The 72,089-nt window shown below is 42.7% G+C and overlaps 1 long non-coding RNA gene across 1 annotated transcript; it reads right to left on the bottom strand.

Moving 5' to 3' along the window:
• Positions 1–60,847: 60,847 nt before the first annotated feature.
• Positions 60,848–64,940, bottom strand: LOC117508035. Its single transcript, XR_004559958.1, has 3 exons — positions 64,814–64,940; positions 61,623–61,624; positions 60,848–60,883 (listed from the first exon to the last, which is right to left on the bottom strand). It is a non-coding gene; the product is annotated as an uncharacterized LOC117508035 (long non-coding RNA).
• Between the last annotated feature and the right edge of the window lie 7,149 nt (positions 64,941–72,089).

The raw sequence follows: 72,089 nt of genomic DNA, 5'->3' as shown, positions 1-72,089 counted from the left end.
CTGTGCACCCCCCCAAAAAGTAGAAAATATTGTCATTTAAAGTCACAAGCAAACATAAAACGGTCTGTCTCTTTTTCAGCATTGAGAGCGAGACAGAGGGAGAGAGAAAGCAGACAGAGAAGAAGAGAGATAGTGCTGTCTCTCTGTCTTTTTTTTTCAAAATCCTGGTGTTTCTGATCACCGGCTTGCGGCTGTGTGATCAAGCAGTCAGTCACATGCACGCACACAGGTTCAATTACCAGTTCTTATCATGCACGCACAGGCGCTGCGTAGTGGATCAGACACACATGCACGCGCGTCACCTTCTCTCCAGCTGATTCACTCTGGATGAATGCATTCAGTGTTTGGATGTGTGTTGGATGTATCTCGTACATGATTCGAGCGAATCAAACATTGTTCAGAAAAGAATGCAGCCATTTGCGATCACACTGGGTTTTCTGTTTTCATATGTCACACCTCTGTGGACCGAAGCTGTTCACACATGATGTCCACTGCTGCTGGAACATTTTCCACACTTGATGTTCAGAGTCACACTTCTGTAACTGCTGCCTGATTTGCACAAACCGAGGGCAATTTGCTCTGAGAGATCACCGCAGCTGACACGAAATATTATTACATCGTGACAGCCCTCAGTAGCTCTACAGCAACGAGGCTGATTGTGCTTCTGCAAAGCCACATGCTATGAACAAATATGCAGCAATCAAGGATCACCTCCTCAAAACCTTTGAACTGTCAGACAGAAAGGGCCAGCAGGCTCTTCTCTCTGCATGGGCTGGAGGACAGCAAGCCCTTCAGAGTTCATGGACAGAATGCTGCAGCTCCTAACAGGACACCGGCTGGACTTTTTTGTGGCAGCAACTCTCTCTCTCAGCTGCGCCCAGTGGTGGCCAACACCACGATCACAGACTGCCGTGTGCAGGTGGAGTAGGCCGACAAATTCTTCCTGGCCGGCCAGCACCACGGCATGACAGCAGCCGCACTCGCCCCATCACACACAGCGGCAGATGCTCCTCACCACACACCAGCATCTCTCCTCCACAGCAGCACTCACAAACCGGCTTCTGCACTGTATGAAAACATTCAGCTGGTCGAACAAAGTCGAACTGAATGCTAATGTTACAAAAAATAAGCCAAATGATAAGAAACCATCAAGAATGACAGCAAAATGAAATGCGGATGAACTGAGCTTTTCAGTGGCATTCATTTAAATTGTTCAACAGTTTAAAAATCTTGACAAAGCGTCACCTGCAGGAACGGAGATGCACAAAGGTTAAATGATGCCAACGAAAGTCAACGAAAGTCCAAATTTCTTATTCGTTTAGGCTTCATTGTCCTTCACTTGTGCTGTGTGACCGGGCCTTTACATGTGTTAAGATGTGGGATGATGCAGCCTTGTGACGTCTCTCTCTTGGAGCCTTGAGTCAGTGCTGTTTGTCTTCTTCAAAAGCTTTTGAAGGCAATGTAGTTCACAGATCTCCAGGCTCCTCTGTCTGCAGCTGCTGCTTGGTTCTCTTTGTGTCAGCATATCTCTGTATGTCATCTGCCTTTTCTTCCTGCCAGGCGTCTTGCATAGTACGAAGTAGTTGCTGTGCTGTGCCTGGTATTCCTTGAATCTATTGCATTGTGAGACGCAGTTCGGATGATTCTGCCAATTGATGTAGGCTGCTCTTTTCTCTTTCAAGAACTTATGAATGGTTTTGTTGTTTTCATCGAACCAGTCTTGATAGTGTCTTTTCTTAGGGCCAAGAACTGCCCTGGCTTATTCGGTGACTGCCTCTTTGAACATGGTCCATTTTTCGTCAGTTCCTCCATTGAGAGGCCCAGTTATTTCAAGTCTTCCATCAAGATGGTACTGGAATTCCTGGTGGTGTGTCGTGAGCTTTGTGATGTCCAAGGCCTGTCTGATTATCTTAGGACACTTATGGTGGTGAGGCACAATGTGAATGTTGAATATGGCTTGTACAAGAAGGTGATCTGTCCAGCAGTCCACGTTGCGCATTGCTTTGGTGATAAGGACATCCTTGCTGTCTCTCTGACAGGTGATGACAAAGTCGATGAGATGCCATTGTTTGGATCAAGGGTGCATCTATTTATTCTTGTATTTATTTGCTTGTCTGAAGGCGGTGCTGGTAATGAACAGTTCATTTTCTGTACATTTACTCAAAAAGAGTCAGTTGCTTGTTCATCTTGCCTACACTATGCTTCCCGATCACTCCTCTCCACTGGTCACTGCCCATTCGGGCATTGAAATCACCCAACAGAATGAGCTTGTCCACGGCAGGATTAGTGCATAGTGTCCAGGTCAGCATAGAACTGCTCCTTCACTTCTTCTGTGAATGTCAAGGTGGAGGCATAGGCGCCAATGATGGCTGTGAGGCGATCTTTGCTGATGGGAAGGCGGATCTTCTTCAGCTGTTCATTGACACCAGTCGGGAGGTCTGGAATCTGCTTGAGGAGTTGGGCCCTGATGGCAAGTCCAACTCCATGAGGCTGCAGAATGTGGTTTGGCGTTGTCTTGCTAAAATACAACCCCAATTCCAATGAAGCTGGGATGTTGTGTAAAATGTAAATAAAAACGGAATACAATGATTTGCAAATCCTCTTCAACCTATATTCAACTGAATACACCACAAAGACAAGTTATTTAATGTTCAAACTGATAAACTTTTGTTTTTGTGCAAATATTTGCTCATTTGAAATGGATTCCTGCAACATGTTTCAAAAAGCTGGGACAGTGGAATGTTTACTACTGTGTTACATCACCCTTCCTTCTAACACCACTCAATAAGTGTTTGGGAACTGAGGACACTAATTGTTGGAGCTTTGTAGGTGGAATTCTTTCCCATTCTTGCTTTATGTACCACTTCAGTTGTTCAACAGTCCGGGGTCTCAGTTGTCATATTTTGCACTTCATAATGCGCCACACATTTTCAATGGGTGACAAGTCTGGACTGCAGGCAGGCCAGTCTAGTACCCGCACTCTTTGACTATGAAGCCCCGCTGTTCTAACACATGGAGCATGTGGCTTGGCATTGTCTTGCTGAAATAATCAGGGCGTCCCTGAAAAGACGTTGCTTGGATGGCAGCATGTGTTTCTCCAAACCTGGATGTACCTTTCAGAATTGATGGTGCCATCACAGATGTGTAAGTTGCCGATGCCATGGGCACTAACACACCCCCATACCATCACAGATGCTGGCTTTTGAACTTTGCACTGCTAACAATCTGGATGGTCTTTTTCCTCTTTTGTCCGGACAACACAACATCCATGATGTCAATTTGAAAAAACAATTTGAAATGTGGACTCATCAGACCACAGCACACTTTACCACTTTACGTCTGTCCATTTCAGCTCAGGCCCACAGAAGGCGGTGGCGTTTCTGGATGTTGTTGATGTTTGGCTTTCGTTTTGCATGTTAGAGTTTTAACTTGCACTTGTAGATGCAGCGATGAACTGTGTTAACTGACAATGGTTTCTGAAATGTTCCTGAGACCACGGGGTAAGATCCTTTATGTAATGATATCGGTTTTTAATGCAGTGCCGCCTAAGGGATTGAAGGTCACGGGCATTCAATGTTGGTTTTTGGCCTTGCCGCTTATGTGAAGAAAGTTCTTGAGATTCTCTGAATCTTCTGATTATATTATGGACTGTAGATGATGGAATACCTAAATTCTTTTCAATTGAACATTGAGAAATATTGTTTTTAAACTGTTGGACTATTTTTTCATGCAGTTGTTCACAAAGTGGTGATCCTCGCCCCATCTTAGCTTGTGAACGGCTGAGACCTTTGGGGATGCTCCATGCTTTTATACCCAATCATGAGTGTCCTCAGTTCCCAAACACTTATTGAGTGTTGTTAGAAGGAAGGTGATGTAACACAGTGGTAAACATACAACTGTCCCAACTTTTTGAAACGTGCTGCAGGCATCCACTTCAAATGAGCAAATATTTGAATAAAAACAATAAAGTTTATAAGTTTGAACATTAATATCTTGTCTCTGTGGTGTATTCAATTCAATATAGGTTGAAGAGGATTTCTAAATCATTGTATTCTGTTTTTATTTACATTTCACACAATGTCCCAACTTCATTGGAATTGGGGTTGTAGACATGAGTAAGGGGCTGGGGTTTAAGTCCTGACTTCTTCAGCATCCTGATTGAAGTGCAGCCTCTGTTGAGCTCTTATCACTGTTGTCACAGTGTTTTCTGCCCAGCTGAGACTGACAGAGATGTGAAGGCCCAGGAACGTATGGCTGTCCGTCTGTTCCACCACAGTCTCCTTGATGGTGAGTTTCTGCAGATGGGGGCTCTTCTCCTGAAGTCCAAAATAAGCTCCTGTGTTTTATCTCTATTAAGTACCTGTTGGGTTTGCACCCTGTTTTTAAAGAAATGAGAGGCACAAACACTGAAAAGAAACCAGTCAGAGAGAGACAAATATATATATTTTTTGCTCTGCGCAGAGGAGGAGAACAATGAAGCAGCTTGTAAGTGCTCAGCTACAAAGCTCTTCTAAAATTCCTCCTCTGGCCCAGCCTTTATTTAGTTCAACATGAGAAAAAAACAAACAAGGACAGTCGGGAGAGGTTACACATGAGTCATGTCTGCAAGAGGGTGATAGCAAAGCGAGGGTAACAGCTGAAACCTTCCATTCCTGCAACATGAGCCTTGTGGCTCGTCAAAGCAGGATAAGCAAAATGAAAAATAGTTTGCTCAATCATGAAGAATGCAGACAACAAGTCTTTCTTTCTAAACCTCCTCTTCTCACAAAGAGGAAAAATAATAAGCATAAACTATAAGAAAATAAATAATAATAATATAAGCATAAACTAAAGAAAATAAATGATAATAAGAGCATGAGCTATATAAAATCCTTGGCATAATCCTCCCTGTTTATCGTTTATTTACATAAGTTTGTCGTGTCCAAAACACACTTCAATAGAAAATTTGTCCACTTTAACCACTTGTCTTATTACATTTTCAGCTAAAGCTTCATACGCTAAGAGTGTGTTAACTCATCACATCAACAGTTCAAGCTTGAACTGGAGTTGTGAGCTTTTCAATATCATCATAATTCTCAACACAGTCATTATAGTTTTCTCCACTAAGGTCTGGCTGTTTCAATGCTTGATATTTTGGCATAGTTTGTTGGAAAGCCAGATTACACTGTACAAATGTATTTGACACCATTTTGCCAACCATTGTTTTGATACAAGGGATCACACAACTCATGCAAAGTCCAATCAGAATTAGGACTATAATAACTGGTGTCACCATTTTCAATAGTAACTGCCACCATGGTCCTGAAGTCAACCAGGACCAGGGATTCCACCGGTTCATGGATAGGTGTCTTTACGCATTGCATCACAAAGTTTATTCAGCTCTTCCAATGCGTCCTGCACATCCACTGAATGAATGGAGTCTGGGATGAAAGTACAGCATGTTGTGTTCAGCAGAACACAAACTCCTCCCTGTGAACAGTAAGCAAGTCTAAAACCATGCGATTTGCATCACCATGGTACGTAAAGCATCTATTTCAGTGTTTTGAGCTGCTACTATTTTCTCAGTTACATTCATGAACAGACCCAATCGATAATTCAGAGTTTCAATCATTAATGAATTTTTTACCACTCCTATCCAGGGGAACAGTGAATGTGCTATTTATCCCCTACAGACCACAATTTTTGGTCCTTTGGTACATCCAGAGCCCCACATGTGATCATGTGGTAACACATCTGGGTATATCGATCTTCTCCGTCTGGTGCTGCCATTCTTCTCTGTGGAGGTCCTTGGCACTACCACATATGTATGGTCAGTCACATGGGTAGGTTGCACACACACCACCCCAATTTGGTGGGAGACTCATGTACAGTCTGGAACCACAAAGCCAATAGCTGTCATCATACACCGGAGTACCATTTCCAGGCGGGTAGCAAAAACTTACTAACATAAGCACATGATTCATCCGTTCCCCATGGACAGGAGCCTGTATAATTACATCCCCCCGTCCAATGTGATGAAGATAAGTACATCCACATAATATGTTTTGGTTAGGCTTAAATTATTTGATAAAACATAAGTTTGGGTACACAGACGTTTCTTAATTTACCTACAGTTTTATTCCCTGTCCCATAAAAGCAAATCGGGGACATGGCGTTGTGATGACAATTTAACATGTGATGATATTTTTGCATTTCCCTTCAGTCTATTCAATGGAGCAGCACTGGGCACGCTTGTACGTCCTCTGTTGAAATCCCTATCATAAAGTGGTTGCACTGAGGCAAGTGGTATTACGTCTTGTCAGATTTGCTGAGAACTGTTGCCCCCAAAATACAGTTTGATTATGCTCCGTATGATAAGACATTCAGTCCACCTAGCAGGGTACGGTTTAGCCGTCAGAGCTGGGTGTGTTGAGGATATAGGCATTTGCGAACAAATATAAACAATTAGTAACATGTAATTCCATAGCCAATAATGAAAATATCTGTACCACATATTAGTATGGTATATATGAGGGTGTCCATCTGTCCTCATTCACATTATGAATAAACCCTCTTCTGATGTTGCTTGCGTGTTCTCTGGCTCGGTTCCACAGTGAGCTGCAATTCTTGGGTCAACCACCAAGGCCAGGAATCCGAGGAGCACAAAAACACACTAAGATCACAACGCAACCGGCTGCCCCTACCAACAGTCGGCAGCGGCTGGCGCTGAGCACGCCGCTCCGGGGTCTGCTGTAGTCAGTCATGATTGCTAGGATACAGTGTTGTTAACCAACCTCACCTAATAGTGCAAGGATCTCCCTGCTTCACTGGCATTGAGACGATCTATTGCTAATTAAATAGACTCCCTTTGTAGCCAGACTTCCCCTTACACTGTGGAGGCAGCCAACACACGCTGTATCTTACAGTGACTTAGATGTATCCACGTGATCTCTCCGCTATCTTTACTGCAGTTGGTGTTGTTAACAGCACTTGGTATGGACCTTCCCAACGAGGACTGGACCAGTTCTTCCTCTTAATCACCTCTGATGAACACCAGTCTCCTGGCTGGACTACTGGAAGGCGTCCTGTGGAAGATCAAAATTATTCGGCAGTAAATGTGTTTAAGTTATCTCTTTCTGTGTTAATGTCTTTTTCATAAAATCTGCTAATGTTTGTTCCTCATCTGCTGTGTAGTATCCATGTCAAAAATTGGTAGACGATATGGTCGTCCATAAAGTATCTCAAATGGTGTTAAACCTGATGGTGTTGGTGTTATCTCATATACAATTTTACTAGGTCCAAACATTCAATTCAGGTTCGTTTTGTCTCTTCCATACATTTCCTTAATCTTATTTTTATTGTGCCCTTTTGTCCTTTCCACTAATCCTGCACTTTGTGGGTGGTAAGCACAATGATGTTTTAACTTAATTTCATGTGTTCTGCTACTCTTTTTACAACTCATTTACAAAATGTGTTCCATTATCACTGTACAATGTCTCTGGTATTCCATAATATGGAATAATTGTCTTACACAATGCTTTTGCTACTGTTAAAGCATCTGCTTTTGTGATGGAACAATTTCTACCCATTTTGAAAAGGATCAGTTAATACTAGACAGTATTGATAGGTCCACATCGATTTAGTTCAATAAAGTCCATATGAACAATTTGAAAAGGATACTGTGGTTTTGGGAATTGCCCTCTCTGGGGTCTTATACTTCCCTGTGGGTTGTGTTTCAATCAGGTAACACAGGCTTTACAAACAAATTTTTGAGTCCAAATTAAATCCATAGGTAGTAAAGTATTGGTCTACCATATATACCATCCCCCCTGTTGACACATGCGTTAACCCATGCGTCGCAATTGCAACTGTTTGAATAAGCTTTTGGGTAGGATGGGTTGTTATGTACACAATAAAGTCCTTTGGGGTTTGGGGTTGCCCCATTTTTCAACCGCAAATGTCATTCCTGCACTGGTGCCTGTTTTTGCATATCCAATAAAAGGTCAGAATCTATTAATGGTTCATTGTCTGTCTGAGCTGTGTAAAAGAAGAAGTGCCATATTGACCAGCTGCTGCTTCTTTCGCTATTTTGTCTGCGAGACAGTTTCCTCTGGAGACTAAATCTGTACCTCTGGTGTGGGCTGCGCATTTACATAATGCCAGGTGTGATGGTAATGTCACTGCTTCTAGCAATTTGTGAGTAAGCCTGCATGTGTCACTGGTTTCCCTGTTAGAGGTTATAATACCTCTTTGTTGCCATTGTTTTGCAAAGAACCAAATTGTTGAAAATGCATATTGACGTATCTGTTAGACTGTCAGTCTTCTGTCCTTTTAGCCAAGATACAAGCTCTGGTTAATGCAATGAGTTCTGCAGCTTGGGCTGATTTAAAATGATCGATCTGTTTGCTTCAATAACCGTATTTGGTAATTGAACAACAGCATAGCCTGTTAATGTCTGTCCTTTCTGATCTTTGAAACATGAGCCATCCACAAAGTAATGTAGTCCATCTGTAAATGGTTCGTCTGTTAAGTCTGGTCGAGGTAATTGTTGTTTCTGTGTGTCTGCCAAACAATCATGCGGTTCACCATCTGTCTCAGTAGGTAGGAGCGTGGCGGGATTCAAGGTGTTGCATCTTTCAATGGTAATATATGGCTGAGACAATAGCATTGCTGTATAAGCTATCTGTCTAGCAGGCGATAAGAATGTATCCAAACGTTTGGAATAATAGCCAACTGGTTTATTTTTATTACCATGTGTTGTTGTAGCAAGACTGCACACATGAATCCCTGTTTTGTGTCCACCATGAGAGTGAATGGCTTGGCATAATTGGGCAGAGATAATACTGTGGAACTCACAAGTTCTTGTTTAAGAGCTGTAAACTGTTCTTCAGCTTCTTTATTCCACTGTATTTTGTCAGTCATATCCATTGGTATAGAGTGTATTAAATCCTGCAATTTCTGCACCTTCTCTGCATAACATGGAATCCAGGCTCTGCAATAATTACAGATACCTAAGAAAGTCATCATTTCCTTTTTCTGCTTCAGGTTTTAATGGATATTGTTTGATCCGTGGTCTCCAATCAGATCGTGGCTTAATTTTGACTGGCGGAATATTTTTCAACAGTCCTACATCTGTGGGTGCATTCACCCAGAGATGAGGAGGCAGTTTGGCCAATAAAGTCTCATCTTCCTGTGTCAACAACACAGATGTTGTTAAATTTCAATCGTCCAGATCTACTTCATGTATCACCGGTGTCGTCCAAGCACTTACAAACATGTATTTCCGATACAAGCCTGTGGATGGACTGAAATCCACACCGACATGCATCTGCTTCGTGCCAATCAGTTGCTTCCTCAGCTATTTTAGCAATTCCTCCAAGGTCCTTCCAGGACTGAGTGTCTGCCCTTGTCAGTGAAATATGCGGCACAGCCTCAGGTTTTCCTCTGTACCATTTGTCTGCACTTTGGGTCAGCACTACACTACACACAGAGGTGGTTTTTCTGTCTGTGTATAGGTGTGCTACTGTCTGTAATTCTGATGGAATTTTCAGAAATCCTGCTCCATACCTTTCATCCTTTGGAGTGAATAGCATAGTTATGTGTAGATCTTTTGGTGACATCATTACTACGTTCTCTGTTTTCACAGGTCATCAGACCTTCCTCCAATAATTGTTCAGTTTGTCTCAACTCCGACAGATCCAAAGAGTACTGCCAGGCCTGGGCCAAATTTGTATATACAGTAGCGGGCTGCTCACAGCTCTCATACCACCTACTGTTGGCGTGACTCCTATAGATAAGGCAGTCATCAAATCTCGTCCCAGTAAATTTACTGGACAATGGGGCGAATAAACCACAGAGACACAAGCAGTTTGGTTCGTTTCAGGATCTTCAAAATTGACAAACTTCAATATTTTCTGAATTCACCTGTCCATTTGCAGATTTTACCCAAACGACTTCTTTTGCAAATTTAGTTCCGGGAGGTCTGTCTGTTATCACTGTCCTACATGCTCCTGTGTCACAGAGAAAATCCATGTCCTGTCCATTTACCTTTAGAGTCACCCAGGTCTTTCTTTCAGGAGTGGTAATGACCATGCTCCATGAATATCCACTGTGATTGTTATCTGTTTTTCTGGTAACTCATTAGTGTTGTGACTTATTGGTGTGTTTGTTGTTACGTCCAGTATCTTAATCATATCATCTGAGTCAGTGGTCTCATTGTGCTTTCTAATCCATGCACTAATTTTTGGCTTCAAACCATTCAGGAGGGCTTGTTTCAGCTGATTTTGATATGCTCCCGCTTGATCATCATTATGCGGTATACCGCTATTTGCACGGAAAACTGTCCCTAAACGCTGATTATAATCATCCACATCCTCATCTGCCTTTTGTTTACACGCATTTATTTTTACCATAGTCCGCTTTCTGTTTAAACTTGTTTTTAACTCTGGTCATTAGATCGGTTATTTGAGCCTGTAACGCCACTGCCGAATCTTCCTCATTCCCGTATGGCAGGACCGTGCCGTCTGCAGCACGTCCTGTAAATGTCCCTCTCACGGCCGTCTCATTATCTTCAGGTTTTACAAACATTACTTTCCCCCTGACTTTCCTTTCTCGTCTTTCTTCCTCTTTATGGCCTCTACTCTCATCCGTGCTTCACTGAGCCATACTTTTGCACTTTCTCTCTCTCCTTCTTTTCTTACTTTCCTGTTACCCTTTTTATTTGCTGCTGCTGCTGTAAGCTTTAACACCAAACCTTCACAATCTGGCATGACCAATTTACCTGAAAAGCCATATTTCTTTTTTCATTTAATTATGTACTTCAGATTTTCCGGATTGCGTTTGTGCATGTATTTTTCGTCGCCCTGAAATAGGGGCTTATTTTCTGTGCATGTGTTTCCCATGTTGGTCACCTATTCCCCTTCACTCTCTAACTGCTTCTCCTGAAATTTATTCTTACTCCTCCTGTATTTCTCAGCCGGATGGGGACTCTAACCCCTCCGCCACCTGTGCCGGCAGGACCGGAGACTCTAACTCCCTCCCCTCACTTTATTCCAGATGGGGACTCGAACCCCTCCGCCACCTGTGCCGGCAGGACCGAGACTCTAACTCCCTCCCCCGCACTTTATTCTGGATGGGGACTCTAACCCCTCTCAACATATTTTCCTCACAGGCAGGCAGTAATTACTTACGTTAATTTGTTGCGCCCCTCATTTGGTTCGGAGGCGTCGTCAATCTACTACGGCGAGCGGAGGTGGACGTCTATAGTCACCGGCCTGACGAGAATTCACTCCTCAGGACTTTCCTTCGATCCCTCTAGTGGAATCGGCTGTGCACAGTCTGCGGCGTGTCTCCCTCCGTTCGCTCGAGAAGATCTGTCGACGCCCCACGTTGGGCGCCAAGAAAAAACTGTTGGGTTTGCACCCTGTTTTTAAAGAAATGAGAGGCACAAACACTGAAAGGAAACCAGTCAGAGAGAGACAAATATATATATTTTTTGCTCTGCGCAGAGGAGGAGAACAATGAAGCAGCTTGTAAGTGCTCAGCTATAAAGCTCTCCTAAAATCTCCTCCACTGGCCCAGCCTTTTATTTAGTTCAACATGAGAAAAAACAAACAAGGACAGTCGGGAGAGGTTACACATGAGTCATGTCTGCAAGAGGGTGATAGCAAAGCGAGGTAACAGCTGAAACCTTCCATTCCTGCAACATGAGCCTTGTGGCTCGTCAAAGCAGGATAAGGCAAAATGAAAAATAGTTTGCTCAATCATGAAGAATGCAGACAACAAGTCTTTCTTTCTAAAACCTCCTCTTCTCACAAAGAGGAAAAATAATAAGCATAAACTAAAGAAAATAAATGATAATAAGAGCATGAGCTATATAAAATCATTGACAGTACCACATCATTGTCATATCCATAGACTGTGATCTTATGAACCAGGTCCCTGTAAGATGACTCATCACACCCTCTGATGAGTCCAAGGTGTGGTGGTCTCATCTCTATACTTCATAACAATGTTACTGTCCTGGGTGGAGATACAGACGTGTATAGTGCAAACAATTTTGGACTTAAACAGCAGCCCATAAGTTGTCCCAAGGCACTTTACACAGTTAACCTAAACCCTGAGCAAGCACTGATGTCGGTGTGACAGAGGCCAGCAGGAGTCACTGTGCATGAAAATTCAGTAAGGTATATCTTCTATTACACATTCCATTTCTAAGATAGAACTCTACTCGTGCATACTAAAGTATATCTAAATATCTAAAAAAAAAAAAAAAAAAAAAGAGTAGAGCCACTTAGGTGTCTGCTCTTGAGAAACAGGGATGGTAGGTTCAAAAGCTTTTTTATCCCATGGGAACTCTCCCTACTCACCTAAACCTTCTAAACCTCACTCTCCAGCAGCTAAAACATCTTACTGGCCACAGAGGCCAGAGCCCTGGTTTTAGCCTTCTGGTCAGAGTTCCTGGCTCCCATGCTGAAGATTGTGAGTTTGTGTCCCGAGAGGGAGTAACAGAGTGAAGTGTTTTTTCTTTTTGAAGAAAGAACCTCAAGCAGTCCAGAGTCAGTGAGGTGGCCAGCTGCTGTGGGCATTTCTATAAGATAGAGATTCACAATTTTCCCTACTGCATATAGTCACTTCCAGGCCACTGTAGGCAAGTGCATTATTATTATTATTATTAATGTGATTATTATTTCCATCATTTTGAAGAGATTTGCAGTCAGCCGTTTTTCTGGTTGTGAGTGTACACTGTGCAGGGGTGGTGGGCAAGTGGTTAATGCACTTGGCTTCAGTGCAGAAGGTTCCCCGTTCAAACCTCACCTCTGCCACATTTCTCCATGTAATGTGGAGTTGCGTCAGGAAGGGCATCCAGCATAAAACCTGTGCCAATTCAACATGCAGATCCACCTTGCATTTGCTTTAGTGAGCCTGAATGCAAACAAGGGAGCAGCTGAAGGGACTTACTTTTACCGTAAATAATATGTGCATCCAGAGTGGTATATTTCAACCTAGACTCCTTGAAGTGGCTCAACGTAATTAATCCCCCATCTCAATGTGAATCTTAAGTCTTGAGGTTGTAGGTAAATCACATTTAATATCCATGGGTAGGTATCTGGACATCTTGGAAACCGATTGGGGCATTCTTCGGCGTCCTTTCAGTACCAATGCCGCAGACTTGCATTGCTCAGCACTCGTTCAGCGAGTAATTTTTGTCCTGTTGTCTCTGTTAATTCGGCATCTCTTTATTTCATAATTTGAGACAAAATATCCTTTAGATGCTAGTTCCCGCTTCTTCTTCAAAATCTTTTTCTGGCCAATTTAAGTATAGTTTCTCAGCACCGAGGACACTTGTATGTAGGGTCCAAGTCTTCCTCGATTATTAATAATGGGTACGCTATATACATTTGGTCCTTGCGACATTTTGCAAACAGCGCTTCTTTTTACTTCTTCCTTGTCCCGTGGAAAATGGAGGGAAAGATCCAGCGATTCCGAGACTTTCTTGATTTTTCCTCACACCTTGAGTCGGTTGGTCTAACGACTGCTGCTGTTCCTCCAGGATTCAACGTGCGCTCCGACAGAATAAACCCCCACATAGGGAACCAACACCATCAGCACGTGAGCCGCACCCTAATTTTTGGTCCGGCCTACTAGGAGTGTCTGCTCTGCTAGCCACTCCCCCTCTAGATTGTATCCTCCTTTTCCTCACCCATTCTTCGGGTGTCACGTGGTACACGGCTGACTTTTTCTTTGGTTTTGCTGCTTATTTCCCCATGCGTTCTAATCCTGGTAAAATAATACAGGAGGGTTTCTCTGGCCCCTTTTTCTTGTGGCACCTCTTCTGCATCTTCCAGTAGAATTTCTGGGTTTTTTAGAACTTCTCTATCAATTTTGCCCAAGTTGTCAATTCCCAAGGGCCAATCCATCCTTCTTCTTGGGCTTTTGCTGTTGATCATCGGTCAGTCCTTCCATCATGTCTGTATATCCGGGTCGCTCCGGATCTCTATACACTCTGAACACCAGTGGAATTTGCATTGCATCTATTGGAGGGTCATAAGTTTGCCCATACTCTGGAACCCTGGGACCAACTTTGATGTATAGCTTCATGCAACAAAGCGGATTTCGCTCAATACCTCCTGCAGCTTGTCACTTCCTCCTGCTCTAGTTGTATCCAACATCAAATAGACACTTGGGGCCGTTGGACTCACGTCACCGCTGCCTTGATTCCCCTCAGCTTGAGCAAGCGCAGTTGTTGCTGCAGGATTAGCCCAGCAGCTTCATCGTGTGAAAGGTCCTCAGAGGGTCTAAAAACCTTCTCACTTGCCATCCATCTGCTTTTGCCACATGCAGTAGTCTTCCCATATGAGTTCTTGCCGGCAATACCGATCTCACGTCCAGTCCAATAGCATGAACACACCGCATATCCACACTGTCTCCATGTAAGTCCCACTGGGTGTAAAAGACCATTCTGGCAAGTGGGTTAGTCGGCATAACCACATACAAGGTGCATCCAAACCTTCACCGGCTTGTGAAGTAATTGCTTGAATTCATTTTTTGCCCCATTTGGAATTGGGGGTTTTCTAACTCCAGGTCCCGACCATTGGACCATCAGCTGTACTTCTCCACGGCAAATCACACAGTGATTCTCAACTTTTTTCCACTGTAATAATTCCTTTTCGTTAGATAAAAATCCTTTCTTTTGCATGATATAGTATCCTCAGGGCTCTGCCTGCCCAGAGGCCTTCTCTTGTTCTTCTTAAGGCAACCACCCATTGACAGTGGCCATCTGACGAAGGGTGGAAGATCTTGGGTGTTTTGGCCATGTTTAGCTCCTGGTTTCGTCTAGTTAGGAGTTGGCTTCAGCTGCTCCACTCCTTGGATTCCTTTCCTCTTCAACTCTACTGTGTTACTGTCCAGTATCTTCACTACTGTATCTGTGGTCTCATCTTAGGTTTAACAGCAGTGTTGGTTGGGTGATCTCGTGCTCTCACCCACACCTTTGTCCAACCTAATGGGATCTTTGCTGGTTCTCTGTCCCTTTCAGTCTGACTCCGCCCACACTTCCGGTGTCGAAAATGGGCGCTGGTTCAGTTCTTGCGAAGGGTGGGCCTGCCGGCACGTTGGCGGTCATTCAGGGCCTGTCCAATTTCCAGGGCCTTATACTCCATTCCTTCGTGTTTAGCATTTTTTCCGATCCAGTTTTTCACCAGTCCAATAGCCCTTTCCACAACTCCATTTGCTTGTGGCGTGTATGGGGGCGAGTAATTCGCATTACTACCCATTTTTCTGGCACCACTGGTCGACTGAGCGTTACGGAAATGTGTCCCATTGTACGTTCTCAGCTCCCTAGGTATCCCCAGATTTGAACACACTTGATCCAACATGCTGATCACACTGCTGCCGTTGGCTTTTCTCACAGGCTTAACAGTCACATAGCCTGCCGAGTCCACAAGCACCAACAGATACTTTTCTCCTTTCTTACCGGTCACCCCCATGGGCCCGGCAACATCCATGCATACTGATCCCCATGGAACAGTACTCTTTATGGTGAAACCATCCCCCTTTGTCCTCGTCGTCCTGCATTGTATCGACCACATACTTCACAGTCTTGAGGACTCGGCAGACTTGGTTTCTCGGAATCCAAAGTTGCAGCTTCTCCGCTCCCTCCGTGTGGGAATGGTGCCTGCATGGCCAAGCGCTTCATGTACGGCCAGCACCACTTCTTTCACGGACTCTTTTGGAACTACCTTCCCTTGGGTGTCTGTTCCCACTTCTCGATCCCGACAACGACGACTTTTCTTCAGCTGCACATAGCGGTCCACTTCTTCGTTCCCGCTCCAATGTGCTCCTTCTTTTACATGGGCCTTCTGATGTACCACATCTAAGTCCATTGTTAGCCTCAACTCGGCTATTTTCCTCCACAAATCCATATGAGCTACAGGCTTCCCGAATCCATTTTCTTCCCAAATGGATAAGTCCTCTTTCAGGGCTTGTGTGCAGTAATGACTATCTGTAACCACTTTAGTCCTTTTTACTTTCCTCTTGTTTAACTCCAAGAGTCCTTCCAGTATTGCTGTACTTCTCCGGCTTGGGCACTCCCTGGCGTTTGACCTTTCTGACGATATTTCTCCTTATCTTGATACTCAGAATATAGCCACAATAAGCTATATTGTCTGTACCTTCTTTGACCCATCAGTGTACATAGCCCATCATATGGCTCCATAGGGACTTGCCTCTCCTTCGGTAACTTTTTTGTCGCCAACTGTTTTGGCCCAATTTCAGCTCGGGTCTAGCAGGATGTCCTCCACCTTCCCCATCTGGCATTTGTGGCTTTAGTACTCTCAATAGTTCCTTTCCTTAGGAACCGGTGGACTTGGCTTTGAGTGATAACTTTTATTCCCTGTCCTTGTGCAAGTTCTTTCAACGCACTCCAATATCTAGCCAGGACTGCCAGTTCTTTTTCTTCCGGTGGATATTTCTCTCAATCGAAGACAGGTATAGCTCCACAATGTTACCATACCCCTCCTTCATTGCTCACTTTTACCACCGAATCCTCTTCTTCACAGCTTATTTCGCTAGCAGATAGTTCAGACTACGCGCTCCAGCCTACTGCGTCTTGAATGGCTTTCTTTAGCTTTTCCAAGCAATCCTGATCTGTAGCTGTCCAAATCCATTGCTTTTGCTCTTGTCCATTACGTTTCTTCTGAAACGAGCATAAAGGGGCGTTGCGTATTTCTGATAGTGTGGAACGTGATCTCTCACATAGTTACAGTCCCAATATTTTCTGTAGGTCATTCTCAGATTGAGGTGATTTAATCTGACTCAATTTTTCTCGGTATACTTCTGAGAGTCCCAAGTCTGATGATACCTGGAATCCCAAATAGTTAACCTTGAATTGTCCAAACTGACATTTCTTCAGGTTGAGTTTTAATCCAGCTTCTGTGAGCTTCTGTATCACCTTTTGCAGCCGCATTAGGTGTTCATTTTCATCATCATCTGCGATAAACACATCATCTTTCAATATTTCCATTGCTGCTTGGAACACATTTGGTGAATTTCTGTATCCCTGCGGGAGTCGTTGCCACACATAACTTTTCCCCTTATGTGTGAATGCTGTTTTCCATTGTGACTGTTTTGCTAATCGCAGGGAAAAGAATCCATTTGCCAGATCAATGCATGATTTATTTCTTAATTTGGAGCATTTTCAGTGCTCCTTGGGGATTTATCAAGCTCGCTCTATTGGCTATTGTTTGTCAATTGAGAGCCTTGAAGTTGATTACGGGTCTCCAGCCTCCTCCTGCCGACTCTGGCTTCTTAACTGCTTGGATGGGGCTGTTAGTGATCGGATTCAATTCCACTCGAATAATCCCCAAAGCTTCCAATTCTTTTACTATTTTATCCATTTCCTCAACCGCTCCAGGGTTCAAGGGATATTGTCGCACCGGTGGATGTACTCCTCCTTCGATGACATGAATGTGTTTAGTCCCCAAATCTCCACAATCATTTTTAAATCGTGCTACTTTAGCTTCGGATATAATTTCCCTCAACTTTTCTTTCCCTGCTTCAGAGAAATCACTTTCTTCAATTTTTTCTTCTGTGACAGCCGGTACATCCACTTCTTTGTACCAGCTTACCGGACTCTTTCCAATTGGAGTTATACCCATTCGTACAACTCTTGCTTGTAATTTTTTCACTCGTCGTCTTATTAGAGTTCGAAGTCTTTTGGGCCGATGCAATTCTCTCAAATCCTTGACTGATATCAAATTAAAGGGGCCTTTTAACCAAACTATCCCTTTCCATATTCCAAATGGTGTTCTCTCCGTTGCCCCATTTGCATACTGGATCAATAGGTATCCTATGGTAACAAGGTTTCTGCGGGTCATGGACACCTCTGCTCCCGTGTCCACCAGGTACGGTTCTCCATCCCATCAGTGTAGATATCGTCCCCTTCCCAGTAGGCATGGTCTAGCATGACCCGCGCCTCCGAAGCCATTACTTCTTCTGCCCTCCAGCCGCCGCTGTAGCTTGGCGGATTCCTGGGGTTTTTCTTTGTTCTGGAGTTAATTTGTTGTACTCCTCTTTAGGAGATAGCCACCACTACGAGGTGCAGGTGTAGGTCGCGATTGTGGTGGTGGAGGTGGTGGACCTCTCGGCCGAGAGCTCCACTGTCCAGCTGGAGGCCGTTGATTATTCCTCTGTGGTGTTTGATGTGACTGAGGAGGTGGTGGTTTAGGCACTGAATTTCTTTTCTCCACTCCCACCGGTTTTTGTCCTGATCTCGGTGTGCTCTCCTTCTCTTCTTTTCTTCATAGAACTGCTGCTCCAAATCCCAGCTCTTTACCACCGCGTCCATTTGTGGGACTGTAGTGCCGTCTATGGGCATTTTTACAAAAGTTATCTCCCCTCTTCTTCCCTTAGTGACCTCTCTCAGTGCCCTAACATAGCGTTGTGGCAAAATCGTCTGTTTCAGCCCATGCCAAACTTGAACTAATGTTTGACCTTTGTCTAGTCCAGCTTTAGCTCGAGCAATATGGAATCTTCATCTTTGGGATCTTCCAACACTAACCTGGCATAATGGTTTCGTGCTGGTTCACCCCGACTGATGGGTTGACTGGTAACTTGGGCTAGCCACATAGATTTACCCTCTCACTGTTCGAAGCTCTGTCAAAGGGGCCACACTTCTTTCAAATAGTCCTTTAGGTCTTCATTTGGTTCTTTCTCTCTCACCAGCATCTTTAATTTCTGAATTCACGGAATTCCCTGCCGTCTGCTTGAATTTCATCTTGAGTTGCTGGCAGACTTTGCTCTCTGGATCCAGCAGGAAAGTTCTGATTTGGAGGCTTGCTTGTAATCCTGATGATGGTGGAATTGTTTCTCCCTCATCATCCAGATTTTCTTCATTGGTTTCTCAACACTTGCCGTGACCAGCGTAAAGCTGCTGTTTTTAGTTTTTCTCAACATCACATCATGGGCAACGCCTAAATAGACGACTCTGAAGTTATTTGTTAACTCACTACAGGCAGTCAGTGTAGGATAGAAAGGCCACATTAGTAATTAGCCCACTCTCCAACAGTAGCTGTTACCTCGAGAGTTTTCTTTTCATCTTGTCGCTCTATCCACTCTTCTGGGATGTCATACCCAGTTTGTCCAACTTCTGGAGCATAGGTTTGTCGCTTATCTCGGGTCTCCACTGGGTTGACTCTGACATCTCTTGCAATTCTCTCAGAGGCTACATGCACATTATACACCCCAACTTCTTTCTTTCGTCCTCTGTAACGTCCAGTTCGTAGTTCTGGGCGTGAGACTTCTCTTTCCCCTACCACAGATAGCGGTTCATCCTCTTCTGAGTCTTGTGGATTGATCTCTTCTTCAGACTCTCTTTCCTGGTCCTCATCCATATCAGATTCATGGGAGGACATAGGTCTTGTGGTTGTGGGTCCCCGTTTTGTTCTGACTTTCGGGGTGCCCCAGTTGCTTCAGTATTTCCGACTGGTAAAGGAATGAACATAGGATCCTCTTCTCCATTATCCGGTGGAGAGCCCGGAAAGGCTCTTTCATCTGTGATTGGGAGCCTGTCGGGTGTATGATAGTCTGGAGCCCACTTGCAACTTGCTTTAATGTTGGTCGTGGGGTTTTAATCCTTAATTGCTGCACTCCCACAGCATGTGCTGATCTTTTCTCACTTGTCGCCATGGGAATGGGCTGCATCACTAACGGGGGACTAGTTGCCACTCCACTTGCTCCAACTGCACCCTTCTTTGGACCTGCCCTATTTGGTCCTAAGTTCACCGCTTCAAGTGCCCTTCTCACTCGATCTTGCTCCTGCTCATTGCTAGTGACCACCACAATCTCTCTCATTGATCCCCATACTCCTGGGGTACGCATGTGTAGGTTCATGGCTGCCATGGCAACCTTTTCTGCCTCTTCCTCATGTCATATGTCCAGATCATAATCCGTCCACACATATTACCACTCGCCGATGTTGGCGTTCTTTGGCCAAATCAATAGCTATTCCCAGAGTTTTCAAGATTTTCTCTGTGTATTCGATTGAATTTTCTCTCCCTGGGTAGCTTTCAAAGGGCACATGTATGAGTGCATGATAATCCATTCGTGGTGCACTTGTTATCACCATCGATTTTCCGTCCAGACTTCTCCCCTTTATGTTCTTAAGCTCCTCTTGGTATTCTTTGCCTGCCCGCTCCTTGAGCTTTGCTCGGAATTTTCGGTTGGCAATTTTCAGTCTATGATTTGTGAAGACAATGAGACTATCTCCATCTATATCCCAAGGACTGCCAAAATAATAATATGCCCGTCTTCCATCTTGGGTCACCATTTTTTTGGTTCCTTTGGGCATAGGGTTCAAGTCCTCCATGTAGTCAGATTCAATGTATACATGGTGGGTTTTTGCTTTAGATTTTCTAAAGATTTCCTGCGAGCGCCCTTCCTCTTTAATATGGTAACTCGGTCCGGGAGCACATTCTTCAGATTTAAGCTGTCCCAAGCTTCTGGGCCCACATTCCGGCGATTGATGGAATATCTGTCCAGATACTCCTTGAAGGCTTCTTCCGTCTTTTCTCCTGCTCAACTAAGCGTTCTGTCTGTTTTTTAACTGTTGAGGTTGTTCCTCTCACACTTCCTAAGGGCAAATTCTGCCACACCGGGTCAAAGCTTGTGCGGAGCTGGTCCGGGCTTTTATATTCTTGACCATTTACTCCAGATTTAGGACCTCCTGGGAATATCAATTCATCTCCACTTTCCTCTGGCCTGTTTTCCTCATCACTTTGTCCGGGTTTGGCCTGGAAATCTATCTTGCTCTCTTCTTCATTGTTGAAGAACTGACTTCCATTCCTATCTTCCATTATAGGATATTGTTCCTTAAGCATTCTTCCTAACCCCTTTAGTCGTTCTGCCATGGACTTAAACTCAGCATATACGGATGCTGATTTTGCTTTAACATCAACTAGGACCGTCTCTACTCCCAACAACCCAGCTGTCATTTTTACTACAGAGTCATAACTTTTCTCAGGACTTAAGGTGGTAATTTGTCCTCTTTTCCACTCTTCTCCAAGAAGTTTGCACCACCACTCAAGCCACTCTCTGGTCCCCGTCTTGTCCTTTGGGACTGGTGGGCTCTCCAAAACGGCCAGGATCTGCCCCTCCTTATGCTGACCTGGATAATATCCCTAATGTGTGTATAGTTTCTGCCATAGCTTCTTTGAAGCTTTCTTCATCAGTTTCTACACTTTGATCCCTGACATATTTTTGAACTGTTTCTGCCCAAGAATCATATCCTCGTCCATACAATACCACTCTGTGTGGCTGAATATTCACTTCTTTTTCCTTGTCATGTTCGGATTCAGGGGTTGCTACAGGTCCTGACTCTTCTTCAGCCATATTTTCACTGCTTGTTTTTAACACTAACCTTACTGTTTCGTAATGATTATCCTCCCTTTGTTCTCTCGGTTGCTGAGATTGTCGATTCCACCACTGTCGTCTCCTTGACTTCAGCTATGGTCCTTGTCGTCTCGAGTCGTCTGCCTCTCAAAGCCTCTCTTGGCGCCTTGAGTCAGGGATGAGTGACAGACTACTTGGCTATTCAGCGCTAATTCCAGAGGTTAATTCCAAATCAGCTGCTCCTTTTCCCGCTTCTCCCCTCAGGAACCTCACGGGTTGATGATCCTATTCTCTCTTGTAGATCACCATTTTGCACGGTATACTCTCATACCTGCTCTCTTTGACGATCCGATCCAGCAGGCTCCCTCGTCTGCTTCCCTTCCTCGTCGTTTCGTGACGATCCAGCAGCTATCTCCGTCTGCTTCTCTTCACAGTTCAGACGATCCAGCAGTGACACGTCTGCTTCTCGTCCCAGTTCAGACGATCCAGCAGTGACACGTCTGCTTCTCGTCCTTGATCCCAGCTCCCTGGGATACTCGCTCCTGTTGTCTTTACTTCATCCTTCTGGTGGTCACCTCCAAACTTTCACACCTCTGGAAAACTGATATGTTTCAAGCCGTTACTGGACCTATACAGGCCATCAGCCGATACTCTCCACAACACTGTCTCCTTTGGTGATCTACTCAGAGGCTTTCCACCTATCCAATGGCGAAGACTCTCCTTTGGCCAGGATTCTTCCTCGGACCCGACTACACTTCGTCAAGTCCCTGTTCGGGCGCCACGTGTCAGATCCCATTATTATTTTTTTAGATACCCACGGCACACGCTCACCCTCCGATGAATGTGTTTGTGTACTAAAACCAGCTCTCCATCTCTGGGGTCCGACCTTCGTGTCTCCACAGGTATTACCCGGCAGGGCTGCACAAAGGCTGTTCAAGCTGGTGGCGAGGAGATTCGTCTAGCCGCTCACTGCCTCCATCCGGACGTCCACCCCGCTGATGCTGATCTCGCACCCCGGTTGAATAGCCTTCTCTGGAACCAGGATACAAGCCGGCCACGCCCGTTAACGGCAGCTCTCCTCTTATGGATCAGGGCTCTTGGAATGTTGCTAGATTTTGAATTTAGTGACTCGTACAGCGAGTCCCCAGGATGCGTTAATTTCATTAAAAACCAGACTAACCTTTTAGAGCACTTTTTGATGTTATACACCCAATAAACTTTAACTTTTACACCTTAATGTCCGAGCCTTAACACTTTAACTGCATGCTTGGAAATTTATTGCAGGTTTTGCAAGTGCTGACAACATGATCAAAATAGGTTATATGATGATAATTTCACAACAGTAATTCAAATATAATCAGAATAATGATTGGCAGAGATTTTTGTTTTTGATTCAATAATGCTGTCTGATCTCACTTTGACTGGACTGGATTAACTTCTTAACAATTTTTCTAGGAGTGAGGGAAGGAGGTTTCTTGATGTTAAAATCCCCAGTTCGATGAACTTGATTTCCTCTTCATCAGCTATTAGTTGTTAGCTGACCACGATCCTTGTGTGATGTTGTAATCCTTCAGGAAATTAATCCACATAAGAGTTTATTCCTTCTTCAATCAACCAAAAGTTGATCTAATCCATTCTGGTATGATGTGATGTTCCTTGAGAGAGAAAACGTTGAAACTTCCCCACTCAGACTTAAGGCCAGTGATTATCTCCAATGCTCTGCTACTCCGTGACTGGACGGCCTGAGTGGGAGTTGTAAACTCTCTCAAAAGATCTCTTATGGCTCCAATCCTCTCACTCCACGATTCCAATTGCTGCTCACAAGATGGTCAAGTCTTGTGATCTCCTCGTAGCAGGGGAGAAGTGACAACAGCACCTCTCCCTGGAAGAATAACCCCGTTTCCTGATGTTCCACAGTTTTTATAAGAGCTTGACTCTTGTTGTTGTTCAGTTGATCTTGGTTACCATGGGGACGATGGTGACTCAAAACCTCCTCCCTACTCCTTCCCTTACTGGAAGCCATCTGCCGCCCTTTGCCAGTAACTTATTGCTCAAGTTCCTCTTTTCTGTTAACACATCAGCTTTTCTGAGAATTCATTCTTTTTAAATCATGTCTTTAGAATCACATCAATCATATTCAATCATCTCACTACAACTCTCTTTCACATAAAAACAATTCATATGATCATATACAACATTTTCATTCCTTATTATTCATTTCATATTTATCACATCTTAATCATTTTCAGTTGTTTTATCATCAGCTCTTCTGGCCTCGCTTGCGACATCACTAACTTCCTCTTTCTTCTGACTCTGCACTAAAAACAACTTCTTCAGTTCCTCTTTCTCTCTAACTGCACCCTTTATGAAAAACACAACTTCAATCATTCATTTCACTTTTTGTAACATACTTTTTCTAATCAACTCTTACTTCCATTACATTAACAGTTCATTTAATCATACTTGTTATGTTAGAATCATCCTTAGATATTACTTTTAACACATTAATACTTCATTTGATCATACTTGGTCATTTTAGAATCATTCTTAGACATATTCCATCATCTTCACCACTGAGTTCATTCCATGGGCCTCCCCATCTGCACTGGAAAAGTCCGATATGACCTCACTTACTCCAGGAAAGTACCAAACACTGTCCAGTTTATTCCAACAGCATGTATATTAATCCAATGGCACGTATATATTCCAAGATGAAAACAAGCTGAAAGCAAGCTTAAAGTCATCTTTCTTGACAATATATATATATGCATGTATATGCATGTATGTGTGTGTATACAGTAGTGTTCAGAATAATAGTAGTGCTATGTGACTAAAAGATTAATCCAGGTTTTGAGTATATTTCTTATTGTTACATGGGAAACAAGGTACCAGTAGATTTGGTAGATTCTCGCAAATCCAACAAGACCAAGCATTCATGATATGCACACTCTTAAGGCTATGAAATTGGGCTATTAGTAAAAAAGTAGAAAAGGGGGTGTTCACAATAATAGTAGTGTGGCATTCAATCAGTGAGTTCGTCAATTTTGTGGAACAAACAGGTGTGAATCAGGTGTCCCCTATGTAACGATGAAGCCAGCACCTGTTGAACATGCTTTTCTCTTTGAAACTCTGAGGAAAATGGGATGTTCAAGACATTGTTCAGAAGAACAGCGTAGTTTGATTAAAAAGTTGATTGGAGAGGGGAAAACGTATACGCAGGTGCAAAAAATTATTGGCTGTTCATCTACAATGATCTCCAATGCTTTAAAATGGAAAAAAAAAAAAAAAAAGACGCGTGGAAGAAAACGGAAAACAACCATCAAAATGGATAGAGGAATAACCAGAATGGCAAAGGCTCACCCATTGATCAGCTCCAGGATGATCAAAGACAGTCTGGAGTTACCTGTAAGTGCTGTGACAGTTAGAAGACGCCTGTGTGAAGCTAATTTATTTGCAAGAATGCCCCGCAAGTCCCACTGTTAAATAAAAGACATGTGCAGAAGAGGCTACAATTTGCCAAAGAACACATCAACTGGCCTAAAGAGAATGGAGGAATATTTTGTGGACTGATGAGAGAAAAATTGTTCTTTTTGGGTCCAAGGGCCGCAGACAGTTTGTGAGACGACCCCCAAACTCTGAATTCAAGCCACAGTTCACAGTGAAGACAGTGAAGCATGGTGGTGCAAGCATCATGATATGGGCATGTTTCTCCTACTATGGCGTTGGGCCTATATATTGCATACCAGGTATCATGGATCAGTTTGGATATGTCAAAATACTTGAAGAGGTCATGTTGCCTTATGCTGAAGAGGACATGCCCTTGAAATGGATGTTTCAACAAGACAAACCCCAAGCACACTAGTAAACCAGCAAAATCTTGGTTCCAAACCAACACAATTAATGCCTCGCAGATGTGAAGAAATCATGAAAAACTGTGGTTATACAACTAAGTACTAGTTTAGTGATTCACAGGATTGCTAAAAATGCAGTTTGAACATAATAGTTTTGAGTTTGTAGTGTCAACAGCAGATGCTACTATTATTGTGAACACCCCCTTTTCTACTTGTTTTTTACTAACAGCCCAATTTCATAGCCTTAAGAGTGTGTATATCATGAATGCTTGGTCTTGTTGGATTTGTGAGAATCTATTGAATCTACTGGTACCTAGTTTCCCATGTAACAATAAGAAATATACTCAAAACCTGGATTAATCTTTAGTCACATAGCACTACTATTATTCTGAACACTACTGTATATATACATACATATTCTATTTCTACCTCATTTCTTATGTCTTGTACTGTTACAAGTATTATTATTATTGCTTATCCTTGCACACACTGTTTGATGAACATCTTCCTCTACTTGCAACCATCTTGTGTGTTTTTTAAGAGCTGATGTAGCAGGTGAATTTCTCCTTTGTTTATCTTATCTTATCTTATCTATAGGTTTCTGACTAATGGCAAAGAAAAAAGTAAAGTAAGGTAAATAAACACGACTATATTAGACATGTTGCTGCCAAGTGGACCCAACAGATAATGTTAATGTCACCTTCGCAAAAGTATTTAATTTAGATCAGTGATTGCAAGTGGGACGGTTATCGTTAAGAATCTATAAATTATTCGTTATTCAGTTCACATTGTACCGGAGCTAGCTGGTGGTCGGAGATAACAGCTCTGACCACTTACCATGACAAAAACACGTTTCGCGAATGCTCCACTGAGGAAATGACATTATTCTGACTGTTTACCCAGACTGACAACAAATATGACAAATGAAAGTACTTTTATGCACTTTTTGAGGCATTTTGTGAATACAGAAATGTGCGGTCCCTTGTTATTAAACAAACGCACCCCCGCGCACGCTCCGCTGTGGAAAATGAAATTTGCTGCCTAATCAGTGGGTCAGATCTGATGATTTAGCCAGACTGACAATAATTATGAGTAATGTAAGTACTATAACGCATTTTTTGTAGGTTGTTGAGGCATTTTGTGAAGGCAGAAATGTGCTCCGACCTCAAACGTGCTTCTTTACATAAACCTAATGCAATCTCTCTTCTTTCTGTGGTATTTAATGGCAGCCAGGACCCTGTAGCATTTGCAACATTTACAGACATCACCCGATCAGAATCAAATTAATTCAAGGCCTTTTTATCCTGTTCTGGTACACAGAAATAATTTTTCAGCATAAACAAAGTGACCAGCTCAGTCATCTCTGTAGAGAAACCCATGTGCATAGTTTGTTTGGGTCCGGAAAGAGATTCATTCACGTGATGTGTTACGTCATGCTTTGCAACTGAATATTTCAGTGAAGTAGGAGTGTGTTAGATTGGCAAAATTGAGAAAGCTGGTGGGTGTGCTGTGATTCAGTATCTCACGATTAAGGGAATGTCTCTGAATGACAGGACATGGTAATACCATTAGGAGTATCAAATCAAATCAAATCAATTTTATTTATATAGCGCCAAATCACAACAAATAGTTGCCCCAAGGCGCTTTATATTGTAAGGCAAAAGCCATACAATAATTACAGAAAAGCCCCAACGGTCAAAACGACCACCTATGAGCAAGCAATTGGCGTTGTTGGGAAGGAAAAACTCCCTTTTAACAGGAAAAACCTCCAGCAGAACCAGGCTCAGGGAGGGGCAGTCTTCTGCTGGGACTGGTTGGGGATGAGGGGAGAGAATCAGGAAAAAGACATGCTGTGGAAGAGAGCAGAGATCAATCACTAATGATTAAATGCAGAGTGCTGCATACAGAGCAAAAATAGGTGAATAAAAAAACACTCAGTGCATCATGGGAAACCCCCCAGTCTAAGTCTATAGCAGCATAACTAAGGGATGGTTCAGGGTCACGTGATCCAACCCTAACTATAAGCTTTAGCAAAAAGGAAAGTTTTAAGCTTAATCTTAAAAGTAGAGAGGGTGTCTGTCTCCCTGATCCGAATTGGGAGCTGGTTTCACAGGAAGGAGCCTGAAAGCTGAAGGCTCTGCCTCCCATTCTACTTTTACAAACCCTAGGAACTACAAGTAAGCCTGCAGTCTGAGAGCGAAGCGCTCTATTGGGGTGATATGGTACTATGAGGTCCCTAAGATAAGATGGGACCTGATTATTCAAAACCTTATAAGTAAGAAGAAGAATTTTAAATTCTATTCTAGAATTAATAGGGAGCCAATGAAGAGAAGCCAATATGGGTGAAATATGCTCTCTCCTTCTAGTCCCCGTCAGTACTCTAGCTGCAGCATTTTTAATTAACTGAAGGCTTTTCAGGGAACTTTTAGGACAACCTGATAATAATGAATTACAATAGTCCAGCCTAGAAGAAATAAATGCATGAATTAGTTTTTCAACATCACTCTGAGACAAGACCTTTCTAATTTTAGAGATATTGCACAAATGCAAAAAAGCAGTCCTACATATTTGTTTAATATGCGCATTGAATGACATATCCTGATCAAAAATGACTCCAAGATTTCTCACAGTATTACTAGAGGTCAGGGTAATGCCATCCAGAGTAAGGATCTGGTTAGACACCATGTTTCTAAGATTTGTGGGGCCAAGTACAATAACTTCTGTTTTATCTGAATTTGGATGCCCCTTCTTATGCTGCAGTTACCCAGTGGTCAGCCAAATTCAAGATGGGTCAAGTGTCGAAGATCAAGCAACATCAGGAAGATCCAGAACTGCTACCTCAATGATATAATCCAGAATAAGAGTAATTAAGTGTCACATAGCTGATACTGGAGGCATTTCCCAGGAGAGAGTGCATTTTGTTCTATGGGAAGAGCTGGGTCCCAAGGCTTCTCATGGCCGATCAGAAATGCTATTTATTTTTTTTATTTTTTTGCTATTTATTTTTTATTTCTTTCACTACTTTCTGTTAGTTTATAGGTTTTAATAATTTCTGGGCCAATGAATACATGCTGCTTCACTTGTTATTTTCATTTTCCTGACGCTTGGAGTACTTTTTCTGTGTGGGGTCTCAGCAATGGCAGAACAGCGCCAGGGCTCTATTGTTCACACGAGGGATCATCTGATGAAGCTCTGATGAAGCAGCCTGAATGGGAAAAGACATGAGATCCCAAAGAACAGCAGAGAAAAACCGTGGCTGTAGAGCCCGGAGGAGACTGGAGCGATGTAAGAGAACGTAAGGGAACGTAAGATTGCTGGCAAACAAAATGGAATTAACATCACTTGTGAGGAGTGACAGTGTGTCACTCAGGGCTCACTCCTCCCACTGGGCAAAGTGGACCATAACTTGGTCTACTTAGAGCCAATCTACATCCCTACAGTTCAGCAGCAACCTGTGATCACCAGAGTGGTATGAAGGTGGTCAATGGAGGCTGAAGACCATCTTCATGGATGTTTTGAGTTGACTGACTGTGGGGTGCTCTGTGATGTGCAGGAGGACATCAAAAGCATTACGGACTGCATAACAGATTATATCAACTTCTGTACAGACAATATCATCCCATCCAGGACTGTGCACCCAATAGCAGCAAAGCAACAACAAGCTCCAGCAGAACAACATGAAGGAGATGTAGGGTGGGGTGATAACCATCACTGGTCATGGTAGGAATACTGACCAGATGATGGTAGGAGACCTATAGGAAGCCAATGAGCTAAACCTGTTCTTCACACGTTTGACAACATGGACTCTGCCCACCCTTCCCCCAGCTCCTCTCAGTGCTCCACCTCCCCTGTGCAATCATCTCACACACCCTATTATTACCATCCCCTCCTCCCATCAACCTGCCTCCACTCTCCTCCTTCCACCACTCCCTCATTCTCTCTCTCACCTCCCATCACCATCACTGCAGAGGTGAGGAGAGAATTTAGTTAGGCCAGGATAGGCAATGGGTCCTGATGGCCTGAGCCACAGAATGCTAAAGGGATGTGCTATCCAGCTTTGTGGGATTTTAAAGCACATCTTCAACCTGAGCCTAAGCCAGATGGTTGTTCCTGAGCAGTGGAAAACCTCATGTCTGATCCTTGTGCCCAAGAAGAGGAACCCCAACACACTTAATGATGACAGACCTGTCATGAAGTCACTTGAGAGGCTTGTCCTCAGGCACCTCAGCACAGTTGTTGAATCATCACTGGACCCCTTACAATTTATGTACCAGGGGAGTGGAGAATGCCATCATCTTCATACTGCATAGAGCTTACACTCACATGAGGTAGGCAGGCAGCATCGTGTGAGTCATGTTCTTCTCCAGTGTGTTCAACACCATCCGGCCTCACCTGCTCAGTGATAAGCTATATGACATGAAGGTGGAGGCTCCACTGGAGGCCTGGATTACAAACGAACTCACAAGCCCCCCCACAGTATGTGAGGCTTTGAGACATTACATCCGACACCATCAGAAGCAGTATGGGGGCACCACAAGGGATGGTCCTGTCTCCCTTCCTGTTCACACTCTACACCTCAGACTTCAGGTTCTATACTTTCAGATGGCTCTGCCATTGTGGGCTGCATCAGCAGGGACCAGGGGTATGAGTATAGGAGTGTGGTGGAAAGGTTTGTGTAATGGTGCGGACTCAACCATCTGCAGCTCAATGTATCTAAGATGAAGGAGCTGGTGGTGGACTTAAGAAGATGGAAGACCTGTCCAAACCCAGTTACCATCAATGGAACTGAGGTGGACATCCTACAAGTTCATGGGTGTCCACATAGACAACAAACTGGACTGGACTGTAAACGCACATGCTGTGTATAATAAAGGCCAGAGAGGACTGTACTTCCTCAGGAGAGTCAGATCTTTCGATGTCTGCAAAAACATGTTTCAGATGGTTTATCACTCGGTGGTCTCCAGTGTCACCTTTTACACTGTAGTGTGCTGGGGCAGCAGGCTGAAGGCAGCTGATATAAACAGACTCAACAAGCTCATCAGGAAAGTTGATTCTGTCCTGGGGTAGTTGAGCTAGAGCTGGAGTTAATGCTGGAGGTGTCAGAGAGGAGGATGTTGAGAAACCTGCGCACCCCCTGCATGCCACATTGATGTACTGTCAGAGCACCTTCAGCCACAGAGACTGAAACTACAGAGGTGCACCACAAAATGCCACAGGAGATATTTCCTACCTGTGGCAATCCAACTCTAGAACCCCCCCCCCCCCCCCCCGCAGGAAGAACACATAATGAACAGTGTTATTCAGAGTTATTCAGTTACTCAGTTATGTCCAATATTGGCAAACATCTTGGGGACAGGACATATTGCTTCCTTGTCAGGGCTGGGAACATCAGATCGCAAAGTTCAGAGTCCTTCTGTGCACCCCCCCAAAAAAGTAGAAAATATTGTCATTTAAAGTCACAAGCAAACATAAAACGGTCTGTCTCTTTTTCAGCATTGAGAGCGAGACAGAGGGAGAGAGAAAGCAAGACAGAGAGAAAGAGAGATAGTGCTGTCTCTCTGTCTTTTTTTTCAAAATCCTGGTGTTTCTGATCACCGGGCTTGCGGCTGTGTGATCAAGCAGTCAGTCACATGCACGCACACAGGTTCAATTACCAGTTCTTATCATGCACGCACAGGCGCTGCGTACGTGGATCAGACACACATGCACGCGCGTCACCTTCTCTCCAGCTGATTCACTCTGGATGAATGCATTCAGTGTTTGGATGTGTTTGGATGTATCTCGTACATGATTCGAGCGAATCAAACATTGTTCAGAAAAGAATGCAGCCATTTGCGATCACACTGGGTTTTCTGTTTTCATATGTCACACCTCTGTGGACCGAAGCTGTTCACACATGAATGTCCACTGCTGCTGGAACATTTTCCACACTTGATGTTCAGAGTCACACTTCTGTAAACTGCTGCCTGATTTGCACAAACCGAGGGCAATTTGCTCTGAGAGATCACCGCAGCTGACACGAAATATTATTACATCGTGACAGCCCTCAGTAGCTCTACAGCAACGAGGCTGATTGTGCTTCTGCAAAGCCACATGCTATGAACAAATATGCAGCAATCAAGGATCACCTCCTCAAAACCTTTGAACTGTCAGACAGAAAGGGCCAGCAGGCTCTTCTCTCTGCATGGGCTGGAGGACAGCAAGCCCTTCAGAGTTCATGGACAGAATGCTGCAGCTCCTAACAGGACACCGGCTGGACTTTTTGTGCAGCAACTCTCTCCTCAGCTGCGCCCAGTGGTGGCCAACACCACGATCACAGACTGCCGTGTGCAGGTGGAGTAGGCCGACAAATTCTTCCTGGCCGGCCAGCACCACGGCATGACAGCAGCCGCACTCGCCCCCATCACGCGGCAGATGCTCCTCACCACACACCAGCATCTCTCCTCCACAGCAGCACTCACAAACCGGCTTCTGCACTGTATGAAAACATTCAGCTGGTCGAACAAAGTCGAACTGAATGCTAATGTTACAAAAAATAAGCAAATGATAAGAAACCATCAAGAATGACAGCAAAATGAAATGCGGATGAACTGAGCTTTTCAGTGGCATTCATTTAAATTGTTCAACAGTTTAAAAATCTTGACAAAGCGTCACCTGCAGGAACGGAGATGCACAAAGGTTAAATGATGCCAACGAAAGTCAACGAAAGTCCAAATTTCTTATTTCGTTTAGGCTTCATTGTCCTTCACTTGTGCTGTGTGACCGGGCCTTTACATGTGTTAAGATGTGGGATGATGCAGCCTTGTGACGTCTCTCTCTTGGAGCCTTGAGTCAGTGCTGTTTGTCTTCTTCAAAAGCTTTTGAAGGCAATGTAGTTCACAGATCTCCAGGCTCCTCTGTCTGCAGCTGCTGCTTGGTTCTCTTTGTGTCAGCATATCTCTGTATGTCATCTGCCTTTTCTTCCTGCCAGGCGTCTTGCATAGTACGAAGTAGTTGCTGTGCTGTGCCTGGTATTCCTTGAATCTATTGCATTGTGAGACGCAGTTCGGATGATTCTGCCAATTGATGTAGGCTGCTCTTTTCTCTTTCAAGAACTTATGAATGGTTTTGTTGTTTTCATCGAACCAGTCTTGATAGTGTCTTTTCTTAGGGCCAAGAACTGCCCTGGCTTATTCGGTGACTGCCTCTTTGAACATGGTCCATTTTTCGTCAGTTCCTCCATTGAGAGGCCCAGTTATTTCAAGTCTTCCATCAAGATGGTACTGGAATTCCTGGTGGTGTGTCGTGAGCTTTGTGATGTCCAAGGCCTGTCTGATTATCTTAGGACACTTATGGTGGTGAGGCACAATGTGAATGTTGAATATGGCTTGTACAAGAAGGTGATCTGTCCAGCAGTCCACGTTGCGCATTGCTTTGGTGATAAGGACATCCTTGCTGTCTCTCTGACAGGTGATGACAAAGTCGATGAGATGCCATTGTTTGGATCAAGGGTGCATCTATTTATTCTTGTATTTATTTGCTTGTCTGAAGGGCGGTGCTGGTAATGAACAGTTCATGTTTCTGTACATTTACTCAAAAAGAGTCAGTTGCTTGTTCATCTTGCCTACACTATGCTTCCCGATCACTCCTCTCCACTGGTCACTGCCCATTCGGGCATTGAAATCACCCAACAGAATGAGCTTGTCCACGGCAGGATTAAGTGCATAGTGTCCAGGTCAGCATAGAACTGCTACTCCTTCACTTCTTCTGTGAATGTCAAGGTGGAGGCATAGGCGCCAATGATGGCCTGTGAGGCGATCTTTGCTGATGGGAAAGGCGGATCTTCTTCAGCTGTTCATTGACACCAGTCGGGAGGTCTGGAATCGCTTGAAGGAGTTGGGCCCTGATGGCAAGTCCAACTCCATGAGGCTCGCAGAATGTGGTTTGGCGTGTCTTGCTAAAATACAACCCCAATTCCAATGAAGCTGGGATGTTGTGTAAAATGTAAATAAAAACGGAATACAATGATTTGCAATCCTCTTCACCCTATATTCAACTGAATACACCCACAAGACAAGTTATTTAATGTTCAAAACTGATAAACTTTGTTTTTGTGCAAATATTTGCTCATTTTGAAATGGATTCCTGCAACATGTTTCAAAAAAGCTGGGACAGTGGAATGTTTACTACTGTGTTACATCACCCTTCCTTCTAACACCACTCAATAAGTGTTTGGGAACTGAGGACACTAATTGTTGGAGCTTTGTAGGTGGAATTCTTTCCCATTCTTGCTTTATGTACCACTTCAGTTGTTCAACAGTCCGGGGTCTCAGTTGTCATATTTTGCACTTCATAATGCGCCACACATTTTCAATGGGTGACAAGTCTGGACTGCAGGCAGGCCAGTCTAGTACCCGCACTCTTTGACTATGAAGCCCCGCTGTTCTAACACATGGAGCATGTGGCTTGGCATTGTCTTGCTGAAATAATCAGGGACGTCCCTGAAAAAGACGTTGCTTGGATGGCAGCATGTGTTTCTCCAAAACCTGGATGTACCTTTCAGAATTGATGGTGCCATCACAGATGTGTAAGTTGCCGATGCCATGGGCACTAACACACCCCCATACCATCACAGATGCTGGCTTTTGAACTTTGCACTGCTAACAATCTGGATGGTCTTTTTCCTCTTTTGTCCGGACAACACAACATCCATGATGTCAATTTGAAAAAACAATTTGAAATGTGGACTCATCAGACCACAGCACACTTTACCACTTTACGTCTGTCCATTTCAGCTCAGGCCCACAGAAGGCGGTGGCGTTTCTGGATGTTGTTGATGTTTGGCTTTCGTTTTGCATGTTAGAGTTTTAACTTGCACTTGTAGATGCAGCGATGAACTGTGTTAACTGACATGGTTTCTGAAATGTTCCTGAGACCACGGGGTAGATCCTTTATGTAATGATAATCGGTTTTTAATGCAGTGCCGCCTAGGGATGAAGGTCACGGGCATTCAATGTTGGTTTTTGGCCTTGCCGCTTATGTGAGAAGAAAGTTCTTGAGATTCTCTGAATCTTCTGATTATATATGGACTGTAGATGATGGAATACCTAAATTCTTTTCAATTGAACATTGAGAAATATTGTTTTTAAACTGTTGGACTATTTTTTCATGCAGTTGTTCACAAAGTGGTGATCCTCGCCCCATCTTAGCTTGTGAACGGCTGAGACCTTTGGGGATGCTCCATGCTTTTATACCCAATCATGAGTGTCCTCAGTTCCCAAACACTTATTGAGTGTTGTAGAAAGGAAAGGTGATGTAACACAGTGGTAAACATACAACTGTCCCAACTTTTTTGAAACGTGCTGCAGGCATCCACTTCAAAATGAGCAAATATTTGAATAAAAACAATAAAGTTTATAAGTTTGAACATTAAATATCTTGTCTCTGTGGTGTATTCAATTCAATATAGGTTGAAGAGGATTTCTAAATCATTGTATTCTGTTTTTATTTACATTTCACACAATGTCCCAACTTCATTGGAATTGGGGTTGTAGACATGAGTAAGGGGCTGGGGTTTAAGTCCTGACTTCTTCAGCATCCTGATGAAGTGCAGCCTCTGTTGAGCTCTTATCACTGTTGTCACAGTGTTTTCTGCCCAGCTGAGACTGACAGAGATGTGAAGGCCCAGGAACGTATGGCTGTCCGTCTGTTCCACCACAGTCTCCTTGATGGTGAGTTTCTGCAGATGGGGGCTCTTCTCCTGAAGTCCAAAATAAGCTCCTGTGTTTTATCTCTATTAAGTACCTGTTGGGTTTGCACCCTGTTTTTAAAGAAATGAGAGGCACAAACACTGAAAAGAAACCAGTCAGAGAGAGACAAATATATATATTTTTTGCTCTGCGCAGAGGAGGAGAACAATGAAGCAGCTTGTAAGTGCTCAGCTACAAAGCTCTTCTAAAATCTCCTCCTCTGGCCCAGCCTTTTATTTAGTTCAACATGAGAAAAAACAAACAAGGACAGTCGGGAGAGGTTACACATGAGTCATGTCTGCAAGAGGGTGATAGCAAAGCGAGGTAACAGCTGAAACCTTCCATTCCTGCAACATGAGCCTTGTGGCTCGTCAAAGCAGGATAAGGCAAAATGAAAAATAGTTTGCTCAATCATGAAGAATGCAGACAACAAGTCTTTCTTTCTAAAACCTCCTCTTCTCACAAAGAGGAAAAATATAAGCATAAACTATAAGAAAATAAATAATAATAATATAAGCATAAACTAAAGAAAATAAATGATAATAAGAGCATGAGCTATATAAAATCCTTGCATAATCCTCCCTGTTTATCGTTTATTTACATAAGTTTGTCGTGTCCAAAACACACTTCAATAGAAAATTTGTCCACTTTAACCACTTGTCTTATTACATTTTCAGCTAAAGCTTCATACGCTAAGAGTGTGTTAACTCATCACATCAACAGTTCAAGCTTGAACTGGAGTTGTGAGCTTTTCAATATCATCATAATTCTCAACACAGTCATTATAGTTTTCTCCACTAAGGTCTGGCTGTTTCAATGCTTGATATTTTGGCATAGTTTGTTGGAAAGCCAGATTACACTGTACAAATGTATTTGACACCATTTTGCCAACCATTGTTTTGATACAAGGGATCACACAACTCATGCAAAGTCCAATCAGAATTAGGACTATAATAACTGGTGTCACCATTTTCAATAGTAACTGCCACCATGGTCCTGAAGTCAACCAGGACCAGGGATTCCACCGGTTCATGGATAGGGTGTCTTTACGCATTGCATCACAAAGTTTATTCAGCTCTTCCAATGCGTCCTGCACATCCACTGAATGAATGGAGTCTGGGATGAAAGTACAGCATGTTGTGTTCAGCAGAACACAAACTCCTCCCTGTGAACCAGTAAGCAAGTCTAAAACCATGCGATTTTGCATCACCATGGTACGTAAAGCATCTATTTCAGTGTTTTGAGCTGCTACTATTTTCTCAGTTACATTCATGAACAGACCCAATCGATAATTCAGAGTTTCAATCATTAATGAATTTTTTACCACTCCTATCCAGGGGAACAGTGAATGTGCTATTTTATCCCCTACAGACCACAATTTTTGGTCCTTTGGTACATCCGAGCCCCACATGTGATCATGTGGTAACACATCTGGGTATATCGATCTTCTCCGTCTGGTGCTGCCATTCTTCTCTGTGGAGGTCCTTGGCACTACCACATATGTATGGTCAGTCACCTGGGTAGGTGCACACACACCACCCCAATTTGGTGGGAGACTCATGTACAGTCTGGAACCACAAAGCCAATAGATGTCATCATACACCGGAGTACCATTTACAGGCGGTAGCAAAAACTTACTAACATAAGCACATGATTCATCCGTTCCCCATGGACAGGAGCCTGTATAATTACATCCCCGTCCAATGTGATGAAGATAAGTACCATCCACATAATATGTTTTGGTTAGGCTTAAATTATTTGATAAAACATAAGTTTGGGTACACAGACGTTTCTTAATTTACCTACAGTTTTATTCCCTGTCCCATAAAAGCAAATCGGGAATGGCCGTTGTGATGACAATTTAACATGTGATGATATTTTTGCATTTCCCTTCAGTCTAGTCAATGGAGCAGCACTTGGGCACGCTTGTACGTCCTCTGTTGAAATCCCTATCATATAAGTGGTTGCACTGAGGCAAGTGGTATTACGTCTTGTCAGATTTGCTGAGAACTGTTGCCCCCAAAATACAGTTTGATTATGCATCCGTATGATAAGACATTCAGTCACCCTAGCAGGGTACGGTTTAGCCGTCAGAGCTGGGTGTGTTGAGGATATAGGCATTTGCGAACAAATATAACAATTAGTAACATGTAATTCCATAGCCAATAAATGAAAATATCTGTACCACATATTAGTATGGTATATATGAGGGTGTCCATCTGTCTCATTCACATTATGAATAAACCTCTTCTGATGTTGCTTGCGTTGTTCTCTGGCTCGGTCCACAGTGAGCTGCAATTCTTGGGTCAACCACCAGGCCAGGAATCCGAGGAGCACAAAACACACTAAGATCACAACGCAACCGGCTGCCCTACCAACAGTCCGGCAGCGGCGGCGCTGAGCACGCCGCTCCGGGGTCTGCTGTAGTTCAGTCATGATTGCTAGGATACAGTGTTGTTAACCAACCTCACCTAATAGTGCAAGGATCTCCCTGCTTCACTGGCATTGAGACGATCTATTGCTAATTAAATAGACTCCCTTTGTAGCCAGACTTCCCCTTACACTGTGGAGGCAGCCAACACACGCTGTATCTTACAGTGACTTAGATGTATCCACGTTGATCTCTCCGCTATCTTACTGCAGTTGGTGTTGTTAACAGCACTTGGTATGGACCTTCCCAACGAGGACTGGACCAGTTCTTCCTCTTAATCACTCTGATGAACACCCAGTCTCCTGGCTGGACTACTGGAAGGCCGTCCTGTGGAAGATCAAAATTATTCGGCAGTAAATGTGTTTAAGTTATCTCTTTCTGTGTTAATGTCTTTTTCATAAAATCTGCTAATGTTTGTTCCTCATCTGCTGTTTTAGTATCCATGTCAAAAAATTGGTAGACGATATGGTCGTCCATAAAGTATCTCAAATGGTGTTAAACCTGATGGTGTTGGTGTTATTCTCATATACAATTTTACTAGGTCCAAACATTCAATTCAGGTTCGTTTTGTCTCTTCCATACATTTCCTTAATCTTATTTTTATTGTGCCCTTTGTCCTTTCCACTAATCCTGCACTTTGTGGGTGGTAAGCACAATGATGTTTTAACTTAATTTTCATGTGTTCTGCTACTCTTTTTACAACTTCATTTACAAAATGTGTTCCATTATCACTGTACAATGTCTCTGGTATTCCATAATATGGAATAATTGTCTTACACAATGCTTTTGCTACTGTTAAAGCATCTGCTTTTGTGATGGAACAATTTCTACCCATTTTGAAAAGGCATCAGTTAATACTAGACAGTATTGATAAGGTCCACATCGATTTAGTTCAATAAAGTCCATATGAACAATTTGAAAAGGATACTGTGGTTTTGGGAATTGCCCTCTCTGGGGTCTTATACTTCCCTGTGGGTTGTGTTTCAATCAGGTAACACAGGCTTTACAAAAAAATTTTTGAGTCCAAATTAAATCCATAGGTAGTAAAGTATTGGTCTACCATATATACCATCCCCCCTGTTGACACATGCGTTAACCCATGCGTCGCAATTGCAACTGTTTTGAATAAGCTTTTGGGTAGGATGGGTTTGTTATGTACACAATAAAGTCCTTTGGGGTTTGGGGTTGCCCCATTTTTCAACCGCAAATGTCATTCCTGCACTGGTGCCTGTTTTTGCATATCCAATAAAAGGTCAGAATCTATTAATGGTTCATTGTCTGTCTGAGCTGTGTAAAAAGAAGAAGTGCCATATTGACCAGCTGCTGCTTCTTTCGCTATTTTGTCTGCGAGACAGTTTCCTCTGGAGACTAAATCTGTACCTCTGGTGTGGGCTGCGCATTTACATAATGCCAGGTGTGATGGTAATGTCACTGCTTCTAGCAAATTTGTGAGTAAGCCTGCATGTGTCACTGGTTTCCCTGTAGAGGTTATCATACCTCTTTGTTGCCATTGTTTTGCAAAGAACCAAATTGTTGAAAATGCATATTGACTATCTGTATAGACTGTCAGTTTCTGTCCTTTAGCCAAGATACAAGCTCTGGTTAATGCAATGAGTTCTGCAGCTTGGGCTGATTTAAAATGATCGATCTGTTTTGCTTCAATAACAGTATTGGTAATTGAACAACAGCATAGCCTGTTAATGTCTGTCCTTTCTGATCTTTGAAACATGAGCCATCCACAAAGTAATGTAGTCCATCTGTAAATGGTTCGTCTGTTAAGTCTGGTCGAGGTAATTGTTGTTTCTGTGTGTCTGCCAAACAATCATGCGGTTCACCATCTGTCTCAGTAGGTAGGAGCGTGGCGGGATTCAAGGTGTTGCATCTTTCAATGGTAATATATGGCTGAGACAATAGCATTGCTGTATAAGCTATCTGTCTAGCAGGCGATAAGAATGTATCCAAACGTTTGGAATAATAGCCAACTGGTTTATTTTTATTACCGTGTTGTTGTAGCAAGACTGCACACATGAATCCCTGTTTTGTGTCCACCATGAGAGTGAATGGCTTGGCATAATTGGGCAGAGATAATACTGTGGAACTCACAAGTTCTTGTTTAAGAGCTGTAAACTGTTCTTCAGCTTCTTTATTCCACTGTATTTTGTCAGTCATATCCATTGGTATAGAGTGTATTAAATCCTGCAATTTCTGCACCTTCTCTGCATAACATGGAATCCAGGCTCTGCAATAATTACAGATACCTAAGAAAGTCATCATTTCCTTTTTCTGCTTCAGGTTTTAATGGATATTGTTTGATCCGTGGTCTCCAATCAGATCGTGGCTTAATTTTGACTGGCGGAATATTTTTCAACAGTCCTACATCTGTGGGTGCATTCACCCAGAGATGAGGAGGCAGTTTGGCCAATAAAGTCTCATCTTCCTGTGTCAACAACACAGATGTTGTTAAATTTCAATCGTCCAGAGCTACTTCATGTATCACCGGTGTCGTCCAAGCACTTACAAACATGTATTTCCGATACAAGCCTGTGGATGGACTGAAATCTCACACTGACATTGCATCTGCTTCGTGCCAATCAGTTGCTTCCTCAGCTATTTTAGCAATTCCTCCAAGGTCCTTCCAGGACTGAGTGTCTGCCCTTGTCAGTGAAATATGCGGCACAGCCTCAGGTTTTCCTCTGTACCATTTGTCTGCACTTTGGGTCAGCACTACACTACACACAGAGGTGGTTTTTCTGTCTGTGTATAGATGTGCTACTGTCTGTAATTCTGATGGAATTTTCAGAAATCCTGCTCCATACCTTTCATCCTCTCATGGAGTGAATAGCATAGTTATGTGTAGATCTTTTGGTGACATCATTACTACATGTTCTCTGTTTTCACAGGTCATCAGACCTTCCTCCAATAATTGTTCAGTTTGTCTCAACTCCGACAGATCCAAAGAGTACTGCCAGGCCTGGGCCAAATTTGTATATACAGTAGCGGGCTGCCTCACAGCTCTCATACCACCTACTGTTGGCGTGACTCCTATAGATAAGGCAGTCATCAAATCTCATCCCAGTAAATTTACTGGACAATGGGGCGAATAAACCACAGAGACACAAGCAGTTTGGTTCGTTTCAGGATCTTCAAAATTGACAAACTTCAATATTTTCTCTGAATTCACCTGTCCATTTGCAGATTTTACCCAAACGACTTCTTTTGCAAATTTAGTTCCGGGAGGTCTGTCTGTTTTCACTGTCCTACATGCTCCTGTGTCACAGAGAAAATCCATGTCCTGTCTATTTACCTTTAGAGTCACCCCAGGTCTTTCTTTCAGGAGTGGTAATGACCATGCTCCATGAATATCCACTGTGATTGTTATCTGTTTTTCTGGTAACTCATTAATGTTGTCACTTATTGGTGTGTTTGTTGTTACATCCAGTATCTTAATCATATCATCTGAGTCAGTGGTCTCATTGTGCTTTCTGATCCATGCACTAATTTCTGGCTTAAAACCATTCAGGAGGGCTTGTTTCAGCTGATTTTGATATGCTCCCGCTTGATCATCATTATGCGGTATACCGCTGTTTGCACGGAAAACTGTCCCTAAACGCTGATTATAATCATCCACATCCTCATCTGCCTTTTGTTTACACGCATTTATTTTACCATAGTCTGCTTTCTGTTTAAACTTGTTTTTAACTCTGGTCATTAGATCGGTTATTTGAGCCTGTAACGCCACTGCAGAATCTTCCTCATTCCCGTATGGCAGGACCGTGCCGTCTGCAGCACGTCCTGTAAATGTCCCTCTCACAGCCGTCTCATTATCTTCAGGTTTTACAAACATTACTTCCCCCTCTGACTTTCCTTTCTCGTCTTTCTTCCTCTTTATGGCCTCTACTCTCATCCGTGCTTCACTGAGCCATACTTTTGCACTTTCTCTCTCTCCTTCTTTTCTTACTTTCCTGTTACCCTTTTTATTTGCTGCTGCTGCTGTAAGCTTTAACACCAAACCTTCACAATCTGGCATGACCAATTTACCTGAAAAGCCATATTTCTTTTTTCATTTAATTATGTACTTCAGATTTTCCGGATTGCGTTTGTGCATGTATTTTTCGTCGCCCTGAAATAGGGGCTTATTTTCTGTGCATGTGTTTCCCATGTTGGTCACCTATTCCCCTTCACTCTCTAACTGCTTCTCCTGAAATTTATTCTTACTCCTCCTGTATTTCTCAGCCGGATGGGACTCTAACCCCTCCGCCACCTGTGCCGGCAGGACCGGAGACTCTAACTCCCTCCCCTCACTTTATTCCAGATGGGGACTCGAACCCCTCCGCCACCTGTGCCGGCAGGACCAGAGACTCTAACTCCCTCCCCCGCACTTTATTCTGGATGGGGACTCTAACCCCTTCTCAACATATTTTCCTCACAGGCAGGCAGTAATTACTTACGTTAATTTGTTGCGCCCCTCATTTGGTTCGGAGGCGTCGTCAATCTACTACGGCGAGCGGAGGTGGACGTCTATAGTCACCGGCCTGACAGAGAATTCACTCCTCAGGACTTTCCTTCGATCCCTCTAGTGGAATCGGCTGTGCACAGTCTGCGGCGTGTCTCCCTCCGTTCGCTCGAGAAGATCTGTCGACGCCCCACGTTGGGCGCCAAGAAAAAACTGTTGGGTTTGCACCCTGTTTTTAAAGAAATGAGAGGCACAAACACTGAAAGGAACCAGTCAGAGAGAGACAAATATATATATTTTTTGCTCTGCGCAGAGGAGGAGAACAATGAAGCAGCTTGTAAGTGCTCAGCTATAAAGCTCTCCTAAAATCTCCTCCACTGGCCCAGCCTTTTATTTAGTTCAACATGAGAAAAAACAAACAAGGACAGTCGGGAGAGGTTACACATGAGTCATGTCTGCAAGAGGGTGATAGCAAAGCGAGGTAACAGCTGAAACCTTCCATTCCTGCAACATGAGCCTTGTGGCTCGTCAAAGCAGGATAAGGCAAAATGAAAAATAGTTTGCTCAATCATGAAGAATGCAGACAACAAGTCTTTCTTTCTAAAACCTCCTCTTCTCACAAAGAGGAAAAATAATAAGCATAAACTAAAGAAAATAAATGATAATAAGAGCATGAGCTATATAAAATCATTGACAGTACCACATCATTGTCATATCCATAGACTGTGATCTTATGAACCAGGTCCCTGTAAGATGACTCATCACACCCTCTGATGAGTCCAAGGTGTGGTGGTCTCATCTCTATACTTCATAACAATGTTACTGTCCTGGGTGGAGATACAGACGTGTATAGTGCAAACAATTTTGGACTTAAACAGCAGCCCATAAGTTGTCCCAAGGCACTTTACACAGTTAACCTAAACCCTGAGCAAGCACTGATGTCGGTGTGACAGAGGCCAGCAGGAGTCACTGTGCATGAAATTCAGTAAGGTATATCTTCTATTACACATTCCATTTCTAAGATAGAACTCTACTCGTGCATACTAAAGTATATCTAAATATCTAAAAAAAAAAAAAAAAAAAAAGAAGAGTAGAGCCACTTAGGTGTCTGCTCTTGAGAAACAGGGATGGTAGGTTCAAAAGCTTTTTTATCCCATGGGAACTCTCCCTACTCACCTAAACCTTCTAAACCTCACTCTCCAGCAGCTAAAACATCTTACTGGCCACAGAGGCCAGAGCCCTGGTTTTAGCCTTCTGGTCAGAGTTCCTGGCTCCCATGCTGAAGATTGTGAGTTTGTGTCCCGAGAGGGAGTAACAGAGTGAAGTGATTTTTCTATTTTTGAAGAAAGAACCTCAAGCAGTCCAGAGTCAGTGAGGTGGCCAGCTGCTGTGGGCATTTCTATAAGATAGAAGATTCACAATTTTCCCTACTGCATATAGTCACTTCCAGGCCACTGTAGGCAAGTGCATTATTATTATTATTATTAATGTGATTATTATTTCCATCATTTTGAAGAGATTTGCAGTCAGCCGTTTTTCTGGTTGTGAGTGTACACTGTGCAGGGGTGGTGGGCAAGTGGTTAATGCACTTGGCTTCAGTGCAGAAGGTTCCCCGTTCAAACCTCACCTCTGCCACATTTCTCCATGTAATGTGGAGTTGCGTCAGGAAGGGCATCCAGCATAAAACCTGTGCCAATTCAACATGCAGATCCACCTTGCATTTGCTTTAGTGAGCCTGAATGCAAACAAGGGAGCAGCTGAAGGGACTTACTTTTACCGTAAATAAATTATGTGCATCCAGAGTGACTACTGTGACTAGAAGATGTAAAACGAGATATGCAGAACATGTAGTAACAGCAAATTTGCGTCTAAAGGTGCCCTGACATTTGATCACTTGACACTTTGATCCGCGCACTTACACACACATCGTCGTGATGATCCCACCCACTGTGTTCCCAGGTGGATGCAGTGCTTTGTCCCACCGGCTGCCACGCACTGTGCGCTGGATGCTGCGTATATAAAATAATTATTTTGTCGCAAATTAATCGTTTTCTCTGCAAGTTGGCTGCTGAAAACGGCTCTAATCACTTCCTGAATCACAGAGGACCACTCTGCTGGAAAAAGCATTTGGAGATGTCTAAAAAGATAATTATTTGTCACGTTAACAATGTCATGTTTTGGTAAAAGAGTTATATGTTCTTTCCTTCTTGTGTGCAGCTGTAAAAGTATGTTTGACAGATTTAACATCTCATTATAATCATTCAGAAGAGCTGCGCCCTGATGCAGTGCACTAATGCAACCACTCACACTGTTCACTTGTTCTTTATTCGACTAGATGAGCTGCATGTAGTGTTGGCGAGCAGATCGCGACACATTGCATGACAGTTATGCGTGAAAGATTTTTTGAACATTTTTAAATTCTCTTTGTGCAATTGCACATGCCGGCGGCCCTTCATGTTCAGTTCACACCCGTTAAAGACGAGTTTACTCTCCTGCACAACACAGGGTGTTCAAGTGTGTGCATCAAAGTCATGCAAGTGTTAGGGGGCCTTAAGTTCTAAATACAGCTCATTGTGCACAATGGTGGGATATCATACAGTCAACAGAGAGTGATGAGGAGTAGATCAGAGTGTAGAGTCTGTGTGTACATCATTGCAGGTTCTGAGTCATCCAGGTGAGATATAATCTACAAGTTTATAACAATTGGATTTCATGTTGGTCTTCAGGTATTTCATCACACATTCGCATGACTTCCTCTCTTATAAAAATGTGGAGGTTGTCTGTGTGTATGCGGTGGTGGGGATTTTGGAAATGATGTTGGGCGGGGGTTGGTTTAGCCATGACACATTTTTACCCTTTGCAACCCGTGCACTCATTTATTGGTTTGCTTATTCATTACATACTTAACCACCCGATTTCAAAACATTATAATTTTGGGTTACAAGCCACTTTTGGCTCACAAGCCATCTTTTACTAAATGAACTCAGTCCATCAGTAAAGGCATCTAATATTGATTTACATGTCTGTTTTGTTTGGTTGATTGTCCATCACTAAGCAACAGTGGACAGTTAAGGCAGCGTTCAGTTGTGGCTGCTGTCATTCCAGAAGGATAATGATGATGCTTTGACCACTGAGATTCCACGTCTTTCCTGTGTGTCCTCAGTGGTTTGCTGCTGAAGTGGTTTCAGCATTCACAGGAATATTAAACAAGCAGTGAGGGGAAGACACTGAATCGTACAGCTGCCAAATTTCATAAAATAATTACAAGCTGTCATATAGTGAAGCACAGTATGTGTAGCAGACACTACACATTTCCTCTCCTTTTCCTGTGTTCCTTTCCTATCTGTTTCTTGTCTCAAGGATTTATATACATGACTCAAAACACATGCCATGAATGAACTTGTTTTATTTTATGGCTTCACAGGTACATTAGTGCTGCAGCTGCCTTCAGAAAAATTCAGTGTGTAAGAAGAAAACATTTTATTATGCTATGACGTGACAACATACAAATACTTGTTTCAACAGAAAAACCTGCAATAATGTCATATAATCACAGGTGATCACTCAGATTGCAACAGCTACAGTGGAATGACACAACTATGTGCAACGCAATGTACAGTAGTTTCAAAAGTGATTCTTATCATTATTCAGTTCTAGTTTCTTGCTGCTTAGCAATCAGAGCAACCTGGCTTCATGTCTAAGATGTCAACAATCAATTCCTTCCTAGCTTGTTGAGTAGATATAGACACCGAACATGAATATCGACTGATTCTTTGAGACAGTTAGTTAGTCTGCCTGCACTATGGGATAACTTGAGAATTTTCCTGCTTCCCATGATACTACTGGACATCCTATATGGCCCCTTCACACATAACACAAAGTTGGGCGAATTACGCTGAAACAGGCTGAAAAAGGCCGAATTGTTGAACCCCCAAAAAATTCCAGCCGCTGTCGGGAGGGACAGACGCTCATGTGCACGAACAAAGTGCTCCCATCGTGCTCACACAGCAGCACAAGCAATTACGAGGTCTATTAGAAAAGAAACCGACCTTTTTATTTTTTCAAAAACTATATGGATTTGAATCATGTGTGATTGCGTCAGACAAGCTTGAACCCTCGTGCGCATGCGTGAGTTTTTCCACGCCTGTCGGTTGCGTCATTCGCCTGTGAGCAGGCTTTGAGTGAGGAGTGGTCCACCCCCTCGGCGGATTTTCATTGTCAGGAAATGGCGGAATGATTTGGACTTTTTTTCCATCAGAATTTTTTCAGAAACTGTTAGAGACTGGCAGCTGGAAACCATTAGAAAAATTTATCTGGCTTTCGGTGAAAATTTTACGGGCTTCACAGAGAATAAGGACTGTTACTACAGCTTTAGGGATGGCTTTAAGGACGCTCCGCGCGCCGCGCTCCGTGCCGCCATCGAGAGCCACAAACCACCGGATCATTTCTAAACGGATGGCTCTGTGGATCCGAGACCGTCGTGTGCGCTTTCTCTGGTTATCACAAGAGCTGGACATCAACCATTTTTCCGGCAGATTTCACTTTTAACAAGAGATGTTGTCATGGAAAGCCGAGCAGAGGCTTCGCGTGTCACGACCGATTTGCTGATGGAGCGAGACAAAGGAACACCTCCGTTTTGGTCTCACAGGACGGCTTTGAGATGGCGTTCAGACAGCTGTCAGTGGTTTTTCCATCGAGTGATTATCTGAGAAATTGTGGATGTGCCTGGACATGCCAGAACATGAGGCTTCATCACGGCGTTGCTGTGCGCCATGCGGCACCGCCGTGACGCGCGAAGCCTCTGCCCCTCTTTCCATGACAAAAACTCCTGTAACAGTGGAATGTGCCGTTCATTTCCAAACCGGACGCTGTGTTTTATCCGGGACGTCGTCTGACTAGCACAGGAATTGTGAAAAGACGTGGACATCAGCACTTTTTCGGCACATTGAGACAGACATGGGGAGGAATTCCGCGCATCGCGGCGGTGCCGCATGGCGCAAAGCAACGCTGTGATGAAGCCTCACGGGACATGTTCTGGCGTGTCCAGGCACATCCACAATTTCTTGGATAATCACTCGATAGAAAAACCACCGACAGCTGTCTGAACGGCATCTCAAAGCCGTCCTGTGAGACCAAAACGGAGGTGTTCCTTTGTCTCGCTCCATCAGCAAATCGTTCGTGACGCGCGAAGCCTCCGCTCAGCTTTCCATGACAAAATCTCTTGTTAAAAGTGAGATCTGCCAGAAAATGGCTGATGTCCAGCTCTTGTGATAACCAGAGAAAGTGCACATGACGGTCTTAGATCCACAGAGCCATCCATTTAGAAATGATCCAGTGGTTTGTGGCTCTCGATGGCGGCACGGAGCGTGGCGCGCCGAGCGTCCTTAAATCCGTCCTTAAAGCCATCCTTAAAGCTTTAGTAACAGTCCTTATTCTCTGTGAAGCCCGTAAAATTTTCACCGAAAGCCAGATAAATTTTTCTAATGGTTTCCAGCTGCCAGTCTCTAACAGTTTCTGAAAAAATTCTGATGGAAAAAAAACCCAAATCATTCCGCCATTTCCTGACGATGAAAAATCCGCCGACGGCGCTGGACCACTCCTCACTCAAAGCCTGCTCACAGGCGAATGACGCAACCGACAGGCGTGGGAAAACTCACGCATGCGCACGAGGGTTCAAGCTTGTCTGACGCAATCACACGTGATTCAAATCTATATGGTTTTTGAAAAAAATAATAAGGTCGGATACTTTTCTAATAGACCTTGTGAATGTACAAATGTACATAAATCGAAGAAAATGTGTAAGGACCAAATAATGAGAAAGCACTGTTATAAAGAGCAGAGAATACAAGAATTATAGTTCTCCTGTTCCTTTTTGTTCATGAACCATGCCCATGGACATAAACAAGGACTTAATGAACTGATGTGAGCGCATCATTTCATTCATATCATGAACACATCAGCCAGCCACACAGAGGGTCTGTCCACGTGTCCGGCTGTCCCTGGCCATTCAGCGCGTGGCAGGCCAAAGGACACCACGCCATGTGGACTCACGTGGTGGATGTGACATTTGCCTTGCCAGCTGGCCATTCACAGGATCAGATATTTTCACATGGGGTAGCCTGGCTGATGTTGTTTGCAGTGCATTCCAAAGAAGATAAGCATTTTTATTTTTCACCATGTCACGAGAGCCTCCCGACATATTGGGGACTCGCCCACCATTCACCGTCATCCGGCCGCTGGTGTGAAAGCTGCCTCGATCCCACCATTTGGCCAGGATTCAACATGGCAGATGATTTTGTGCAGCCCCTTGGCCACGGCCTGATTTGTCCACCGTGCGTACGACATGCCATGGGAATGTTGCGAGCATGATCAGGTGGCAGTGCTACCTCGTCTTGGCTGCCATTCGAATGGGTTTCCCACCTGAGCGACATGCAAGTGTAGAGTGCATGTGTTGTGGCCGAATGGTTTTGGTGACTGCTCTACGAGGCATTCGAGGTGGCCCGAATTTTCATGAATGGCATTGGAATCCTCCTTAGTGCGCCATTTGGCCTCAATCATGTTATGTGTGTAGAGGCCAATAAACAAGTACTGTGAGTGCTGTGCAGAATGGAGGCAAAGTCTATGACTTCTTCCCAGTGAATTCTGGTGTTCCTCAAGGATGTGTTGTGGCTTGCAGGGACTGGGTGTTGGATAAGGTGGAGTCCAGGGCATTGGATGCCGTGGTTGAATAGGAAAGGTTCAATGACTTTGACTTTGTGTCCAAAGTTGTAATATTTATTGAATGAATTGAAAGCCTGTGAGGTCAGAGTGTCTGTGTTTGTGATGGTCTTCGATAAAGACTAAGATCCAGGCTTTCAATGATTTCCTAGATTCAGCCATCTGTTACTGTTAAACTTATTGAAAGTTTCACTTATCTTTGCAGTGATGTTCATGTCTTTGAAATGAAGAGATGACAGGTTACTTAATTGTTAGGTCACTGGTAATGCAATACTTTTATTTTAAAGTCTTGTTGCTTCCAGTGTTGCTGGCCCATATTCACAAAGCATCCTAAGGCTAAAACCAGCTCTTAGTGACATCATTCGAAGAAAAACTTATAATTCCTCAAATTCTGAGACATAAGAATTTTCCCTTGGTAAGATAAAAGTTATTCATAAAGCATCTTAAGCCTTAAGAGAGCTCCTAAGGTGCAAAACTGTTAAGAGGAGGGAGGAGGACTTTTAAGAAGCCTAAGAGTGTCTTAAACAGACAAGATGGCAGAAAGACAGAGCAGGACAAACATTATCTGTATGTTGAATGACAGTGATTCAGTAAAATGCTACCAGCTTGATCGTGCAAGAATAATGTTTGTGGTTGATCTCATCAGGAATGAGCTTACTTTTCCCACCCAGCATAGTAGCGTAATAATGCCTGACATGAAGGGCATCACAACATTGCGATACCTAGCTACGGGTAAAATGTAAATTGCATGTAAATTCTATAACAGTCATACAGTTATTAATATCAAAGTAAGCATTGTCAGCATCCATAGCCTAAACTCACCTGGCACAAACCAGGTGGACACGACAAGTGCAAACTCTCACAGTAGAAGCAGTTAGAATAATGTTTAATTGTTGTAATAGGCAGGGATTCAGTACACAGGTGGTCCAGCAGCGAAGCAAAGGTACAGACAGGCGTAAGACTGAGGCTTGGTCCAACAAACAGGCAGAGATAAAAAAAAAAAACACAGTGTGGTGGCAATCAGAGGCAGAGACAAAAACGTGGTCAAGGACAAAACAAGGTCAAATACCAGCAGGCTGAATACAAGGCTAAACAAGGCAAGGTGTGAGGGATGGAAAGTGAATAACATTCAACAATCTGGCAGTGAGCTGTGAGACTGTGAGGGCTTAAATAACTCGTGGTGTAATTAGTGGAACAAGACAGGTGTCAGTGAAGGTTCTGGAAGGGGGCGTGACCAGGGAAGACAAAGGTAAGTGCAAGAGAGTGAAGGCATGAAAACACAGAGTGGAGTGATGAAAGAAACAAAGACACTTGAGCAGGTGCAAGAGCGGAAGTGAATGAAAGTACAAAGCAGACAGAATCAAAGTGTGAGACAAAGACACAATGGCTGGTGCAGTGATGTGACAACATAATCAGATGAACGTGAGGGCAAACTGAAAACAGAGCTAACACAGAATATAACTATGATCAGGAACTAGAATCTGGCATGAACATGAGGGCTTATCAGAGAACACTAAGAAAATGAACACAAAAACAAAACTAGACTGGAACTGACTAAGAAATAAACTAGAAGTAAAACAAAGACTAAGTGCTGACCAAAACCCAATACGTCAGCATAACTGATAACACAAATGAAATGAACAAAGTAAACAAATGATTAACTAATGATCAAAAAGACAAACTGGTAGAACAAAACTAGAATGAAACTGAACTTATGGCCAAAGAATAAAAGTAACAAAGAAACAAAGTGACAAAGCAAAACAGAACAGAGAATAAACACATGATGAAAATAAAATAACTAATAAATCAAAGCTGGAGCAGATGGAAATGAAAATTAAGAGGGGAAAATAGGATCAAATCCCTGATCACGGCCAAAACGTGACACTTTGCTTGTGTGCTGCAATCTCTACTCTCGCTTTGGATTACAGCATGTACCAGTGCTTGTCACACTCACTGTTTGTGAGCAACTACCAGCATGGAAAGTAAACATAACAATATCATTATAAGTAGTGTGTTGCCCGTGGGCATCCATGGACTCTAGATTGAGTAGTGTTTTTCACATTTTTCACGGGTGGTAATAAACTATGCAAAGTTTCTACAATAAGTTGGAATAGCATGTGAGTCCAGAATGTTTATAGAACCTTAGACCGTAGACCTCAACACGTTATAGAAGAACTATACCCTTTTTTCATGCTACTTATGAAATATTTTATGTTAATTTTCTGTCTTAATGTATTTATAAATTGTTTAGGTTCTTGTTATCATATACACACTACTAATATCATTATTATTTTCAGTGTCATTATTAGTTTATTTTATTATTACTTCTATTTTGTTTTTTGATTTTTAAATGGACCACAATGGAAATAAGTGTTTTCACTTTCTTGTGTCATCATGTATTTTTAATGCATTTACATTATGTTGATCTTACTAAATATACTTACACATGCACACATGCCTTTAATATATAGTTAATCAGCATATGAATGAGGTGCGTTCAAACATTTTCAAGCTGTGTAACACTTAACTTTGCTGAGTTTCATCAACCTGACATTAAATTATTTTCACAATTACACATTTCTTAATACAATTCAGGTTATATGACTGGTTGATTTCACTCTCCATTCATAAGTAGGACCACAGAGCGCATTTGTTTTTTTTTTCTGTTTCCCTTTGTGTGACAACCAATCACAGCTCTTAGAGGACTGTGTCATACCTAGCAACAGGGTCGATCCTGCTTCCTCACAAAGATAAATATTTCTGTCCACTCCTTGCTCAGAGTTGCTCTCAGACACTTCCTGGATCATTGTAAGGCTAAGATTCCTTGCCAGGAATTTTTAGGGTAAGTTAGGAGCTCTAAGATGAACTGAACTGGCTCTAAGATGCTTAGTGGATTCAGGCTCTGAATGCTAACCAGTGACCTTAGGCAGTGGATGGATGCCTTTGCCTTAAAGTGGATATGACACTTAAAGACAACATAGTCTTATTACATGTAACAAAGGTTATATAATTCGGTCAACCTAAGCGTTTTGGGAAAATGGACGCAATTCTCCCGTTATATATAACATTTGAACGTCCCGCCACTGAAAAATGTGCACGCCCCGTGATCAGCTTCCTGCTGAGCATCAAGCCTAAAATACATCACTACGTGTAGACTGTATCGACTTGCGCGCCTGGCAGCCATTGTTTACACTTTGTTTAGCGGCAGAAACTTTGATTAAACACAGCTCTCAGGGATTTGATTGTTGATATGCCTGACCAGTGTGTCGCAGCATATTGCACCAACACAAGGCGAAAGGTTTTAGCCTTTTCAAGTCCAGGCAGATTGATCGAAAGCCGCGCTGTTGTGCGATGCACAAAATGTCAGGCTGCCGCTCCCTCCGCTCGCACACACGCATTTGCTCCCGACAGCAGACACTTTCCTCTACTGTCTCCATGTTCCTGCACCACTCACAGGAACACCTAAAATGTCAACCCCAAATAATATGTTCACAATAATCTTGAAATGGTCAAGGAACTTACGTAGTAAACACGGCGGCGACACGTAAACACGGCGGCGGCATGTTCACTGTTGTTTTCGGCGGTCTTTTTCGAAACTTTCGCCGTTTATTTCCTATTCTTTCATGAAAATAACGTAACTAAACATGGATGAATGCAATGCCAGGCACTCGAACACAGCAAAAACCCGAAGGTAATGATGGTGGTCCGCAAGTAATAGCTACACTGTCGCGGCTCCGGAACAATAACAAAGGCAGTAAACAGACGCTCAAATCGAAAATGCTACACAGTAATTAGAGTGTTATAAACAGCAGCAACAAAAATCAAAGCCTCCCTTACCATTCCATATTCTGTAGCCTTTCAAAATCCATCGGAATTGGCACGTCTCTTGCCTCTGCTTCGACTCCGCCATAAACACTGTCGGCATTATTTTCGCTGCCAGAATGCCCCTGGTTTGAATGTTCGTCCAAAGATACGGCTCCAATCTGTGGGGTCTAATCACTGCTGCGACATCCTCAGGATCCGAGTCAGAAATAATCCACACTTGAAGAGGAGTCAGAAAAGTTCTTGATCTCGTCACTGTCTATGCTGTGGTCCATCTGTTCCTGTTGTTAATCTAACAGACAAAGACGGGACTCTACACGCTGTGATGTCACGGCATCACATGACCGCTGATGGAACGCTACCAGTGCGCTTTCCAAGAAACACACTTTTGAGAAACTGTACAAACTTTATTTCTCAGTGATAATAATTAAAACCACTTTCAACTTACTATACTGTATGTATATTTTGATATTTATATCAGTTTAACTTAATTTTTTAGGTGTCATATCCACTTTAAGGTCTCTCTTGAGGATTGTGGGTACCTATAGAATGACTATGTCAAATGAACTGTTGCTCAGAAAGACTCACATCAGGCATGCAGTTTGCATTGTGAAGGAATGTTAGCCACGACATTATGGCAATGTGGTGTTCTTCCTTAAGTATGATCCAGCATACAGCTGGCCCATTGCTGAGCACCCTTGCAAGCAGAAAGGGTAAAAGACGTGCACACATGTCACCTGAATGTTTACATTTGTTAAATCTTATCCATGCACCATGTTATCGTTTGTTTGTGGAGCCAATGACTATTGAGTTGGGCAGCAATTCCAGTCACAATACCCAAAACAAATGTGCAGGACTTCCAAACTGTGGACCAAGGAATTAGTCTATCAAAACTGGAATCAAAACAAACAATATAAGGTTGTAGTATAAGCTTACAGATGTAGCTGGCAGGTTCATTATAAAAATTGTTGATGTCGAAAGTCCGTGTAAACAATGTGGGAACACTAATACTGTGCACATGACCTCCTCCTGTAGGGGTTTTGAATTGGTTCAAGCGTAAATGCTCAGCTCCCTTTTCTGTTTTGAAGAACAACTCACAGGTTTCTCTATTCACTGTTTCTAACAGCAGCGGTAAGGTTTGTCCTTTGTGTCTGATCACTGTTCCCCTTCATGCTCAGCAGCAAAGGATGCGCTCATCAATTTTAACTGCTGGTGTATTAAGCCCTGTTTCCACCGAGCATTCCAGATTGGTACGGCACACTATTTGTGCGTTTCAATGTCCAGATTTAGGAATCAGCTCAGCAGCTAAAGCGAAAGCTGCAGTCCTCACACGACCAATCATACAGTTCAGACTTTCAAATATTAAAACCTTTCACATACTGAGTAAATATAAAGTCTTCATCTTTCCAGGTATGTTGTTTCAGACGGATTCATCATCACAGCCTGATGAAAACGTATCCACATAAAGCGTCCTTATTTTGGAAAATGACATCTGGAAATATTTTAATTCCTTTTAAAGAAGTCCCTGTGTGTTTGTTTGCTCCAGGTGTGTTTCTCAGCCTGAACCAGAGGATGTCAACGCTTTGTCCCACAACAAGAAAATTAACTTACTTTAAAAGTTGAAAGAGTCACAGGACCTCATTCATTCATGCCAGCATTTACCAAAGGCATCAGCCAACTCTTCGGCATTCTGAAAGTGATGAAAACAAATACCTTGATCCACCAAGACAAAATTAAAATTTAATTTAATTTAATTTTCAAAAAATGTTAAATTACACTGTGTGGAGGGGGGAGGCTGTGTGACAGCATATGTGCTCTTGAAGACATGATTGTGGACATCTATATGCTCTGTCTACTAAACAAGAGTACTGCTTGTGGTAGAATCGCAAGCTAAGCCAGACTTAAACATTCCGACCCGTATCATACTGTGTCGTTGTGACCCATACCACTCAGTGGAAATGAGGCTTCTGTTTGTTTGCACCTTTTATTTTGTGTTGTCGTTTTATTTCACTCACTCTCCCGCTTCACCTTTTCAGCATCTCTGTTGCTGTCACAGCCCACAGTTACTTTCAGTTTTGCTTGCTCACCCACACCTGCATTCTGTAAATCACACACTCCTAGTTTCCGCTTTACATTAATTAGCTATTCTCTGGCAGTGTTTTAAAAACAGGACTTGTTTCTTCACTTGATGCAAGATGGTACTTTGATTTAATTCCTTGTCACCCTACTTTTTTTCCGTATATTTTGGACCTGTGCTTGATTTTTTTTTCTTTTTTTTTTTGGACTTTGGAGTATTTTACCTACCTGTTGTGCCTTCATTTGTGTTTTTGACTCTCCTGTATTCAGACCCTGGATTGTTATTTGAACTTTGTGAAAAGAGCGAACGTGCGAACTGCCTTTCCATGTACTGACCTCTGCCTGAACTTAGACCAATCATTACTGAACTTGTGTGTTAATACATCAGCCTCCGTTCAATTCAAGTATGTGATTCTTGCACGGAGTCTCTGTCAATGTTTAGCAGTGAAGGCAAGCAGAAGAACTGTTTTCTTGGACCACTCATATTTCTGCTGTGGGAAAAATCTGTACAAAATGCACAACCTTGACAAGTATTCTGAACTAGAGCTGAGCTGAAGGTACCAGTGAGTCTGAAATCACTGAAAAAGCCTTTGTCTCTGGGTCTGGCCTTGCTAAGTCTCTTATTATGTGAAACCTTTCTTTGTTTCCTTACTAAATATGAGTCGATGGTAATTAGATTTTGCTTCTCTATATTTTTAGTCAGCTCCCCCATTATATTGAAAAAAATAACATTTTAACAATTTGACACCTCCTTTTTTATGAAAGAGCCAAAAATATTATAGCAGCATAATCATATCACAGTATGTAATGGATCATAACATATTTGCTAAGACGTCTGTCAGTTGGATAAAGTTGATTGCTGTAATTTTAGTTATTGTGGGTTTTAACCTCATCAGGGCATACACACTTTAAGCAGTAAACACTGCATGTGCACACGATTGGAATAGTCACGTGTTTGTTTCTATACACAGTAACCCTGAGATAACAAAAAAGACCTGTGACAGCTGTTCTGTACTGTTTAAGAACACCCTGGATGGGAAACTAATTTGTGCAGTCTCAGGTCAGCTCTGGGATCATTCACATGGTGGTGGAGGCTGTGCTTTGCTGCATTCATCACATATCCATCTGGGTCAAAGAGAGCAACCACCCAGGCAGACAACCAATCCATTGCCATATCTCAAAATTCATTATCTGTCAGCAGAAGCCATGTGAAACATGGACTTCCACTTGGTCTTTTCAGTTGCTGGTGTCTGCAGTGTTGAGGCACGTGCATCTTGGATCACGCTCAGAAAAATACATCACATGACCTACATGTTGTCGCTGAACTTCCTTCATATTTCATACTCATTTGAATCTCTCTAAGTAACGATTCGTTTGACAAAAAGTCATTTCAGTGGTACCCAAAGATTCTCTGAAGAGACTTCATACCAAATACACCTAATCATCATCTTAGATCAAAGGTTAGTGTGTCCAAGTCTCACAACCATACAATAAGACAGGAAACGCTCAGAGCTTTGTTCTCTTGGATCCATATCAGCCAAACCAGACAATTCTGTCCATTCACAGATGTAACAAAAACTGTGGAATTTCTTCTCATTTGATGACTTACAACAAACCTTTTGTAACCTCATTTACCAACAGTTGGAGCGTCTCACAAAGAACATTTCTTATGTGCTATAAATGCCCACTTTGAATCACCTCCTGTTGTGCCTTCTAACTCCTGTGTTCCCAGTATTGCAGATCACCTCCACAGCAGTCTCAGCCCAGCCACTGCTCCACTGTCACCAAGAGTCTGAAGCTTACGGGCTACTCCACAGAACGCTGTTTGTTCCTGTTTCATCTCAAAGAGCAAATCTGGACATATTTTGAAACATCAGAGTAAATTTTTATCCATCTTTGTCAATCTTGAACAAACTTGGTATACATAGTAGTTATGGCCATCAGCAGCAGCAGTTTTGAAATCAGGGTCAAATTTTTGAATTGATCAAAAATGTCATTTCGATTCACAAAATCATCACTAGTGTGTGGTTATTTTTAGGTGTTTGTAGTCTTAACAGCTTCAGTCATGTTCAAAAGTCTTTAAATGGGGTACGTTTAAAGACTAATGAGTACGGCTTGAAGCAGAAGCAGCGTTAGTTGCGGTTCTGGCTGAAGGCGCAGTCGGGCGAAGGTGTTTACTTTTATTTTTGGGCAGACTGCCAGGTCTACACTTTATAAGCCAGCCTGTTAGCATGCATGCTGAAGTAACTAGTTTCATCTCATTTTTGCATTCTGGATCATGGCCCATCATAATAAAATGGTGCCCTGTAGAATAGGAGTGTTAGCCTCCACAGTCAGTTATGAAAGGAACATCTGACAGCCTTGATTGATCATATTTGGCCATTGCTGAACTCTGGAATATCAGCTTCAGAATCCATTTCAGTCCCTCCCAAACTACCTTCCATTTCTACTGCAACATTAACACCTGCATCGCTGCACAATGACATCACAATGCGCCATTCTCTGTGGAGGACATCGAGGATTTATTCATATTTGGTTTTATGGTAGCAGGGCTGGTACTTTTTGGCTTATGTGCTGCCCTGATCTACCGGAAAATTGGCAAGACAGCCACATCAATAACTACGGCCCCTTGCTTGTCCGTCATGATTAACGAGGTGGGCAAGGCAACGCATTCTCAGACTGCATCTTGGAGCAGATGCATGCCTTGCAGATAAAGATGAAGATTTCGGAGGCTGGGGAATATTTTTAATTCATAATTGGGATTTGGTTGTTCAAGTGAAGCTGTAAAAAGTCTTTTTCACTGCTCAAACCACAACACGGCAGGCTTATCAGCCTGAAGGACAAATCGGCCTGCTGTTTTCCTCCAGAGGAATGTCTTTGGCCTTGGTGAACATTTGGCTGTTTCTTATCTCAACTCACAAAGACAATAAACTGTTTCACAGGACTGAAGCATGCTCCAGTCCCTCTCCCCACCCTCTTCCTACTCCCCATCACACACACCCCACTCCGGCTTCTGCTCACGTCATCCCCTCCCTTCTGTGGGGGCGGCGCAGTTTTAGCCACAGCAGGTCCCCATTCCCCCTCCCCCAAGCTGACGGTGGCATGACTCAGGGTTGCTGCAAGACCTTCACCCACTTGCCTCAATTCGGATAACGGACTTCTTCAAATTTAGTGCACATAAACAATGTCAAATGTGTATGTGCTGTCTTGTTATGTGTGCCATTATTACAGTAAACAAGTAATAATTGTGGACTAATTGCTGTCTGAGGTAACTGGAGTGTAAACATAATTTCTCCACTGTGAGATCAATAAAGTATATCTCATCTCAATGACGTCAATGTTGATATATTCCTGCAAAGATCTCTGGAAAAGGTAATTCCAGTCTCCATCAGGATCCTTTTCCCACCAGTTGCTGCAATTTCTCCCCATCTGAGAAACCAAATTCTAGCATCCACCTTCAATTAAAGAAGTTGTGTGCATTCTATTCCATCAGTGCTGTTTGAACCCATCCATCAACAGTTCATGTATCCACCTCCAAGGCCATGGGAACTCAATAGCTATGTTACCTCACTTAGCATTAATCTGCTTCTTCTTGCCTTTTAGTCATTATTTTTGGTGAACACCAGTTCCTTTTGCTGATGTAGGTTTGCCATCATGGTCCTTTGAGGTTTTTTCTGCTGTTCTCTGTCCCTTAGACTTTCCGCGTGTGCATATGAAGAGGGGAGATGGGCTAGTGGTTCATTATTGGGCTTGAGACCAGAGGATCTCCTGCCAGACCAGACCATCAGGAAAGGCCCTTGGGCAAGGACCTTAATCCCTGAGTTCCTCCCAATGTGTAGTGAGCATCTTGCATGTGAGTGTGTATGTAAATGGTGAATGAGAGGCATCATTGTAAAGCACTTTGAGCTTCTGATTCAGATGGAAAAGTGCTATAATGCACTCCATTTGCCATATGGATGGGCAGGAAGGTTACAAGGAGGTTTTGTCATCTTCAGTTCAAACTATTTGTACAGCGCCAAATCACATCATAAGTCCTCCAAGGCATTCCACAAGAGTAAGGTCTAACATAACCCATCTCCTGAGCAAACACATTGGCAGCAATGGTAAGGAAGAATTCCCTCAGGTGTTGATTGATTATAGGAAGACAGCTCAAGCAGAAGAGACTTAGTGGGGTAACCATTTGCTTTGGCCATACTACCAATAAAAATAAGCAAAGCACAAACAGGATTTGTCACACATGCAAGCACACAAATGTTGCAGCTACAGAACCATTTTTCTACAGAGTCTAGTGGGCACAACAACTGATTGCTCAAAAGACAACCAAATGGTGAAGAGCAGAGTCTCAGAAAATGGACTACAATTGGTGAGCCAGTGATCAAAGTCATAATTCACCTAAGTTATAAGTCACATTAAGTCATAAAACATTCTCAAGATTTCATCTATAAGGTGCTTCCAGAAGTCCTTAGCATGCGGTGCCGGTGAATGGACAGAAGGATCTATGAAGCTCCAAACTGTCAGCATCACCCCGGTCGTTATCATTGATGGTTTACCCCTTCAAAAGCAACTTGATGTTGGACACAGAACAAAGCAAGAACCAATGAGCCAGAATGAAAAGTTCACTGTAACACCATCTCACAACAGAGAACTTATAGACATAATCCTAATCTTTCTCCACCAGCAATGGCAATGATAGAAGTTGGAGGGAAAGAATGATTAGGTTGAACTAAGGCCAATCCCATTTCTTCTCCCTGAGCCCTGCCTCTTGTTTTTGGGGTGTCCTTAAACAGGTAGGGCCTTTCAGAAATGGAGTGACAAGGGATAGCATTTAAAATTTTTCTGTAAGAAATGGGACACAAGTTGTTAACGTTTCGCTGTGAGCCGATATCATATGGCAATGCTCGTTTCCACAATGTCAGTTCCAGTAGGTTTTAAATTTTGTACGTTGACATTACAGAAAGCAAGGACATAAGCTTTGATGTCAAAATGCACTTGAGGTTGAGGAATCTCACCATGCAGGAGATATGCACATCTGACAGGGGAGTTGCTCATTTATCCAGTTATAGAGCCCAAGAGTAACACCAGACATGGTGCTCAAAGATAATGTCTCACACTAAGGCATCTGCTAGGGCAAGACCCCAATGACATCGACCACTTCACCAACAAGGTGAATGACAGGACCAGCAAGGTAAGAGTATATGCCACAGAAAGAGGGAGCAGTATAAGGTCTTAAACCACCTCCCTGATATAGGTGTTTACTAATTGTTTACTGGAACCAGAATGGTAGCTTTGGCTGTCCAGCCATTAGGAGACTGACACAAACTCTCATACTGGACAACTGATCCAAACACCTTCCCTTCTTAATACCAAAGTATGCATCATAGGTTGGCGAAGAGGGCCAGGGTAACTTCAGGAGCTTCCTGAGACTGCCTTTCCAAACAACACATGCCCACTTTCCTTGAATTTCTTGGACAACCTTGTCCACAACATCAACACCCAACATGCACACTTCACCAGTGGTAGGGGGTATGTTAGCACCACTAGCCTGCTCAAACCTGACTGAACTTGGCTGTTGATGCTCGTGCCCTGTGCTGTGAACTGTCTGTCCCCTGCAAACCCACAGGTTTCACAAAGTGATAACTTCGCCACTATGGAGAAACTTGACCTGGCTATGGAGGGTATGCACGGACATCAAACCACGAGTCACCGAGTCACCAAACCATGCCCTGAGATGCTATACCTCCATGTTGGATGGGAAATTGTAGAAAGAAATCACTTTACAGCAGCCAAACATTCCAAAATTCTGCAACTAAGAGCAAAATCCTTTTTTGTGGCGAAGTCAGTGAAGGATAGGTAAAGGAGGAAAACTGTGGGGACTGGCTATTAGGACGTATATTTTTTATGGATGTTTTCGGAGCTGATGGAATGCGAATACATCCCTGATATTCAGTATTTGGACATCTAAATTTTTTTGTCAGGGATACAAATGCTTTGTTGAGGGGTCCGTGAGAAAGGTCATCAAAAGACGTGTCTCGGATCATCATAGCAAAGGTGAGTTGCTTTGTGCACAGTTTTGTTTTTTGAATGGCAGCAAGGGAAGTCACACTCATCCACAGTGCACGCGTTAGATTATGTTGTTCCCCCTGCTTAGTGAGACATGCAGGTAAAATGCATTTTAAATACTTTTCATAGCAAAGTAACTTATTTTAATGATTGTAATTGTTTTATCACAAATGCGGGAGTTTGTGTGTTTACCGACGTTAATTCACAAAACACTGGTTCGGCTTATCGATCATTAATAAAAGTGGAGTTCCGATAGGCTTAAAACTGTTTGGTTCCTGTTCCGACATGTGGACTGTCCACATTGCGAGATCAGACAGTGCTGCTAGCTCAGTATCAATGATTGTTAATAAAAACGGACCTCCGACAGGCTGAAAACAGTCTCAAACAGTTTGATTCATGACATTTTTTTCTGTTCTCACATGTGGACTGTCCTGTTGTCCACATTGTAAGATCTGACACCACTGGTTTGGCTTTAACGATCATTAACCCTCTTCAGTCCAGGGTATAATTGGCCGTTTTTGACTACTTTTGGTTTTCCCTTCATAATTTACCTTAAAAATGTTTACTTTGCTTTGTTTGGTGTCATTTTGTTCAGCACAACCTCACTTGTGTGACTTGACAGTTTTTCTTTCATTCTGACATATTGTACTAACAGTGAACCTAAATTCACTAAACACACAAAATTCAAATAGAAAAAAGTTTTGGGTTTTTTTACTGTGAAACCCACAACAATGTTTAACAAACCATTTTTAGAACTTAGAATGCAAATGTAAATTCATTCATTCATTCGTCTTCCACCACTTAGTCCAATTAAGGGTCACGGGGGCTGAAGCCTATCCCAGCAGTCATAGGGCGCAAGGCGGGGTACACCCAGGACAGGACGCCAGTCCGTCGCAGGGCCACAAACAGACAAACAAACACAGACACACCCACACACACACACCTACGGACAATTTCAAAGATTCCAATCCACCTAACCTGCATGTCTTTGGATGTGGGAGGAAACCGGAGCACACGGAGGAAACCCAGGCAAACATGAGGAGAACATGCACACTCCACACAGAAAGGCCACAGGAATTGAACCCTTGACCTTCTCGCTGTGAGGCAACAGTGCTAACCACTAAGCCACCGTGCTGCCCAAATGTTAATTGTAAATTTCAAAAACATATGTACAAATATAGCAAACAACAAAGTTATACACAACTATTTCCATTAAAATGCAGATAATGCTTCAGGCATTTTTTGTACAACTATTTACATGGAATATGATGCCACACAAATGATACTTGTGGCACTCAGAAAAACAATTCTTTTACAAAACAAGACCTCTCTGACTATTGTTGGACATGTAATGTTGGACATTGGAATGATCTGACACTTTGTCATTCCTGCTGCTGTCCACCTGGATGCAACTATTTGTCTTTGGTGGCTATTTTTTCCTCTCCAAAGAGTCCAGATGGGGTCGTTGATCAATCAAATCAAATCAAATCAATTTTATTTATATAGCGCCAAATCACAGCAAACAGTTGCCCCAAGGTGCTTTACATTGTAAGGCAAAGCCATACAATAATTACGGAAAAACCCCAACGGTCAAAACGACCCCCTGTGAGCAAGCACTTGGCGACAGTGGGAAGGAAAAACTCCCTTTAACAGGAAGAAACCTCCAGCAGAACCAGGCTCAGGGAGGGGCAGTCTTCTGCTGGGACTGGTTGGGGCTGAGTGAGAGAACCAGGAAAAAGACATGCTGTGGAGGGGAGCAGAGATCAATCATTAATGATTAAATGCAGAGTGGTGCATACAGAGCAAAAAGAGAAAGAAACACTCAGTGCATCATGGGAACCCCCCAGCAGTCTAAGTCTATAGCAGCATAACTAAGGGATGGTTCAGGGTCACCTGATCCAGCCATAACTATAAGCTTTAGCAAAAAGGAAAGTTTTAAGCCTAATCTTAAAAGTAGAGAGGGTGTCTGTCTCCCTGATCTGAATTGGGAGCTGGTTCCACAGGAGAGGAGCTTGAAAGCTGAAGGCTCTGCCTCCCATTCTACTCTTACAAACCCTAGGAACTACCAGTAAGCCTGCAGTCTGAGAGCGAAGCGCTCTATTGGGGTGATATGGTACTATGAGGTCCCTAAGATAAGATGGGACGTGATTATTCAAAACCTTATAAGTAAGAAGAAGAAATTTAAATTCTATTCTAGAATTAACAGGAAGCCAATGAAGAGAGGCCAATATGGGTGAGATATGCTCTCCTCTTCTAGTCCCTGTCAGTACTCTAGCTGCAGCATTTTGAATTAACTGAAGGCTTTTCAGGGAACTTTTAGGACAACCTGATAATAATGAATTACAATAGTCCTGCCTAGAGGAAATAAATGCATGAATTAGTTTTTCAGCATCACACTGAGACAAGACCTTTCTAATTTTAGAGATATTGCGCAAATGCAAAAAAGCAGTCCTATATATTTGTTTAATATGCGCATTGAATGACATATCCTGATCAAAAATGACTCCAAGATTTCTCACAGTATTACTAGAGGTCAGGGTAATGCCATCCAGAGTAAGGATCTGGTTAGACACCATGTTTCTAAGATTTGTGGGGACAAGTACAATAGCTTCAGTTTTATCTGAGTTTAAAAGCAGGAAATTAGAGGTCATCCATGTCTTTATGTCTGTAAGACAATCCTGCAGTTTAGCTAATTGGTGTGTGTCCTCTGGCTTCATGGATAGATAAAGCTGGGTATCATCTGCGTAACAATGAAAATTTAAGCAATGCTGTCTAATAATACTGCCTAAGGGAAGCAAGTATAAAGTGAATAAAATTGGTCCAAGCACAGAACCTTGTGGAACTCCATAATTAACCTTAGTCTGTGAATGAAGAAGATTCCCCATTTACATGAACAAATTGTAATCTATTAGATAAATATGATTCAAACCACCGCAGTGCAGTGCCTTTAATACCTATGGCATGCTATAATCTCTGTAATAAAATTTTATGGTCAACAGTATCAAAAGCAGCACTGAGGTCTAACAGAACAAGCACAGAGATGAGTCCACTGTCTGAGGCCATAAGAAGATCATTTGTAACCTTCACTAATGCTGTTTCTGTACTATGATGAATTTTAAACCCTGACTGAAACTCTTCAAATAGACCATTCCTCTGCAGATGATCAGTTAGCTGTTTTACAACTACCCTTTCAAGAATTTTTGAGAGAAAAGGAAGGTTGGAGATTGGCCTATAATTAGCTAACATAGCTGGGTCAAGTGATGGCTTTTTAAGTAATGGTTTAATTACTGCCACCTTAAAAGCCTGTGGTACATAGCCAACTAATAAAGACAGATTGATCATATTTAAGATCGAAGCATTAATTAATGGTAGGGCTTCCTTGAGCAGCCTGGTAGGAATGGGGTCTAATAGACATGTTGATGGTTTGGAGGAAGTAACAATGAAAATAACTCAGACAGAACAATCGGAGAGAAAGAGTCTAACCAAATACCGGCATCACTGAAAGCAGCCAAAGAGAACGATATGTCTTTGGGATGGTTATGAGTAATTTTTTCTCTAATAGTTAAAATTTTATTAGCAAAGAAAGTCATGAAGTCATTACTAGATAAAGTTAAAGGAATACTCGGCTCAATAGAGCTCTGACTCTTTGTCAGCCTGGCTACAGTGCTGAAAAGAAACCTGGGGTTGTTCTTATTTTCTTCAGTTAGTGATGAGTAGTAAGATGTCCTAGCTTTACGGAGGGCAATCAATCCACATGGAACTGGTGATTTTGATTGGTTTTATATCATGTGTTTTTCCACCAATGAGAAAGGGGAAGACATTTACCACCCCACCCCCACCCCGAGCAAGAGGTGACGAGAGAAAACGTTCACGTGTGCGTCAAAGGCAGCGCATCCACAACCAAATACGTGAGTTTATGATGATTTTGGTTTGACAAAGGGAAAGTCGTGTTTTCTTTCCCCTTGTAATTGCTCTGGGCAGAGAGGAGGACACAGGGAGAGAAATCCAGTTCACGCGCTTGCTGAGTGAAAGTGTAGCATAGAAAGCCGCATCACACATTACTATAAAAACCCTTCCAAAAATTATTAATCATTATTCAAGTTTTACCGGGTCTATCAGCAATATTTAAAATTGGTATATAGGTTGAAGTCTGCTCTTGCAGCACACATTCAAACGGAAACTCAAAGTGTGGAGGATTTGATGGTACGACCGCTTAATTCGGTCATGTGACTTTGACACATTCTGTATCCGCATCAAGCAACTCCAGAGTGCTAAAAAAAAAAAAAAAAACAGGCACAAAATGATGTACAACTGTTTGATTCATGACATTTTTTTTCTGTTTGAGTCTAAAACTGTTTGATTCCTGTTCTCACATGTGGACTGTCCCCATTGTCCACCTTGTGAGAGCTGACAATGCAGTTTATGGATGAGTGAACACAGCTGCTGTTGCACTGTTTACCATCCAGCATGCTGGTGTACTTCTTTGGCTTCTGGGTTGACTATGTCATGTGGATACCCTCTATATACGCAATCCAGCAGATAGTAAAGACCTCTCACAAGCTCCCCTGGGAGGGTCAAAAGAGCTGTACACTACCCACTGAAGACAACAGACAGGTTTGTGGATGTACATCCACAACTGCTGGGGGCCGCCCCCCCTAGGTTTTCCAAACACAGCATAGGACTGTCAGGGTCACAAATGCACACGACTCCCTTGTTGGAGGCCACTAAGGCTACAAAGTCACATTCAGCAAGTTGCTAACTGGCCATCAAGGCCCACGACACAAGGTGCAGGATCCAGGGGTGTTGAGCTGCCTCCAGATTTGGTCATCTCACCATCTAAACTGAGCCCTCCCAAATGGGACTTATCAACTGTGTAGAATGTAATAATAACCTTGAAATTAACACTTTCGTCTTCCACATACAGGCAAACGATAAACTGTGCTGACCTGCTCTACATGTTCTGTTGTCTTTGTTCTTTGTCTTTTGTCGTCAACATCACTATGTAATTGACACACCAGCAAACAAAATGGTGCTATTCTGAGAGATGACAGTAGGAGGGGTTCCATTACAGATCTACACAAAATGTAAGAGTTATTTTCAGAATGTCAACAAACCACAATTGTGAAATAACAGTGTTTCCATTGAGTGATGTCATCTGACCAGTGGGTGTTGTCCTCTCACAATAACTTAGTCCAACAGTCATGGCAAAGGTTGTACAAGTCCACTAAATACTGCCATTTTGTTGTTGTTTTGTTGAACCTAATATTGCCATAGTGTCACCTCTTGTAACATTATCAAGTTCTTTGTCGCTTCACACGTACAGGACCATGTATTTTACAATGTCATGTGACTTGTAGTTGTGGTAAATGTGTTTCCATTGCAGTGTTCTGAAATATGACTTGCTCAAATTCCCTGAAAACCACCTCATGGGATTGTAAAAGTGTGTGTGTGTGTGTGTGTGTGTGTGTGTGTGTGTGTGTGTGTGTGTGTGTGTGTGTGTGTGTGTGTGTGTGTGTGTGTGTGTGTGTGTGTGTGTGTGTGTGTGTGTTCCAATAAAACCTTAATAGCACAAAACAAAAGAAATGGTCATCAACTTTAGGAGACGTAAAGCAGAACCTGCACCCCTCTAAATCGATGAAGACAGAGTTTAGAGGCACTCCGCCTTCAAGTTGCTGGGTACCCAGACCTCTGAGGACCTCTCCTGGACTGCAAACACATTAACAGTTAAGAAACCCCAACAGTAACTGCACTTCCTGAGGCTACTTCAGAAGAAGCTTCCACCGCTCTACCACTGAGAGTGTACTGGCAGCAGACAGGGAAGCTCTGCAGAAAGTGATTTAAACGGCAGGAAAAAACTCACTGACTGTTCCCTGCTTTCTCTGGACTTTGTCTCCAGCTGCCGGTGCCTCAGCAGAGCAAAGAAAACCACCAATGACAGCTATTATCCTGCACATAACTCTAGGAGGAGATATGGGAGTGTACAATCCAGAACAGACCCAAAAACAGTTTATATCCGCAGACCATCAGACTCGCAACACTCCCCTATGCAATAAACCAGTAGAAAACTAGAAGCACTCAGAGAGTGCAAAACCTCCGCCAAGGCCATGGGGTCACTGACGCCATAACATCTACACACCGTGGAATCATTGAACCTAAAAAAGTCTAACAATGATGTTTGCTCAGTAGTAAAAAAAAGTTTCATCTGCTCTGACTGGATAGCATGTATCCTTAGTGCTTGGCATCACAGTTTATTGCAACTTGCATCTTTCCCAGAAGCTACTGTCATCTGAGCACTGATATTGATATTACATGTGCTTATAGACAAAAACAAATAAGAGACAAAATTCAATTTATTATTCAACTAAACTGTAAATATATGAATTTTTTTAACATTTATGAAACACTTCTCTAAACAAGGCCATAGGTCACTGATCCAAAAGAGATTCCCTCCTTGGCACAATGATCTATTCAACAATTCAGTGTTACAACCAAAACTATGATACATACACTTTTCTTTCCTTTATATTTGACATCCTTGACCATGAAAACATACCACTAGAACTTGGAATCACTTTTATGTCTTATTCGTTCAAAAGTTATTGTATAAAAACGATTTTTTCGGTAATGGCGGTTTTCTTCTGGATCTAACTCCATAACATTTGAAGCTACATCAAATCTGATGACACCTTACTGAATCAGTACAGATTCAGCTACAACTTGGTGTTAGTTGTGCATCTCTAGCTTCATTTGTCACCTCACACTGACACATTTTCTATTTTCCCTATATTTTTACATATTCTGGATCACCAGATCCAGAATCCGGATCCGATCATCACCAAACTTTGTTGTTTGATAGAACATTTGACTATGTTTACACACTAATTTTTTTCAAGCCTTTCTGGCCTTGTTTTTGTGGAGTTAGAAACTAGAAAGTCAAAATTCGCCCTAACCCGCAATGATGAAGAATCCTTTAAAAATTCCTGGATCCGGATTGTGTTCCGGATCAGCACTAAAATTTAATCACTTGTTCCTCTTGTCATTTCCAACCACTCCACAAAATTTCATCAAAATCTGTTCAAAACTTTTGAGTTATCCTGCTGACAAACAGACAGACAAACAAACAAACGCAACGGAAAACATAACCAACCTCCTTGGTGGAGGTAATGAGATGGAAAGCCCCGCTTCACTGAGTCTTTTTCTTCACTCACTCACTAAACCAGCTGATTCTAACGAGTGCAACTCTTCAGGGAGGTAGATGAGCTAATTATTGAAACGGTAGGTAAATGTAAATCTATGCTACCAGCCCAGCAATACCTCAAGTAAGTGATAATAATGCCCAACATCTCTCTCTAGATGATTTTTTCAGCCATTTCATGAATTGTAATGACAAATTGAGGCTGACCAGACTGTTCTTCAGCATTATGGGCTTAGTATTCTCAGTTTTGTGGCCAATTTGCACAGTAGTTTCACTGTCACCCCACTCATCTGCAGTCTTCTTCAGAAGTACTGGCACCACCAATGATGCTTGCATTTTCATTTTGGGGCTTCTTATTGAAGGAAAGATTAATCTCAAAGCAGAGATAGGTGTGTTGAACTATTTTTGTCCCTTGAAGCTGAAGTTGATTTATGTTATAATACTCAAAGAATTCAACTGAAATTTTATGTTGCTAATCTTGGCAACATAGATAAGGACAGTTTTCCATCCCTGCAAAAGCTACTGTAGTCTGTTAAACAGGCCACCATATGCATATTTGTTTCTATTTTTTCTTAGGTCTGAAGCCAGTGGTACCAGCAGTTCATCACATTCAAAGGACTCGCCAAGACCCTAACTGGTGTAAAGCCCCTGACTGTGATAACCAGTCAGGCAGAGACAAGGAGCTAGGGATCAAGAGAAGCTACTACGTCTTCCCAAAAAATGATGCCAAGAACAATGCAAGGAGGAAGCTTTGGTGAAAGCCATAGAGAGAAATGGCAGCCAGAATATAGGCACTTTATCAAAACATAGCCCTTTATTTACTCATTATACTGCCGTTCTGGTCCAACAGCAAGACATCAGTAAAAGGATCTTTCATGAAGACATCTGTAGGCCTTGTGTTGCACTCTTTTGAGACGTCCCTCTCGTAAGAATCTGGAGGTGAAGATGACATCAGTGGCTTCTTGGTTCAGGATGTGGATGAGGAGGTACATATTGTACATACTGGCTCTGTGGCATGTACATCTGGAAATACCGGTGTCACACTTGTAGATGATTCCACTGGTCACAGCTGTCACAGGTGAGGGCCAGGTGAAGACTATGGATTGGTTTATGGCAGATGGCAGCTCTTTTTATATGTGACACTTCCTTTAACACAAGTGAGATCTCTCAGAAGTTTGAATTTACATCTCACACTTCCTTTGACACATTCAATCAGTAAATAATTTTAATTTTATAGTTTTGGTGTCTATGAATGGTCTTTTTTTGTCCTATGAATTTTGTACATGTGTCTATGAATGGTCCACGTCTATAAATTTGTCCGGTTACCTTGAAAAGTATTAAACACTGTTTTCCTTGTACCAATTAAAAAACAAACATCTGAAAGTGTCTTATTTCCATCCTTCTTTATTTTCCTTCACACGGTGCTCTTTTGTTGTCTGTAACAACACATTACACCCGATAAGTGATGACTGTATTCAGATATTTGGGGCAGAACAGAACCTTATTTGCAACAAATTCATCCACTAATGTTGGAAGCAGATGTGAAAAGTAGAAAATTCTGGAGGTGTTTCATGTGTCTGTAAAGACTTTAAGTGAAATGTCCCAACTCCAGGTGTTCAGTTGGTGTCCAGATAATCAGCTGCAGACAGACACATCACTGTCTGGACCTGGAGGGATGGTAACAATATGGCTTAGTGTATTTTAATGAATGCTCACATATATTCTGCCACATTAGTTTATACATTATAATTAATTAAAGTTACCCACCTGGAGATCTGCCTTGTCCTGTGATACATGAACACCTGCTGTTTGTGTTTCATCTGATGCTGAAACTCAAACCCAGGCTTGGTGATCAGGGACTTTAAGGCTTCTGCTGGAATCTACGACTGCATTAAGGTAAAAAAAAAGTTGTGCCCCAAGACCTCTTTTAGCAGAACGGGACCGACTTTATTACTGTGCAGGTCCTGATACGCCTCAGAGCTTTTCAGATTGTTCATTGCCTTCCTGTCTGAAGCGAGAGCGAAGAACGGAGCTAAAAATGCTACCGTATGTGATCTTAGGCCACTTCTTCATGTCATCCTCCCATCTCTCTATATCTGTAGACAACAGGATTGTAATGTTGTCTCGTTTGAGCTGTGACAGCTGCTGTTTACGTCTCTAAGCCTCGTAGAAAATGGATTCGCGCGAACAGTTTACATGTAAACAAACGCCAGTTCCGGGTTGTACTGTAAGTCTCACCCATAATCCACACAAGCCTCATGAGGGCGAGGAATAGGTGGACTCTTATACGTAGGTTATCATACTTATCTTCAAAGAAATGTGAGGAAATCACGAAGCAAACAGCGATGGCAAACGGCGATCTATAATACAGTGTTGAACCGGAACTGCCTGAGTGAAATCTCACGAGGCGCATGATTTGTTTGGGAAATGGGCAAATAACCATGGAATAGAGGACCTGGAATGGACGTGTGCGCCTCAATCTATTAGTGTCGCTCAGGACCAGGAAGGCGCCATTACTAAGGGGTGGAAATGGCAGATCAATAATAAACTGACTGCTTTTTTTGCACTAGCGCGCTATTCTTGAATGATTTTAACAAATGTAGGCTTGTTTTAAAGCCATTGAAAGCTCTTTCCATGAACCTATGCATGTGTGGGTGAAAAAAAAACTTATGTAAAATGCAGAAATTTGGGGAAATTATGACAAACTGCTGCTTTTCTCACTCTATTGTCGCTATTTGTTAACTTATTTTAATAAAGCTAGGCTTGTTTTAAAGCCCTTTAATTGCTCTTTCTAAATGAACCATACATGTCTGGGTAGAAAAAAAATGTTTTATGTAAAGTGTGGAAATTGGGGAAAAATACCGCCATTCTGTTCATTACTGTGATGTTTTTTCCTGACATAATTCTCTGGATTTTTTATAAATGAACCCTTGTAAGTTGTATTCAAGCTGATTAAAAGCTCTAATGAACCCATACATGCCTGGATAAACAATCCTTATGTATTAAATATAAATCTGAAGTATGCCTTGCCATTGCTCATTTACCTTGCTGCTTTTTCCACTGTAATATTATTCCTAGTCTTTTAATGACAACATATATATGATTTTTACTAACATTTTATTACAAGTATAAAACCATTCAGAATTTATGACTTTTGACCCTCAGTCAGGGTAAAAAATTACTCCTCCATCCCCTCCAACCACACGGTTAAAATTTAAATGCCGCCTGTGACCACCACGTACATATCATATTAAACAACTGCAAGTATATATACATAAATATATTTAAACATTTTTGTTTCCGTATCTGTAGCACGTTGAAGCGCAGCTAATGAAAGAACTTAATGCATTGAGTTTATAGGCTCAGTATATTGATATTAATATTCGACATAACGACTTTAAATAGACATTTGTTTTACTAATACATTAAGGCTCTTGTACAGTTCATTTTAGTATTCGAGAAATTTGTTGTTGTAGTTGGTGCGTTGATGGGGAAGCACGGCTGCCTTTTTTCCCCTCATTTCACTTCTGTTTAACAAGTGCCTTACTGGCTCAAGGCTCACGGGACATTCATCCAGGTCTCTATTTCCAATGCAAATAAACCCAAACAAAAACAAAAATAATCTTCTTCTTGGAGTTTATTGGCAGATTGCAACCCAGACGCAGTGCATCACCACCACACTACTGTGGTGGAGGGTGTCTGTGCACCAAAACTATCTTTGAAAAGTGAGGCATTTTTCTCTTAAAGATTTTTTTGTGAACCGATTTGTTTGTAAAGCGCATTCGAAAACCGAGGTTCCACTGTACATATTAGACATATCATTGTCCGCTATTTTAGCTGGTCTGTCCTAACTTGTCAACCTGGTCTCACACCCAAATTTCACATTTAGATGGAAACAACTCGTTTGTTGGCCCAACATCAATTATTGATGAGTCAGGTCGCTCGTTGTGTGGGCCGCTGAAGAGGAGGTACTGCTGGCCCACCACCAGAGGACAGTCCTGCCTGAAGTGCGGGCTTCAGGCACGTGAGGGCGCCAGAGCAACCGGGAGTGGCAGCTGTCACTCATCTACAACACCAGCTGTCCACTCATCATCATCATCATCATCCCACACCTCCATAAGAGCCGGGCAGCATCTTCACCTCACTGCCGAGAAATCGTCTACCGTGAAGTAAACGTCTCAGCCTTTGATTTATACAGTTGTAACGTTTTTACTTCTGTACGTACTGACAGTAATTGAGTTTGCAGGATCTGTACAAACTCCGTGATTGAGAGGTGGAGGTGCTTTCACCTTCGTGTTGAACTGTTTGCTGGGTGTTCATACACCCACCATCACCTGTCTGTTCTTTCTGCACCCAGTACCCCGCTCTGACAGCCGGAGGCAGTGAGGCC

Source organism: Thalassophryne amazonica, chromosome 3 (genome assembly GCF_902500255.1).
Source record: "Thalassophryne amazonica chromosome 3, fThaAma1.1, whole genome shotgun sequence".
Classification (NCBI taxonomy): Eukaryota; Metazoa; Chordata; class Actinopteri; order Batrachoidiformes; family Batrachoididae; genus Thalassophryne; species Thalassophryne amazonica.
This window is presented reverse-complemented; position numbering and strand designations above follow the sequence as displayed.